The sequence below is a fragment of the Falco biarmicus genome, chromosome 13 (genome assembly GCF_023638135.1).
Source record: "Falco biarmicus isolate bFalBia1 chromosome 13, bFalBia1.pri, whole genome shotgun sequence".
NCBI lineage: Eukaryota > Metazoa > Chordata > Aves > Falconiformes > Falconidae > Falco > Falco biarmicus.
Genome location: NC_079300.1, coordinates 4,452,616 through 4,524,704, shown reverse-complemented (window position 1 = coordinate 4,524,704; position 72,089 = coordinate 4,452,616). Strand labels below are relative to the sequence as shown.

General features: G+C 39.9%; 1 protein-coding gene and 1 long non-coding RNA gene across 2 annotated transcripts; one reads left to right on the top strand and one right to left on the bottom strand.

The window, feature by feature from the left end:
• The first annotated feature begins 14,437 nt into the window (after positions 1 to 14,437).
• On the top strand, positions 14,438 to 46,658 carry BCHE (butyrylcholinesterase). The gene is made up of 4 exons (XM_056358720.1): positions 14,438 to 14,633; positions 17,801 to 19,322; positions 39,599 to 39,765; positions 46,345 to 46,658. The coding sequence occupies exons 2-4, from the start codon at positions 17,806 to 17,808 to the stop codon at positions 46,470 to 46,472; spliced, it is 1,812 nt and encodes a 603-aa protein (XP_056214695.1). The 5' UTR covers positions 14,438 to 14,633; positions 17,801 to 17,805; the 3' UTR covers positions 46,473 to 46,658.
• LOC130158182 (uncharacterized) lies at positions 20,861 to 28,848 on the bottom strand. The gene is made up of 3 exons (XR_008825198.1): positions 28,635 to 28,848; positions 25,886 to 26,048; positions 20,861 to 22,929 (listed from the first exon to the last, which is right to left on the bottom strand). It is a non-coding gene; the product is annotated as an uncharacterized LOC130158182 (long non-coding RNA).
• Positions 46,659 to 72,089: the final 25,431 nt, after the last annotated feature.

Sequence of the window (72,089 nt, the reverse complement as noted above, 5' to 3'; positions counted from 1 at the left end):
AAGCTCTTATACTTTACTTTTGACAAAAATTCCCTTTTGTTGATTTGCCTTTGGTCAGACTTGGCATGGTCATTCTTACACATTCTTCTTATGTAAAATTTAGGTTATTTAGTGGAAGATGTTATTACTTCTCTCCAGTTAACATACCTCTTCAGTCATACATAGTGGGAAAGTCATTTTGAGTCACGCTACTGTCTGAGGTGATGAGTCCTGCAGGGGAACAACAACCAAAAAACCCCAAACAAACAAACAAAAAAACCCCAAAAAAACCTGTTCAGTTTGGTGGTGATTTACTTAGAAACTGTGTAATGGGGAACCTGAAAAATTAAAACTATTTAGAGATTAGCAAAAGAAAGAAACAGCTCAGGTATAAACTATCAAAAAGGGTAACCTGAAAGGTATTCTGGAAAAATTATGGGTTAGTCCAGCATGCCAGAGGCACTTGTAAGATTCAAAGGGTTGGTCTAGTGCCAGTGGCATTGAGGTTCCAACTGCAAATGGACACGGTGTCCAACATCTTCACCAATCTCTTCTTACTCAAGGTGTCCTTCGAGCTCTCCCCTCAGTACACTCCTGGTTCCTGAAACACTATAGAGTTTTGAAAAACTGAAACGGTCTATGCAGGTGGGGGGGGGGGGGGGGGGGGGGGGGGGTGGGCAGGAAATGCAGCAGTGAAAGTAAGCTGCAGTGATGAATGTTAATGGATGGTTTGTTGGGAATTGCACTGAGTGTAACACCAGCTCTCGGGTCAGCTTTGAAGTGCCTGCATCCTAAGCCTGCACAGATGCATTATTTATTTTTGTACCTGAATGTCATGGCCAGCAAACACTGCCAGTGGTTTACTAAGGAAGTCCAAGTCCTATGAAAAATACTGAGCTGTATAATCAAAAGGAAAAATGGTCTGAGGGACTTGTTTTCTTTCTGGTTTTCTAGGATTTTAGGGTCTTCCCAGACAAATAACAGCCATCAGATGAGCAGAAGTAGCATATCTCAGTGGTGATGTGTATTGCTTCAGGGCAACAGCACAACCTTGTGGTTCATAGTTACTCTAATGCATCAGGTATCTGCACAAGAAAACACAGGACTTTCCCTTCCACAGAAACCAGCTCATTACCTGTACAGAACTGAAGCTGTTTTTCATTAATTTGTTTGTAACATACTATATTACCTGAGGATTTTGGAATAAATAGAAAATACTAGACTGCAAGGTCATAGGCAAAAAGATAAATTAATAGGTCCTTTCCAGTATCTGTGGTTCTGGAAGCTTGAGGCACTGTTGTGATGAGCCATTTTGTGTGGTTTTTGTGCTGGATATGTCTGAATTTTTGTTCCAAGATAATAGCTAGAGGCATTTAACTAAAAAGAAAAGCTTGCAATGTGCACTATGCAAAGATTTAAAAAAAAAAGACAAAAGGAAAATGTGTGCAGAAGAAAATACTAGTTTGTCTTGCTTGCTTCTTCTATTGTGATGAAGTGAAGCAAAGTATATAATACATTTACATAGATGGAATATTCAAACACCAATAATAATATTTATTCTCTTTCTTCTGTGTCTTCAGGGTATGTGACATTGGTCAGAGTGTATCTTCTGATGTGACAGTGAAATGAAATGGGTGCCAAATGTGCTCAGACAGAATTTTCAAATAAAATTAATTACATTTTCTATTTTGCTTGATTCTGAAGAACAGGCTATGTTATTACTAGCAATGCAGCTGGCGCTGGTGCAGTCGCTGAACAAAATTCTTGCAAATGATATATTCAGTTCATTTACTGATCATATAGAATGGGAGGAAAGCCACTAGCTGTAACTGGAAAAGAGGCACCAGTCTGATGCTGGGGCTGGTCCTGGAACTGTGCAAGCTTTTTTTCGTCTACAAGCTGTGCTGAAAACACAGACTCCTTGGTCCTGCTTAAGTTGATAGGAAGAGCCTTTGATTTCAGCCTGTGTGGGTTTGGACCTGAGAGAAAAGGGTTCTTAGGAGATGCTTACTGAAGCACTGACAGACTGAAGTTCTTTAAGCAAAAAGTAGCATTATTTTTATGCAGTGAAGATTCCTATAGGATTGTCACCACAAGAATGCCAAAGTTTCTCATTGCTTCATCTGTGCACTTTAGTCCTGTTCATGGCTGAAGTATGACTCGTTACCTTTGGTCCAAGAAAGCACTTTAGTCCACGTGGAAGTATGATTCATGCATTTAAATTTACACTCAAGCTCACACTTAAGTTTAATTTGTTTTGTTGTGATTGAATATATATGAAATGTAAAGTGCGCTCAAATTTATGAAAATGCTTCTTATTCTGCTTTAGTTTATTACAGAGGAAATATTTCATTACATAAATAAGGCAAAATACTCCAAAGACCACTGATGGTATTTCTCAATAACTGTACAAAGAGCTTTGTAAAAGTGTAGAATGAGTTTAAAAAAAAAAAAAAAAAAAAGAAAAAATTCTTTTTTCTTTTCCTTGAGTGACTAATTAGAGACAGAATGGTCAAAGACCAAATTCTGTTGTGAACATGGGATAATAGTGTGGAATATAGCCCACTATACAGGACAGAACAGAAACCATACACATCTGAGATTAAATATCTTTCTTCCGGCTTCCCACACATTCTGCTTCACATGGAGAATCTCCAGAATATCTTTCAGCTTGCTAAAAATTATTGATGTGCATAGTGATGTCAGGTCTACTTGTTTTCTAGGTTTTATTTTCATCACTCAGTAATTATAATCCACCAGTTCAGGCACTGCTTTTTGCTTTGCTCATGAAGCAGGTGACAGTGTTGGTTACTGGATGGAGAACCTCAAATCAGCTGGGTTGAGCTGACATGTCTCCACTAGCCCCTACTTCCCGAGGTGCTGTGTAGTGTCTACATGGACACACACCACTTGGGTAGGATCAGTCCTCCACTCTGTTTCCCTTACTGTTTCCTAAAGTTATTCCATGTTTTCATAGCAAAAAGAATTTGTTGGCAACAATTGAATGTACTGCTTGGGGACATCTACCAGTCTTTACAACTAAGGATCAAACACCCATTTGGAGATACAAGCACATATCCAATTTTTATGCTTGTGCACGAGAAAGTTCTCCTTTTTCCATGTTAAATGGAAGGAGCATAGGGAGGGTCTGCACTGCTTTCACAGCGCCAGCCATGCCACCAAAGTGGACGCTGTACCAGCGCTTACAGTACATTTAGAGGGTGAGTCATCTTTTACTCAGAAGAGTAAAAATGCTGTAGTACAAATTCAGTGTGTTCCCATACGTGTCCACCGAAGTGTGCTCTCATTGCTACAAATTTTGTATTAAATTATTTAGGTCAGCTTAAATTTAGAAAGCAACAAAATAAACACCATTTTGGCCTCATTTACATGTCAGTGATTATTGTAAAATGGTTTGCTTCCTAAATTAAACTGATGCAAGCAGTCTGCCAGGAAAATAAGCGGCAATATTTTTTGTTATATTTTTGAAAAGCTGGTTGTAACACTCAGTCATTAACCCAAGAATAGGTGGGCACCAGAAAAAATGAAAACGCAGATTACTTTAAGCATACAGTGCACCTGTGGGTGCTCAGGCTTGAAATTTCATAATTTTTCCTTTGAACTAAATGACATTTTGAATCTTTGCCTAATGGTTTTACTATATACTGTTCCAGACATGGGTAGCACACTTTGGCACCGTACAACTTTCAAGCTCTTAGGGTGGGTATATCAATATCCATGATCCGGTGATTAAGGACCGCCTAACAGCATGCATTGTCAGGGTATGGGGTATCACATCAAAAGTCATTAATAGCCCTGTCCTGTGCACTGGCATGATGTAATATAGCAGCTGTGTCGTGGAGAAACTCTTAAGGCATCCAGTTAAAGGTAGACTTGCTGATGACTGTGGCAGGCACGGGCATATTGCGTCGTGACAGCACCAGAGCCCTTCCTGCTAACAGCACTACAGCAATGCCAAGCATGGTGTATATAGTGCTAAAAATCCATGCATTAACAGCTCCATTTTTAGTGACTTTCTCTTGCATGCCATGCCAAGGATTTATAGTAAATGAGTTAACGTGAGCCAAGATCAGGCTTATTTCATGCAACTTTGAGGCACCGTGGGGACAACAGCAGCTAGCAGGCAGATGCTTACGCTGCAAGTCTGAATGACTTGTCCTCACTGCCTGCCCTCAGCCTACCCCTTACAGCCACTGCTGTTGAGATGCCAGCTGCTGCCAAGAATTCCAGACTTCATCTCTGGCTGACCCTACCTCAGACAAACACCTCTCTGTTCTTTGGGGCATGGGAAGGAGCTTCCCGTAAACATTTCCGCACAGCTTTGTCACCTCCTATTTTCTTGCACTCCTCTGGGTGTGTGCTGTGTGTGCTGACAGATGTTGCTTTGTGGTTTTCAGTGTGTCCTCCATCTTTCTGCTTCCACCAGATGCCACTTATCTTAAATTGAAAGCTTTTTGTCACTAAGACTGCTCATACCTGATGTCCTTGCGTTCTGCATTACATGAAAGTCTTGATAGTGACTGATGAAGACCCAGCACAACTTGCTGAGAGAAAGGTTTGCTCTCTATAAACATATGGTAAAATTTTCCTACGATAATTTCAAAAAGATCTTGGTAAAGATCTTTAACCCAGTAATGGAGCAGAGGAAACACCTTCTAAAGGGCTACAAAACAGTAAATGAAAGTTACATTTTGGATGTTTGCTTTGTCAAATGCTGGCTGGGCATTGGCCGTGGTGTCACTGCCATCTCTGGCAGGTGTCTGGGGCTTTACTATGCTTGGAGAATCCTACACCCATTATCCAAGTGAGGCTGTTGGCTTTAGCAGACTGTGTTTCCCACCCCTCAGGATCTTTGGGTGAGGAGGAAGAGGCGGTATGTTTGTCTTTCAGCCACTTGATTGAATAAATATCCATTGAGGTACAGGAAGCACTTCTGCAGCCTCTGCTTGTTGAATCTGTGTGCGTAACGGGAATGGGTAAGCTGGTAAATCTCTGCTTAATACCTATAACCCCCTTGGGTTTGGCTCCAGTGTAGCGCACTAGATGGGCAGTAGCAGGCCTGCTGAACAGCCCTTCGATAGCTCATCCCATAGCAATCCCACATCCGGAATGGTGGAGGTACCAAAGGAAGAGTTTGAAAATCTCTCCAACTGCTTCAGGCAGGAGCTGTCTTCCCATGCTTAACTCCACATTGCTCAGGGGCAAAAAGCTCTTAGTCCACAGAACAGATGTCAAACCCCATGTAACCAGGGCTTGGAGCTGCTTATGTTTATTGATCCTATTGACTCCTCATTTGATAATCCGAAATAAATGCTTATTTACATTTACCCTGGCTCAATGCTGAAGGCTGTTAGGTACTGGCTGCGCACAGTCCCATTTTCTGGTTGCTGACCAGGTGGTCTTTGGGTTTGGTTGCAGAGATGAGTTGGACATGTCTGGGTGCTCATGTTGGGCTAGGGAGGTACCCATGGACACACTGTGGCTGCAATGGCAGGTAGGGAGCAACAAAAAAGCCAGTTCTGAGATCTGATGGTGTACACACTGTAGTGCTGCTTCTTTCTTTTTTATCTTATTCCTCCTTTTTTTTTTTTTTTTTTTCCCTCCTCTCTCCCCACCAGTTTGGAGAAGTTCTAGACTGATCCCATAGACTGAATCTCTATTGCCCATGCATGAGGTGCTTGGCACAAACTAAATTCCTACTGTCCAGGCACACATCATGGAAACGTCTGTCTCAGCATTAGCTTAAAATCATTTGCATGGTGGCACACTGGGATCACTTAAGCCCAAAACGACAATGATTTGTGAAGCTGTCATGGTTTAACCCTAAGCTGGCAACTAAGCACTACACAGTCGTTCACTTTCTGCCCCCCAGCAGGATGGGGCAGAGAAGCACAGGAAAGTGCCGGATCCATTCACTTACATTCCCTTTGGTCAAACACCTTGTTTCTTGTCTGTTCTGTTATAATTATCTCAGCAACATTTGATAAATTTTACTCCTTGCCCATCTTCTCTTGAAATAGCTTCCAGGTTTCTCCATAAAGTACTCTGATTCAACCCCTTTTCCTACTTCGTGCACCAATACTTAATTCTTGTACAGATTTTTATTGATTGTTTTTCTTTAGTGTTATTTTATTTTGCTGTTTTATGGCTGCTGTTAACATTTAGAAAAAACTATTTTTTATACTCTGCATGTAAGAACATCACTGCACTACTTTTTTGGCAACACTGAGAATAGCTGACTGAAAATTGGGGGGGTGGAATAAGAGGAGGAGGAGAAAAAGGCAATATAGGAGAGTTAGCAAATTGCTTTCCACTTTTCACATGGTTAAATTCTAAACAATGGTAAATTCCCTTTCACTGGGGAGGACGTTTTGTATTTGGTATAAGGACAAGTGTATTTAATCAGAAAGGTAACACCATGGACACCTGCATTTCTTTGTGAGACATTCAAAATCTTCGTCATTTTCATCAGCTGGTGGTAGAATTTCTTTGCATGAACACGAAAATTAAAATCACTTGAACGTTTTCTCTGAGCAGGCCTTAGCCATTGCACTTTATCCCTCCAGCAGCACTGGGAAATAGACTGACATTTTATTAAAGCTGTGTTCCTGCAGAACAGGCACTGAAAGGCAAACTGTGTAAAACTCACTTAGCAGCGCCTGCCTGCCTACCTGTGGGTTTTCTTCGACGCAAGTGCGTCGCTGCTTCGGCAGAAATGAAGGCATGCGGTTTTGCACCAGGATATTCCATCTGTGCCTTCTGAATCTGTTTCCAGACCAAATCCTCAGTACAGCCTTTATTATGATTAATTATTTTGCGCAAAAGATTCACGGCTATGGTGGTGCTCCAAGAGGCACTGGCAGCTCCAGGGCAGGGTGCTTTGCAGTGGCTTCCCTTCCCCATGGGATGTCTACCAGCTCAGGAGCCCAGCAGTGTTCTGCTGCAGCTTCTTTTGATTATTGCCTGTAGTGACTTTTAGAAAATGCAACCTCTGAATCCCAAGGGCTGACTTCTATTTACTGTGGAAAATGGATGGAAACGCTGCTTTTGTTTGAGATTGCCACAAAGAGTCTTCAGTTTATAATAATATATTGAGAGAAAACCTACCACATTGCAGCTATATCACTGGGGGATTAAAAGAAACCAAGGATGGTGTTTTAAATTTCTGAATGTTTGAATGCAGTTGGGTCTTTCTTATGATCTTGGGTGCATCTTTCAATTTCCCAGTATCCTTGGACTGATAACTTAAATAGAAAATCTTTCAGGCTGCGAGCTGTCTTCGTGCATTTTCTACTGAACCTGCCTTCAGGCAAAAGTGAGAGATTGAGCAGAGAATTGTAACGTTCCTGCAGCTGCTAAAAATGCCTCTTCTCCCCAGCTGAGGTCCGCGAGGTCTGTCCATAGCGCCAGGTTCTCTACCAGTGCACTGAAGTTTTCCTCTCCTGTTCCAGCCTGCTGCAACCCTGGCTAAGGGAAAATGTGCTTAAGGATTGTTTTTGGTGTTCAAATGCTACTTCGTGTTAGGGGGAATGGGACTGGGAAAAGTCAGTGTTGTTTCAGGCTTGTATGATTTCCTTTGTGCAAACAAAGGTGAGAGGAAGAAAAGATAAGTTTATGGGGTTGGTTAATCCATCAGGAATCTGCATAGGGCTGAATAAACGTGAGCAGAAGATACTATTAATAGACTAATGGAGACTACTAATGAAGAGTAATTCTAATTCTTATATAAAATAATATTTCCTAAAAGTTATATACGATTAATGTTTTAAGGACACTGTTGGAATTGGAACGCCCTTAGTGTTTTGACTTGTATCCTTGAACCTCACATTGAGCGTCGTGTTTTGAACACCATATTACCTTTAAGTTAATGTTATATACTTTGTATATAGACATATAGCAAGACTTAAGGGAGTCTACTGTACTGTACCACTAAACCGCCTGTTCTGACAATTCTTTTTTCAAGCAGATGGCATTGTGATGAATTACCCGATATTCGCCAATCATGACGTCTCCCTGAAAAATGTGCACAGATGTTTATAATGAGATTTTCATGATTACACAACACTTGCACATCCACAGAACGGAGGTGCCTTCTGTTCAAAAGTCACTCACCCTGAGAAGTTTGCATCTCTGATGGGACTACAGCAGTGCTCAGCAGTGCCTGAGTTTTCCTAAGTGTAGTGGTCTCTGGGCATGACCCTACAGCCAGTGCCCAGCTATGTGTGTTGTGCCACACTGGCAACAAAATAAGCAGAACCTCTTCCAGTGTCATCTATTTTTCCTGAGGTTATATTTGTTTCATGAAACACATAGGCAAAGATGTCAAATCAGCTATAAATTAGAGGGGGGGGGGGAAGGAAAAATGCCTCTGGAATAGGTTTTGGTTTTGCCCTGCTGCAGTTACAGTGAGTAAAAATAAAACGTGTGACCTGATGTTGACCAGCATCAAGGCTGCCTTCCTCTTACTTGAGCAAAGCTGTTGGAAAGGTGCAGCCCAGCTGCCCTTGTTGCGTGTAGGCTGCACAAACCTCTCCATCCTCCTCTCCCACAGCTTCCGACCCTCACAGAGCAGCAACAAGGCATCACTGTATCCGAAGTTTTACCTGGAGCCAAACACCTAATTATTTCTGCTAAAAATCCATAGCTGTGCTATATTCAGGTGCTGTGACCCATTTATTGGAGAGTGGACTGGGGTATGTTGAAGTTGTTTCCCCTGCGGCTCCCCACCTGCAGGTCCCAGCAGGTCCCAAGCCTGTAAGCTCAATCCTTCATTCCTATTTTCAACATGCTGGGCAAAACTGAGCTCTGAAAACCACAGTGGCTTAATCTAAACCTTTGAACATCTCAAACGCATTTTTCATTAGAGATTTGTATCTCTTGTGGATGCAGGAGCTGAAAGGTGGAGGATCATAGTAGTGATAAGGCCTAAAGTAAAATGTGGGAATCGGGAACTGGGAAGAGTTCTCACCTTCCCGTACAATTTCTACTTAAAGAGATTCAATTAAGCACATTAATCCATCAAACTTCTTAATTATTTACAGAATTTGTATATGAGAGGACATATTATTGTGAACTTCACACTGCTGCCAGTAAGTGACTACCAGCAACCAAGCTTGGTTTTTTTGGATATCTTTACATAATTTTAAACAATTAGAGCTTTACTATCCGCAGGAAAGGGAAAAGAAAGAGAAATGGAACGCAGTTATATTGTCAATTAATTAATCTTCTGCAGAAATCTGTGAAAGCTAACTTATAATTTAATTAGCTTTATTATGCTCACTCAAGATTTCAGCTCTTTGCTAACAGTCCAATTTTGCATGTTTTCTTACAAGCTAATCACCAGGCTATAATAACGTCATGCAAGACATATTGTGTATACATTAATCATTTTTTATTTTCTTTATTGAATCTACCTCTATATGAGACAAAACACTGAGTTATGTAAGAGTACCATAAGGAATTAAGAGTAAGTGAATATTCAAAAGAAATAATAATAATAATAATACCTTTATCTTTTAACTGTCTTTATTTTCTCATTGGCTCTGATTTCTTCAAGAATTTTATAAAAGTGCAGACCATAACTGTGCTAATAAAGAGAAAATCATGCCAACCTATAATTAGAGTAATAAGGAAAAAGGTACAGCGGATCATAATTGAACCAATAAGAGGAAAATATAATCATGTTTAATGGCTTATATGAGTGTTAGTGTCTTCTGTATGCTTAATAAATCGGTATCCGTTTTCATGGTATGTATCTAAGACACCTTTCCTAATGTTATCACATTACCCTTCAGAACTACTGCTGGAAATTCTGCTAGGCCTGCAAGCTCCTCCGGGGTGAGGCTTCTTTGAATAAACCAGAATAACAACAGAATTCCAGAAGGGTCTGACAGTGTGCCCGTGTGTCCAAGAAGGCCAGTGGTACCCCAGGGTGCCTGAGGAGGACCATGGCCAGCAGGTCAAGGGAGATGATCCTCCTGCTCTGCCCTGCCCTGGTGAGGCCATGTCTGGAGTGCTGGGTCCAGTGCTGGGGTCCCCAGTTCCAGAGAGACAGGGAGCTACTGGAGAGGGTCCAGCAACAGGCTACGAAGGTGATGAGGGGACTGGAGCATCTCCCTGAGTAGGAAAGGCTGAGGGAGCTGGTCCTGTTTAGCTGGGGGAACTGAAGACTGAGAGGGGGGTCTTATCAGTGGGGATGAGGTCCAGCCAGCATGGGCTTATAAAAGGCAGGTCCTGCTTGACGAACCCGAGCTCCTTCTACAACATGGTGACCTGCCTAGTGGGTGAGGGAAAGGCTGTGGATGGTGTCTACCTGGACCTCAGATAGAAGTAAGACCTTCTTTGCCTTGAGGGTGGCGGAGCACTGGAGCGGGCTACCCAGAGAGGCTGTGGGGTCTCCGTGTCTGGAGATACTCACAACCTGCCTGGACACAACCCTGTGTGACCTGCCCTAGGACAGCCTGCTCTAGCATAGTTGGCCCAGATGCTCTCCAGAGGTCCCTTCCAACCCCAACCGCTCTGTGATTCTGTGACCACCAGCTACAAACACCTGTAGCAATGCTTAAGCTCCCTCTGGGTTTCTTTAAGGTGTCCCTGTTTTACGTTCCTGGGCACACAGTGGTGCTGTGCGCAGTACCAAGTATGGTATTTGCAAAAGAAATACAGAAAAGGACAAAGGCGTAACCTTTGGGGCCATTGTATTTGGGCATGAGAAGATGCTCTGCAAGCAGGGTATACTCAACTTCAAAGTAAAGGCAATGACTTATTTCTTAATATGCACAGTATAACAATGTGATGGCAAACCCCAAGGCTGAGCTTCTGCAGTCCCTTGCTGCTGCCAAGCTCCCATCTTCTGTGGGTTTTACCTGAAATTTCACAGCTTGCAGCTTTGGTGTTTTTCCCTCTGGGTCCTTGAACTGCTAACTGTCCCCATCTCGGCAATCGTACCCCTGTCTGTAATTTCACCTTTCGTATCTTGTACAGCTGGAGTTTGCTTGCTCTCCTCACAGCTTTTTCTCACAATGTAGCAGTTTTCTCAGAGGTTTGAGCCAAGGTCACACAGATGCGCAGTGTGAAAACACAGCTGGGGATCGGAGGTGGCCGAGCACCCTCTGAGGGAGCTTACCGAGGCTAGAGTTTAAACAAAACCTCCCCACATTTTCATACAATAGCATTTCAATTTCATATAGTTGAGCTATAATTTGCCTTTTGATTTTCCTCTGAGCAATTAAAAGCAGTAAGATGATTTCCTACTTGTACATACTATTAGCACATAAATATTTCCTCACATGTGCACACACTTCATATGTGATATCCTTTACTTTGAAGTGACGTTTGCAAAGCTTTCGAGCCCAGTTATCCTTAGAGACGCCCAGGTGCTCTTTCTGATGGCTTGGAAAGGCAGGATCAAACCTGGTCAGCGGGACTCTTCACGTGCAAGTAGACCTTGAAAGCTCAGAGGAAACCCTGGGAGAGCGGTACGTGTTTTCCTCCAGAAATATCTGAGATACATCTTTTTCCAAACGGTTTTATCTTTCACAGATTTCTCAACTCTATTAGGTAAGTCCTGAAGATAACCCAGATGTACATAAAATAGGATATTCATAAGCAAAAACATCTGCATATGCTTAGGTAGTATCCTGAAGGGCAGTTTCATAGTGAACTAAATCACAACAGAAATGTTTGATATTTCCATAATCCATATTGTTTAAATTCTCTAAGCTTCTTAGCCTGCTAAATGTCAATCTTCCCTAGAGTTGGCCTTTGCTTTCATTTCTTAAGAGACTTGGACATCTCTCGTATCAAAATGCCAGTGTGACATCTATTTCATATGTACACATGAAATAATGGGAAGACTCTTTTATCTTTGGTGGCGATTTTTAAGAACATCACCATAAAAATGTACGTAACCTCAAAAACTCCCAGCGTTACAAATAGATAGGTAGATGGATAGAGATATCTAAAAGTACCTGTGCATGTACCTATAGATGTATGCATGTTTAACAGCACTTATAAGCATGCACACACACGTATATATGGTGTTTTGCCTGCTGGATTGTACTTCCTTTCCTTTCAAGCTCCCAAAGGAAAACTGAGAAAATGACCACTCTACACAGAATTACTAAAGGCATTAAATGTATTTAATCTCTAATTTTCTAGCAGGTATTTTTAGTAAGCTAAGTAATAACTAAAATAAGTGTTTCCTCTCACAGCACACAGTTGTGAAACTTTAATTTATATGTTAATTTTTTAATTAAAGGGAAAAATTATAGAAGAGGGCTTAGTTTTCTTAAAAAGTACAGCATAATAGTCTAACATTAAACTGAAGTATTATAGTCGAGAAGAGTAACAGTCTGAACAGTCTGTCCTAATGCTCCCCTTCCCCGAAGACATCCAGGTAACCCTGAGGCTGAACTCGGTGCTTCCTACTGCCCGAGGAACAGCCCGAGACAGCTGATTCACTTATCCCAGGTCACCTTGTCAGAGCCCATAGAAATGCTCCACATCTTGCATTTAGTGACTGTGCCTGCCTCGGAGCAGGAGGCTCTTTCAGGTGCCTTGGGCACCATACAGGCAAGCAGAGAGGGGCGAGGAGGGAGGAAGGGAGCGGTGGTGACAGAAGATGTAGGACAGCACAGCCAATGCTGGAAAATAGATGAAGTCAGGAACAGCACTTTTGGTGCTTGAGTCTCCTGCTGTTTCTCTACTGCTCGAGGCAGGGATGAGGGTTGAGAACACAATGGTTTGTCATAAGCGTCAGAAATACCTTATTTAAAAGTGGCCTCTAACAAGATTTGGGGCTTGTGATTCATTCCTCTGATGTCATGGAAATGAAACAAATGTGTGTCATCTGGGCATGTTTCCAAATGGGTTGAAGGGGCATTAGAGACAGTGAATGAGTGTGCACGTGGAAGAACGTTGAAGATGGCCTCAATCTGAAGAGGGCAACTTAGTGTGTCCTGCAGGTGAATGCACTTGAAAAGTTTTAATCAGCAGGAGTTCTCCCTAGAGTTGATTCTGAATTAATCCTGTTTTGTTATTAAATATTTATATTTACATTACTGAGATAACAGTCTTGGCTAAGAATTCTGAATTCCTAACAAGCAACTATATTGGACGCTTCCATGGTGCAAGCTTAGGGATTTATAACCTGGTTTAAGTTTAGACTGGGACATATTCTTTCCAATGGATGTGTCCCTGCAATATACCTGTCAAATGTCTGATCTTAAAGGTAGACTGTAAAATTATTGGAAGAAACTATATGACCGTGCTTGCTTGAGATTTTCTCTATTAGAACACTATTTCACATGCTAGCTTTTTAAAATCATTTGTAGTCTCCATGTTAAGGTCTATAAACTTCACACTCAACTTTTTATTTCTGCTTTATTTCTGTTCTATGCATTGCCAAATATTGCTTTTGTGTAATTGAAACAGAGCTGTAGTTTGATTATTAAACAGAGGGAAATTAATTGCCTTCAGCTCTAACAGGGGAAGCAAAGGCTTTCGGTAGCAGAAAACCTTAAATTGTGGAAAAGTTGTTTTTTCTCAGAGCAGAGCTAGGGTGCAGATGCTGCTGGGGGTCAGCAGCCCCACCACCAAGGGCTGGCTGCCTGGTTTCACATGGTGGCTCAGGGGTATGGGTTTGACCAGGCATTTTCTAAGGGGAGTGTATGTAATTTATTTGTAGACTCCACCCCTCTTCTTTGTTCTGCCTTCATCTGTACCTTGAAATATTTGTACTCTACATGCCCCCCCTGTGCTGTGGGACACGTCCCCGGCTGTGCTGCAGCCCTGACAACTCTGCCCTGCGGTTTGGACTGGCTCTGCACCTGCAGCGCTGGGTTCTGGGGGAAACAAGGTTTTAAGAGGGTCAGGCAAAAGGAGGGTATCGGGTGTACTAAGCAGCATGGGTAATTTCCTATTTGAAGCCTAAGAAGAGAGAGAAAACAGCGTGTGACACAATGTGGGTACCATTTTTAACCCTAACATCAGGCGAGGACAACGCAGATTTCTGCCGCAGCCTGCAGATGGCCATGAGTTAAGTAACACAAACGATGCTTGCCAGTTGTTGACATGTCTGTGCAGAAGACACTCCTTTTTTATCTGCCACAGTTGCTTAAAACCAAAAATAACTACTTATCTTACAGTGAAAAGAAAAGTTTGAGGTACTTTAAAATGGTGCTAATCCTGAGCTGTACAATAGCAAAAAGGCCCAGGTGAGATCGGTGCTCTAAGCGAGATGAAGGAAAGAGGGGCAGGATTTTATTACATTTATAATTCTGTTCATCTTTTTACATGATAAAACTGTTGCCCTGTGCTAAAGAAAAAAATCCCTGTATCTTCCCTTTCCTGTGGAAGCTCACGCCTGACTTTCTCCCAGACGGATTTCTCTCTGTAGCATTTCTACAACGATACCATTAGCCTTTGAGCAGATGTCAGATAGTAAGGAACGGCTGCCGGCAGATCAAGTTGCTGCTGCCAACTCTCGCGAGCTCTGTGTCAGAAACAGTTGATTATAATGTCAGTACTGTCCAATTTACGGGCTTAAAGCAGCAGCTGCATACTGCATTTTCCCTGAAGTATTCAAAGATCCTGACTCTTAAAAACTTTGTAGTTCTTGTCATAGAAGTGGGGTAAGTGATTCTCTATTTACACATCTCTGTCTGCCAGGATAATTTACAGTTCAGCTTGATTTGCACGGGGATTGGGATCTTTTAAAATGTTATGCTCTGCCCATTTGTTGCTCTCTTGGGAAAACTCACTCTGCTCTGCAAATGGAACGAGTAAGCAGGCGTGTGTATCAGACCTTGATATTATTCAAGGGATCCTGAGCTAAGTAAATTAAGCTGAGCTAGAAATCACTTATTAATTCAACCATCTTTTCTATTTAAATACTGATTATGTAGTCTTGTGTATAGATTTTTTGGCTGGGTAAAGATTTGCGAGGAGAGGACATAGTGAAATAAACTGTGTTCCCTTGCTGAATGAGAATACAAAAGTGTAGTCAAATGTTTAAGTTTTGCTGGAGGAAACTACTATATAAGCAGCTTTTTAAAGTATGCAAGTGCATTATATGCTATATCTCTGCTCGGTTAAAGTTGAGGAGCTAAAGCAATCTTCCGACCCTTTTACTCTCATAGTAATAATCAAGTAATATTTGTTTTGCTCAGTGTGCTTTACGTTGTTGGGTTTGGTTTAATGCAGTCGTAAAAACCTTATTAAATGTAATATTTGCCATACATTCAATGTGTAATAATAATCCTCTGCCACTCGCTACTTTTATTAATATTAGCAAAGTAACTTAGGACTAGACAAGACCTCTCATTCAGAAGTACAAAACTTGTGTTTTTCAAACTTGATCTATTTAAAACTTTTTTTTTTAAATGCCATCTGTTTTTTTGCAGAGCTAATTAAGAAGGTACAGAACTGATTTTTGGGTTTTTGGTGGTTTTTTTTTTGTTGTTGTTTTTCCCTTCCTAAAATTCTTGTCTAAAACTTCTTATGGTCAAAATCTGTGCCTCTGTGTTTTGCAGTACTACAGTATTTTCCTCCCACCCCGTTCCTTTCTAATTAACAGGAAAGTGCAGAGGGCAATTAATTTTAATTACTATTTAGATATTAAAAGCTTTAGGAACTTTAATGCCTCTCGCTTTTCTTAGTACCATTTTATCTTCTTCATAATGACAATGTTTGAAATCTCTTATTCTTTCCAGCTTGTTGTTGTGGTGGTGTGTTAGAAGTGTGTGAAGAAAGACAGTGTCAGGGAAACAACAAACTTAGAGAAATTACTTCTCCCATCTGGCAGTGCTGTGCATTGGCTGCACATTTACCCAGCTGGATCCCTACTATTAACATTTCTCACAGTTCCTCCATTGCCTTGGTTGACTGTGAGATAGGGTGAAAGAGTTTAGCCTCAGGCTAATCTTTACATACCTTTTCTCACCCAGCTCTGGAAAGATTTTGTGACAGGAATGCATGGAACAAAAATATGATTGGCACTTAAAGAGGGGGCCAGATGCCACTGAACGATGTGAGCATCCTGGTCAGGTGCTGCGGGCAGCCAGGGAGAGGCTCTGCTTACCCAAACTCCTTGGGAGTTGCTGGACCGTGTGAGTTGCCCAGATCGACTACGCACATCTGTAAAGTTTAGCATACATGAGGTCATTTACAGGTTTATATAAGTCAAGCTGAAGGCCAGATGGAATGTCAGACCAACTCTGAAGTCTATTGCCCCCATTCACTACCTTATCTTTTTTCTTATTTTTTTTTTAAAAAACAAGAGCGTAAAAGTTTGCTTTCTAAAATTTATCTATTTTCTACCTGTTTATATGACTGATAAAAATATTGTCTCTGAAGATTCTTCCCTGTTCCTTTGATGCTATCTCAAAGTTAGGAATCTCTCTGCACAAAATCTTCCTTTTCCCTCCCCTGCCTTTTCTTATTTCATTTCTAAGAATACGCAAACAAGCAGGAGGAGCTTAGATTAGGCCACAGCTGTACTTTCCACAGAAATTAGCCTCTTATTCCTTTTAAGGACACAAGTGCTTGTCATTAACAAAGAATGGCCTGTTTAAAGTGGCAGGACAGAGTACACTATGTACGGCAAGGCAACAAGCAAAAAATAGAAGGAAGCTTTGTTGACCATTTTCAAATATGTAAGCCATAGAAATGGGCTTATGCAAAAAGTCTTTTTCTGACTTTCCACTAAGATACTGGGGGTTTATAGCATTTGAAAAGGTTGGGGTAAATAGGACTATTAGTATGCTTAAATGTGGTACATAATCAGCATCTATACCTTTAGCTTTAAGGTATTACTAATTACTACTATGAAAAGTTCTAAGGAATGCCATACTCAAATTATTAGGCACCACCTACATATATTAAAAATTGTTGTCTTTTTAGTATTTTAATATTCATTCTAAGTAGCAAAAGTATGACTACTTCTTATGGCTATGGTGGTTATAACCTTGGTTAAGTTGCTTTAGAGAAAAAAGATCTTGAAATAAATGTTTCATGTAATTCTTGGTGTACTTCTGTACGCAGTTGCCCACAGGAGCTGACCTGCCGGTCAGGTCAGATGTCCTTCACATACCTCACTTGTTAAAACACCTTCAGATCTTAAGGCGTATGAGTAGGACAACAAAATCACCCTGTGCTTTGAGGTTATAGCAAATCGTGCCATTGATGGTTTGTTTCAGCCCAGGCATCTGTATGTGATACAAACATGTAGTTCAAAACTTACGTGGACCCGGAAATCCTTGGATTAGAACTTGGCTTCAAGCTCCTTTTCCATGTTCATGGAATGTGTGTTTATGTGTGGAAAAATCCGTGCCTAGTGATGTTTGTTATCACTCTTTATTGATTTGAGAACACAAATTGCGAAAGCAACCTCTAACAGAATGATGGCTAGTCAGGCATGGCATTTTCCATCACAGATCATAAAATGTCCTGTTCATCGCGCCAGTGGAAATGCAAGTGGTTAATTCATCTGCCAACTGAAGTAGTTCAGACTCGGCTTATATGACATTACCTTCCCTGGTCAGGCTTCTTCAGTTCTGTCTTTTTTTTAGCAAGAGTTTTTCTGAAGTACTGTACCAAATACTAAATACTAAACACAGTCTTTGCAACACAACTAACTAACAAGAACTTATGGTTAAAGACTGCTGACCTTTGTGTAGCAGCACCATGTTATTTTCAATGTCCTTGGGATGACCTACACCCTTTTTGAACAACCTATTTTGGCTTTGGTACTAATACATTGCAATACTAACTCTTGAATGTCTTTTTTCCTGTGTTTCAGGCATCATGACTTGGACAAATGGTACAAGTCTCTATATCAGGTTTCTCATCTGGCTTCTTCTACTGTATATGTTCATCAGGAAGGTAATCCCTGAAGATAACACCGTTACAACCAAGAAGGGCAGAGTCAGAGGAATGAACCTGCAGGTGCTGGGGGGAACTGTGACAGCCTTCCTTGGAATACCTTATGGACAGCCACCCATTGGTAGACTGAGATTTCAAAAGCCAGAACCTCGTGAGAAGTGGTCAGATGTTTGGGATGCCACAAAACATGCAAACTCTTGTTACCAGCTTATAGACACTACTTACCCGGGATTTCCTGGATCAGAGATGTGGAATCCAAAAACTAACCTAAGTGAAGACTGCTTATACCTTAATTTATGGATTCCTTCTCCCAAACCTAAGAATGCAACTGTCATGGTGTGGATATATGGTGGTGGCTTTGAGACTGGGTCAACTTCCCTACCAGTCTATGACGGCAAGTTTCTGGCCAGGGTAGAAAGAGTCATTGTAGTTTCCATGAACTACAGGACTGGTGCATTAGGATTTTTGGCTCTGCCAGGAAACCAGGAAGCTCCTGGAAATGCAGGTTTGTTTGATCAAAGATTGGCACTTCAGTGGGTCCAGGAGAACATAGCAGCATTTGGAGGCAATCCAAAAAGTGTGACTATATTTGGAGAGAGTGCTGGCTCAGCTTCTGTCAGCTACCATATCCTTTCTCCTAAAAGCCATCCTTTATTCACAAGAGCCATCATGCAAAGTGGATCTGCAAATGCCCCTTGGGCTGCAATAACAGCATCCGAAGCCAGAAACAGAACAGTGGCTCTAGCTAAACAGCTCCAGTGTCCCACCAGCAATGAGACAGAGCTAATTCTCTGCCTCCAAGACAAGGACCCAAAGGATATACTGGAGAATGAAATTTTTGTTGTAACATATGACTCTCTTTTACGAGTATATTTTTGTCCAACTGTGGATGGCGACTTTCTCTCTGACATGCCAGAAACATTGATTGAGAATGGCCTTTTCAAACAAACACAGATCTTAGTCGGTGTTAATAAAGATGAAGGATCAGCATTTCTAGCATATGGAGTCCCTGGCTTCAGCAAGGATAGCAATGGCTTGATCAATAAAACAGCATTTGAAGCCGCTTTAACTCTGTCCTTCCCAGAAGCAAGTCAACTTGCAATAGAATCGATCATTTTTCAATACACAGATTGGGAAAATGAGCAAAAGCCAGAACATTACCGTGATGCCATGGATGATGTTATCGGTGACTACAATATAATATGTCCTACAATGGAATTCACAAAAAAATTTGCACAGCTAGGACACAAAGCATTTTTTTATTTCTTTGAACACCGATCCTCAAAGCTCCCTTGGCCAGAGTGGATGGGAGTAATGCATGGTTATGAGATCGAGTTTGTGTTCGGACTGCCTCTAGAAAGAAGAGTCAATTACACCAAAGCTGAAGAAATCTTAAGCCGGTCCATGCTGAGATACTGGGCAACTTTTGCGAAAACTGGGTAAGTTTGCTGTGGAAGTTTGTTTGATTGGTCAGATGCTTGTTTGTTTCACAGGCAGAAAAAGCCTAACAGTTTTAATGGTGATCTGAAGCCTGATGAGAATGATTAGGAAGGATTAATTGTTTGGCTATCCAAAATTCCTGTTTTAGTTCTGATAAAAACACCATCTTAGTAAAATAAACTGTTGTTGCGTAGCTCACTGTATTAGATGAGCTTAAGAAAATAATGTGCATAAAAGCAAATGCAAAACATTTTTTTTTTTTTGCCACACCAGCAGTTGTTACAAAGGAAAGGTAATGGTTTCAACTTTTAGAAACAAAATATTTCAAATTCTGGAAAGACTTCCAACTGTAGAAGTAAGAGCCAAAAGCCCAATTCCCTTGAAGATGTAATTTGCTCGGAACATGCAGGTGTATAATATGGGGGTATATTATGTTCACGTGATGAAGTGATTGGGACTGCAGGATGTGCTTTTCAGAAAGCCTTTCTTCCCATGTGTACTGTAAGTATAATCCTGGGTTTCACTGAAGCCGATGACAAATCACTTGCTATTTCCATTAGACTCATCTTTAAGTGAAATATATCCTAGCCTGTATAAGAAGCAAATAAGCATATTTCATTTGGATGTTTGAAATGGATTAAATACAACCCTTCATTCACTCTATTTAGCTGGCCAGGAGCAGCGAGACAGCCCTTGCTCTTCTCGGTGGGGTTGTGGGGCTTTCAATGCAGTATTCAGCTTGAAAAGAAAACATTCCAGTGCGGTGAGAAAACCAGTCACTACTGCAGTCATGTATGATTAGCCTCAAGGTTGCAAGCCTGATGGGATGGGGAGGTATCTTGTCTTCTCAAAAGCTTTGTTTCTGCTCTCCTGCCTGGGAAAATTATATATAAAAATATCTGTACCTGTGAAAGCATACAACCAAACACATAATCCATACTTTTAAAATATGTAATTAACTTAAATTTTAAAATCCTGCATAAATTTTATGTCCATAGTGGACTTTTCCTTTGATCTGTGAAGGATAATAAGATTTGTAAAGGCTAAAATCAACTTTGGAACAGGATTTAATCATTTTTCTTAATAGGTTAGAATCAGAGAAGATCACTATGCTTGTTTAGTCCTTATAACCTTGTACATAACAGAAAACACAGGTAGGATTTAAACATTTCCAGGGATGAAAAACCCAGAACAAATGTTGGTAGGTTGTTCTAATTCCACTTAAAATAGTTACAGTTATAAGAGGAAGTTTTGTATCTGGTCTGAATTTGCCTATTCTACTTCTGCATTTTCCAGGTGCTATATTTTACTTGCTAATTTCTAAGCTTTATATTATGAATTATGTTCCATATAGAGATAATTCTAAGCTCTATTCAAATAACCCTTCATCCTTTTTTTTTTTGGTCGGTTTTTTTTTTTGTTTGTTTGTTTGTTTTGGGTTTTTTTAAATAAACCAGGTTATACTCTTGAGACTTTCACTATAGTGCATTTTTTCAAGCCCTTAAATAATAACTAGGCGCCTTCTTTAAAACCGTGATTCATCAACACCTTGTTGGAATTAATCACTGTCATCCCCAAAGAGTCCTAATTACAGGTGTCATCTATCGCTTCTAGTTCAGCCTGATAGTCCCCTGTTTCTGCACCCAAGGCGAGTACTCTTTGCCCTGGCCGCGGGGTTACGCTAGGAGCTGCTGTGTGCCTGCCTGGCCCGTGATCCACCCCCACCCCACGCCTCTCCTTGGGCCATGGCACTGCTTCAGCTCCGAAACACGCTGCACTTGGTGGCTGCCAGCCCAGCCCTGCCTAGTCCCTTCACGTGATACCACGAGGTGGACTAACAGCTTATTTTTATGTGTATCCTTTTTTTAACAGGTTTGCTTATCAATAGGTGTGATGGATTGTTTGCCTTGATATAGAGGAATATTAATTACATTAACAAGTTCTATCCCCTGTATATGTCAGAGCCTGTAATTTCTTTTTTTGTCTAAGTGATGAGAGTATTAAAACTCAGATATTTAGGATACAGATAGCTATACTCATCAATCCATAATGCTTGAATACAGCTTTTATTCTCATAAAATGTAATGTAAAATTTAATCTATGAGCTCTTCCTCCTTCCCTCTTTACTCAGAGCCTGAGGACACTGTTCCATATGAATTTGGTGTGAAAGCCTGTAGCACAGAGGAATGCATTCGGCAGGGGTGTACGGTCTGGCACTGAGCTATGCGGTTGATTTATCAATGCCAAAAACGCATCTGATGATAGATTCCTAAGATGAAGTCTGCACAATGAGGTCAGGTAAAGCCTGGTAACAATTCCTGCATCACGGAGACATGCTATGACAGCATTGCTTGGAAAGCGGTGTCATTAGGCCCTTAGTGGAGAGCAAACCGAGCGAAGGCTCCTTATTACATACTGCAGCTTTGCAACCTGCCCTGCAGGAGCGTGCAGTCAGGATCGTATAGCAGAGACAGCAGATCTTTCCATTAAACAGCACTATTCCTTAGCAGAAAGGAAAAAAAAAAAATTCAGGTCTATAATAGATTTTGCAGAACAGTATTTACATTTCCATGAACTATTGCTTTCCACTGGATTAGATATACATATATGTATAAAAATCTCAATAACCTGCTATGCAAAATAGAGTACGCTGTCCCTGTCACTGTACCTAGCTAAAATTAGACAACATAAGGTACGTTCAGGTTTAAGTTTATAGACAACAGCCTCATCATCTAGTCTGACTATCATTCACACTATAATTAGATTAACCCACAGATTGAATTTCAAGTGGTTTCCACAGCAAACAGCAGCTAATCCCTTCCTCTGCTTCCACCACAAGTATCAAACCCATCACTATTAGGGTAAACAATACAGTCATGCAACTTAGGTAACAGTAAAAGATCAGGTCGGTGTTAACCCATTATGGGACACTTTCCTCATGGTCCAGATCAGAGACCCCTAAGGCTCCATAGTGCACAGTGAGGGGGGAAACAACAAAAATTGTTAATAACCCCTAAAATGATAGGTAAGCCTTGTTTTCCCAGCACCTTCGAGCACACAGTAAACATTTATAAAGAACTGGGGAAGCCCTGTTTGACATGATATTTGTAGTAAACTCTTGCATGATCAAAGCACAAACATCTGAGGGGAAAACTACTTTACCATTGATGTCTCTAGTAGATGAGGAGAAAATCAAGCAAAAAGATGAAAATCAGAAATATTGTACAGCATAATTTTTAGTGAGAGTGTTTGACCTAATATTCTAATGTACAGAAATACAGAAGCACAAGGGAAGGCAGAGCAGCCTTCAGAGGAAGGGAGATAAGGTAGAGTCAACAAAAGCTGAAAGAAATCAGTTTTCTCCTGGTACTTTCTGGCTGGGATGGACGGAGAGGCGGCTCGGCTCACCGCATGCAGGGCTTGCTCACAAGGGGTCTTCAAGCTCATACTTGGGCCTTAATGATCTCTGGGTTTCATTCTTACATGAGCACTAGGAATAAAACCTAGTCAAGTCGAAGGTATGCCCCGTAGCAGCATTTTCTGTTTCTGTCGTGGCTTAACCGCAGCTGGCAACTCAGCCCCAGGCAGCCGCTCGCTTGCTTCCCCCTGGTGGGATCAGGGAGAGAATCGGGAGGGTACAAGTGAGAAAACTAATGAGAAACAGCTAATGTCATGTAAGAACAAAAGAAAAGATGTTAGGGAGGAAAAAAGAAGTGACTCCTTCAAAGGATCCCAAGAGTGTAAGGGATGCTCTCGGCTTCTCCATTGCTCAGTAAACAGGAGGAGACTGTCAGCCAGCTCCGGCTTCCCACTCGCCCATCATCCCTGCCAGTAGCTGATGCAATTTCCCAAGTCTCTAGGCACTTTTTGTTTCACATCCTTGCTAAAAATAAATAACTGACCATTTTTGTTGGAGAATTATCAGGGGTAAAGATGTTCTAGTTTTCACTATGAATGGGGAATGCAGCTGACTCAGCAGGAGACAGGGCAAGGCACTTCGCCTGTGAGGCTTGAAGGTAGACGCTGGCTTTCTACACCAGTGCCTCTCTTCGGTACCCCAGGGAATGGTGTCGGGTTTAGGAATCTGCCATTATTTACATGGTCTGTAACATCTGTGAAGACCCTGCTGAAACAGTTGTCTTTGAGAATAAGCTGATGCTTTTCAGTCATGAGATTCCCTGCAGATTTCTTATCCAGAACAGGATTCAGTGGCTTGGGAACCTTTGGAATTATGGATACCGTAAGTGCTTCTGTTACTGCACGTAGGGACAGGCTGCAGTATTTACTCATATAAATAATGTTACTTCATGTCAACTAGCCTGAGAAGAAGCGAATAAAATAGAGAAGCAGATTGCCTCATGGGTCTGCCTGTTCAAGCAGTTGATACTGAAGAAAGGACAGACTGGGAGGCTCATAAAGCTCCTGGTAGAGATATTTAGGATCAGCCCTTTGGATTATATCTAGCTAATGCTAATCCTGATGCTTGTAGATAGACCAGCCACCATGGAGCTGTGGCTAAGCAGATTGGCACTGTGGGTCACTTACCCTCCAATTATACACCCCCATATCTCTTCCCCTCAGAAATATGCTCATGGTTTATTTCAAGAGCAAATCTAAGTAATCAGTGGTACAGATTGTCTGTTAGACTCCTGCAAAGACGTGCTACAGGTGGACAAAAATACCATGCTCTGATCCACAGTGTTTAGAGGACCATCACTCCATTATTCCGTGAGACATGCAGCTGGTTGTTGCCCTTCCTGGCGTGGCTGAAGTGCCTCTGCCTGCCAGTCCTGGGCATTTCCAGACACCAGCATGCCAGGGAGCCTGAACTCTGCTGGCAGCTGAACACTTGTATTTTCTAATGACCTTTTCACTTTTAAATTGGATTCAATTTACTGAGGGAGAAAATGCATAGGTAGGAACATCCTGGCTGAACAGTGGGAAGTTAAGTCCTGAGGTGGATGCTGATGTCTGCTAAGGTGCGGAGAAAGGTAACTATTACTGAACTGCCAATGTAGCCCTGGGATTGGAAGACAAAGGCTTCCAGGTATGGCATTTCCTTTTCTGTCACTTGAACACCTCTGTTGTTTCATTATCACTGCAATTTTAAATGAATAGACTTTTGGTATCAAGTAAGGTTGACCAAGTATCCCAGCCGTTCCTAGTGCTATTAGCATAATTCCATAAAATACTTTTTTCTGCATGAATTTAAGCCTTGAAAGAACAATATTTTCATCACACCCTCAAGAAATCTCTGTTCTACAAGTGAGAGAAGAAAAAAGATTATTACTGGTGCTGTCTGAATAAATCAAGTATAATAAAATATTTGGGTTATAAGAAAGAACAGATTACAAAATCGATTCTCTTGATTTACACTTTGATTTAAAATTCATCCATTTTTCCTGACCTAGGGTCTCCTCAACTGATTCTTGAATTTAAGAGCATTGGCAGTAGAATATAAAATGTTAGCCTTAAAATAATTTGTTAAAATCCCAGACATCACCAGAATTAGACAGGCAGAGAGATGTAGTCAAATTACATTCAGCAGGAAACAGGAATGTGATTTCATATGGAAGGGGCTGGATGGACTCAGCACAGTTGTGTTTGTGTACAAGTTCATTTTAACAATATTAAGTTAGTTTACAGTGGACTTCTCTTGAACGTTTTCCTAACAATATTAAGTTAGTTTACAGTGGACTTCTCTTGAACGTTTTCCAGCACACTTCATTTTAAGCGACATCCATGGTGAAAGAATTTAAATTTCTCTTTTTAAACACTTAAGGTTAATTTTTCTGCTGTACTTTTGTTATTCTTCAGAAAGCTTTTGAAAGCAAGCGACACTAACAGGTACTATCAATCATAACCAGCAGAATGCTCTGCTAACTCTAGTAAGAGGAAGTTTTATTTATCATGAAAAAATATATGGCATCCCAAATCAATTGTTGCTAGGTTATGCCTGTTGCATTACTTTATTCATTACATTTGTAACTGTATTCTTTAGACATGAGTGACGTAAAGTGACAAGGAGACAGACAAACCAGAGGAGATGAAAACTCAAGTAAGAATGTAGTGGAACATACAAAGATAATATTTTTAAGGCTTTGTGAAAAATGTTTTGGATAAAAGGAAACTGGCAAAACTTGTCTCACTGCCAGTTTTACAACTGCTGAAACAAATCTTTGCTGCTTTTTCTATAAAGTGAAGCCTTTGAAATATTTCTTCCTATGTTTTAGGGGAATTTGTGAGGCTTTGATTGTCCCACTAAAGCTCTGAAGTACTTTGCCTGGTTATTATTGCCTTTCCCTGATGTTCCACTGGTAGACATATAATAAATTTCAGCGCTCTTGCTACCAACTTATCACAACATGTTTATAGGGAGTAGTTTCAGAACAGTGAGAACAAAAACAACAGCCTCATATAGAGTCCAGACAGCAGATCAAACTGGGGACCTATATAGTCTATGTATGGAAAGGACAATATACTGGAGGGAAAAACAAAAACCAAAAAAACTCCACCCCCTTTTAATTTTCTAATACTTCAGAAGCTAGGAAGCTTTACATACCACTAAGGCATTTCGTGGTAAGACGTTTACTGTGGGTTGTATTTCTTCCAAAGATAAGCCCAGGTGCACAGGGACAGAGGCAGATGCCTGGACTGGAGCCACTCAGCTGAGACCTGGTGCTGGTCCTCACAGGTTCTTCAACCACACTGGAACTGTAGCTTATCTGGAATAAGTAATTTGTCATCTTAACCCGTGATTTGACTGGATCCGGTCAAGAATCAGAACAAAAGATTTCTGGCTGTGAGGTAAAAACACCAGGAGTATAAACGAAGCATGACAGAGGTTTCTAAAAATACAAAAAGATTAGGGAAAGTCTTCCTTTCCTGTGTTAGGGAAAAGCAAAGCTTTAATTCTGATCCAAAAGGGCACATGCATTCTCACACTCACTCTCTTTCACGGGAATAATTTCTGAGCCATAAAAAAAAAAAAAAAAAAAAAAAGAAAAGTGGAAATCAGTCATGAACAAAAAAGGTCAAATTTAGGAAATTTATTCCTATTTCTCCACCTTCATTTTTTGGTTTTTGGGTTCTTGAAAGTGATTAATCATCTTTTCATGGTCCATACATATTTTTTATATTCAGAAACAGTAATGGAAACATCTTTTTAGTGATCTATTTGGATGTAGTACATCATGGAAAAAATCAGTAACTAGAGACTTGCATTTGGCAGTCATGTCTCTCTTTCTGGCTTGCAAGCTGACAAGCTGTCATTGAATTTCAAAACTGAAAACAGGAGTATTTGATTCAGTCATCTTTTGAAAATAGGTCTGGAATACAAATTGTTTAGATTGGTTTAATATTATTACAAATATTGCAAAATTCCAAGAAGACTTCTTGCTACTTTCCATATGTGCAGCAAACGCAATTCCAGCCATACAGATTTTATTCTCTAGAACAGATTTTCAAACACAAGATGAGAGCATCTATTAAGGAAATTTCCAAATACTTTAGGAGCAATTGAATGAGACATAAAACTAAAATCTAAAACTATAATGCAAAGGTTTGCCTTGAACGTAACACTGGCAATGCTTTATGGGAAAGGGCAAGCTCTAATATAATTGTCAGGGGCTGCAGGATCAAACCCACGAATGCTAATGCACAGTCCTGGGACTAAGCAAGGGGAACCCCCAGGTTTTGCTGTCAGAGCCACAGACACACAAACATGCACACGCAGGCACAAGAAAAGAAATTACAAAGTGGATCCTTTTGAGGTGGGTTTTAGTAGAGCTCTTCTGCCTTTGGCTGTAAAAGGAGAGAGGGAAATATCTTGGATGTGGCTGTACTGGGCCCCTGCTGTGCCAAGAACCTGGCAAAAAGCCTACAAATGTTTTGGGGGGAGGAATGAAGAGGTATGACTGTTCCAAGAGTTGAAACAAAATCATGGTATGATTGCTACCTCTAAATTATGGAGTGGGATTAAGAAGCCTAGATAGAAATAATTTAGTTTGATGGGAAGTACCCGAGTAAGGAAGATGGGAAACAAGAGATGGAAATGATAACAGATGCAACAGGCTAGGTGAACAAGAAAAGACATTAAAAAGAGAGAAAGAACAAAAAGAGATGGAAAGATAAAAGAAGAAAACATCTTAAAGTCTTGCTAACTGTTTTGGAGGGTAAAAGAATCTGTGAACAGCAAAATGAAGGAAATGCATGCATGAATTTATGTGTGAGGCAAGTTCACATAAAAGAACAATACACTTCAGAGATAATCTAAGGTTAGGGATTACATTCCTTGTACCCATAACTTCTGCAGGCATGCAAACACATGGTTGCAGAAGACACTGAAATTCTAATTAATGTCCACCCACAGTTAAACCTCTTCTTAAGGGCACTCTTCTTCCATGCTACTTTTCTGCAGCTTAGTCCTTGTTTCATCATCAAAAGACAGAAATTGAAGTTTAAAAGGTCTGCAAACTCCATTTTTCCAGGTGGTTCTGGAACACTAATCACAAGTCCTACTGAGAAATTTCACATGAAGAATGGAAACCTTTCGGTACACATTTTAATTTACTCCCCAATACAAGAGATTGGCTTGTTTCAGGGAAGTGGCAAAGGGGAGAAAAGAGGAAATGAGGAGCAGCAGAGGTTACCCAACACCATATTTTTGAAGGTAGCTCAATATGGTGTTTAATTTTTTTTCAATCAGCTGTAAGAGGAGTCACTTGTGGATAAATGTAGTTAGCAATTTAGCCACAGGATTTGTGAGATTTTGTCCCCACAAATCTAGAAGCTGCACCAGTAGAAATCGGGCATTTCATGCTTGGAGTTAGTGACGTTACACAATTATATGCTAGCACAGATGTAAAATTAAAAGCTGCCATCATCTGCTTTCCCAGACATCTCTGGCCACCATCTGTGTTCTCTACCTTTCCTGGAGGGAACATAAGACAACTTCCTAATTTCATTCAATACAAACTATGAAGAGTTTACCTCAAATATACACCAAAGTGATCCTTTTTTCTACTGGAACTGCTATTCAAATACTGTGATTTTTATTTTAACTAATAAAGTTTTAAATATGAATGCTCTTATGAATGCTATTCACCATGGTGTTCTCAAAGAGTAGCATCCAAGTGAATTTTCTATACAACTGGAAATGTTTAGAGGTTTAACAGTTGTTTTTTCCTCATTATGAAGTAACCTGCATACTATAATTTCCACAGAAGCCCCCTCAATTTTGGAATAGAAGGACTTTGAATAGGCTCAGAAATTCTCCCCTCTTTATATACCATTTCTTCTTGAGAGCATACCTTTTGTCTTTTCCAGTCCAAATGTTGGTATCTGGAGATCTCCCTCTTGGTGCAGGTCAAATCAGACTCAGAGGATGTCAAAATGCTGGAACATAATTTGTGTTCATCAAAGAAAGAAAGGTACATGTAACTTCCACTTGTATGAGTCAAAACTACAATGACTTTGTAACAGAGATAAGTATATAACTTTCTTTTTTTTTTTTAGAAAAAAATTAAATATTCGGCGAGGGGAGGTGTTTGTGAATACTAAAGCTTCTTATTTACATTTGGCATCATGAAGCACCAATGGTTCTGTTTCAGACGAAACAATAATGCATATACATGTTACTGAAAGCTATCTAATGGTTTCATTTTATAGGACTGCTCAATTTGGCCTAGAATGCATAGTAGCTGATGTTTGTGATTCATGCTTTTCCTACCATTCACAGAAATAAAACAGTGGCAGTAGTGGAAAATATCAAGAAAAATGGTACTATGATGAAGTCCATCAGGACACAATGAATCTAAATGATATTATTTGGTGCACAGTTATGTGGAGCATCAATCTTGAAAAGAAACCATGGTCAGAGCAATTACAATTGAAAACGAATCTCAAATATTATATCCTAGTACAGTATCTACTACAGAGTCTGTACTGAAAATTTGGTGTCTAGAGAGAAGGAAAACATTCAATCCATTTATCTAACAATTTCTGACTGTCTGGGATGAGCTCTATCAATGGGAGAGAAAGCAAGAGATGGAAACGGCAGTCATATAATACATGTGAGTACAGTACTCACTTTTTGTCACAACCAGCTGGGCTGACAAATTTTAGCAAAGACACTGGGAATTCAAAATACAGTATTAACAGTTCCATGGCAAGAAAAACATTTTTTCTCTCCTTTTACACACTCTCTTTAGGTTTCTCCTAGGAAGCAATTCTGGTTAAAATGCTATGTAAGTTTATGTTTTTCCAGGTCATGAGAAGGAGAGAGGAGGTTGTAGAGGAGATAAGACAGTTTCAGAGGATGAGCAAAAGGGCAAGTGCGATCGCCTTCCTGTCTACTTATTCTTTTGCTTACCTTCTGCTGAAGTTACTTCCTCCTTCAAGGTCTCAGTAGGGTTCAGAACCTTCTTCCATTTCCAAAGAGGCCTCTTCAACCTCTACAAGTAAGACTTAAAACTATAGTTACATTTGATTTCTTGCTTCAGACAAGAGGATGAAAAAATAACAGCTTTGAAAAGTGGTCCTTGAAAGCTAAAACTGATATCATACAAAAGGGCATAAGGATCTTATAAAATACTTTACAGGAACATTTTTTTTAAAAAAATATTCCTTTAGAAATAAAGGAGGACTAAGTCATAGTATTGCCCCTCTCGTGACTATCCAAAAGTGATGTAAACACAAACTGTGAATATTCACACCAGAACATGGAGTCCTGGAGAAGGTGCGACATCATTGTGAATTCTGTCCAGGATGAGAGAAGCTTCTTTTGTAAACAGCTACAGGTATTTCTCCAGCTGGGACCTGATCCAAAGCTTTTGAAGTCAATCAATCTGTTCCATTTGTTTGCATTTGGATCAACCCCTAACTAATAAGTTGATTCACCTCAAAAAGTGCTGGACTTGAAGCATCATGCAAAATAATGCCTCAGACGCAAGGCATGTTAAGTAGAAGGTATAAAATACTTTTGAAAATTCTTTACTGCTCTATCACAATACATAACCTAAATGTGTAAATGACTACAAATATATGTTATAGGTATGTTATGTTAGACACTTGTCACATTCAGCTTAGTGTGACTGTGAGCATCAGATGAGTGGTAAGTATTTCTTAAAACAAGACAGGATAAAACATATTTTTGGTGGATTAAAATTACCTTCATATTAATGTCAAAATTTCATCCATTTCTCTGAACTCAATTTAACTTCAAATCTTTTGGCTTCTTGAAGTCGTACCATTAGGTTGAAGATTATTCACTAGTTTGGAGTTGTTGGTTGTTGGTTTTTTTTTTCTTTTCCTTTTGTCAATTGCCGTTCTCACTGTGGCAGCCTCCAGCATCGCAGACTCTTTCCATTTTCAGAGCTTTCTTTTCTTTCACCAGAAATGAGGCTCTGTGATGGAAAGCTGGGAGATTCAGTCTCTTCTTTACACCCTTGTCAAAACTGTGCAGAACATGCATGTATTTGGGAGGTATCACCTGAGATATTGAGGGTTCTCTGACCCTCAGGGCTTTAGGACTGTAGAGAGGACAGGAGACACAAGTCTGATACTCACAGTCCTCACTCAGAGGGACCCAGATGATACCAAGACAAAGTTGTTCTCATTTAAATCAATGTAGATCCTCATTATTAATTAAAGGTAAATTTAGAGAAAGGTCTGGTCATGCTTAACTTTACTGGTTGCTCAGGAAAGGACATTTTAACTTGCTTTCTAGTGCTAGTGGCTTATAGAATGGTGGGATTGCTGTTCCAGACCTCGTATGACAATCGTATCTCACCATACGCTATAAAGATATTGGAGTTTGGGGCAGGGGCTCCTGAAATAACACTGAGCTTTGCTGGAACATTTTCACGGTGGAGGAGACTTACGTGCAGGAGTGCCAGCGTGGGCCCAGGAGGCTGGAAATCCACAGGCAGGGTCTGGAGGGCTCATTAGCTCTGGCTCGGCTTGCCCAGCTCGTTATTACTCCTGATACCAGCGCAGAATCCAGTCCAGGAGCCAGGGATCTGAAGCACTGATCTCCTAAATGCCTTGCAAGCATGCCCAAAGAGCTAAGGCAGCACATCCTGGATCTAAATGTCTCAAATACTACATTATTTATGGCCAACATCTTAAGATCTACCTTGTCAATCCCTGACATATGGCAGGAATTCACAAATAAGTACCAAGACATGCACAGGCAAGAATCATTTTGACTTGATGGGTGCTTCATGAAGCTGCTTTGAGCAGAACACAATAAGACCAAAAAAGAAGCAACAGCTTGTTGCTTCATTTCCTGAAACTGATATCAGTTGTAATAGTGCATACCACGATAATTTATAGTTTAAGACATTTAAACACACAACTGCTGTCACCAAGCTGGCATCTGGAAGGAATATCCTGAGCTTTTTTTAGCCTGTGAAGGTGTAAGAAAGCCTAGCTGCAAAGGTCCTTCTCCAATTTCTATCAGTTAAAAAGTATGCCAGCTGGATCCTGCAGGTTTCCTCAAGGATCAGCAGAAGAAATAATATTTACCTACGATACAACTTGCAAAGCAGTTTCCTTTTGCTGTGGCTCAGGGGCACTTTATAGTCACTAGATTATGAACTTGCGTGTGATCTGTGAGAGAGAACTGAACACAACAGAACGTAATGAACTTCCCATAAACAGCTGCTTAACAAAAGTAATTTGGAGGATTCAAACCCGCAAACTCTCTCCGGTTTGCAGTACTCAGTCATAGGAGTCCCTTTGTTCATTACAGTGAGAATCTGAGCAAGGCTCAAATGTCGCAGAATCAGGACCAATGATTTTTACAGCTTATTAAGGAACAAATGAATGAGAAAGGTTTAATTACTACAGACTTTCAGAAACTGGCTATTATTTTCTCACGAGTTTCAATTTACAAGAACCCACTTCTAATATTATGATTTATTATAATTTAATAAATAAAGCAATGTTTTTAAACGTGACCGATTTAATTTGTTTTTCTAAGTTCCCAGTTCTTCCTAGTGCTACAGGAGCACAGGCCTGATACCCTAAGAATGCTGATGCCAGGAGGCTGGAAGGAAGCTTAGTGTAGGAAACAGACAGTCACGGCTGCTTTCCAGTCACCCAGCACTGCGCAGGCTGGCAGCACCCTTGTCTGAGTTGCCACCTTTCAGTACGGTATTTTTTAGAGCTTTGTCATTATAAATGGCACCACTTACCCTTTTCAGCTAATAGGTTTGATGGCTGATCTCTTTCCCATTAGTCTAAGAGGATAAAGACCTAAACAGAATATTTTAAAATAAAATAGTAAGTGTGGCACTGCATTTGTACAGAGGTTCCATCAGTTCAATAGATAGGATGGTTAGTGATTAGCTGATACAAAGGAATACTCTGAAAAGCTGTCTCAAAAAACCCCAGCCAACTAGCAGGGTAACTTGTTATGCAGTATCATGTACAATGAGCACCAACTGGTAGCAGTAGTGACATCAAAAATAATATCTGTATTTGTGAAGTAATCACGTCAGCCTTCCAATTCACTCATATAGCAGTGGCACTTCACTTATTATTCCAAATGGGCCAATTCACAAACTTTTGATAATGGATAGAAAGATACCCTTGTCATCTTGCCTTTGCTTCTGCGGTTTCCCATAACAAAAAATCTCAAAGGGTACAATTTAATATAAAATATTTTGGCATAAAAATTCTATCCAGGGAGCCCATAAAACCATTTTAGTAAGTGGTAGATAATTAGCTGATTCAGGAAAATGTTCTGGATAGTTGTCTGAATTTTTTAAAAATCTAAGAACAAATTAATTATATTGAATCATACATCAGTGTACAGAGTTGATGATGATATTGCTTCAGATGCAACCTATGTATTCATGCAGCGAGAGCCTTTCAGATTTATACAGGCCCCAGTCTCTGAATGGAAAACCTATACAGTAATTAGAGCCTCTGGAGAGGTTTTTGCAGGGGGTTTTTTGGGTGTCTTTTTTTGTTGTTGTTGTTTGTTTGGTTGTTTTTTTTCTCCCAGGTGTTACAGATATTTCTTCATCCTTTCACTTGCTAACTTTCCTTGGAAAAGTTTCCAGAACAGGTTCATTTTCTCTGTTCCAATAGCTAGGACTGCTCCTCAGGTTAAGGACTTCAAGCCTTCAACCTCAGAGCCCTCTCTGATGTCTACTTAAGAGTGAGTCATTTGAACTAATAGCCCGGTATGAAGAAACATTTTGGCGTTAAGCCAAATTGTCTGAGGGTTTGAGAAGATTCAACCAGTAGATAATAGTAAAATCTGCTCCTCTTTTAAATAGGACTAGGCTGGAAAATATCCATGAAGCTCCCAGTCCTACCATCCAAGCAAGGCCTTACACAAACAGGCACTGTCGCTACACCATCATTCCCCTGGGGACCACACCATTGCCCAGAACTGATATTAACATGGCAGTTGTTGTGCTGCGATGAGAAAATGAACATCGGTATAAATATCACACATCGTGGCCTTTAGAAATTATGTGAGACATCTGGATGTTTGCCTGACTAATGCCGCAAACGCTTCCCACCCCTCTGCAGGGAGCAGCACTCCGGAGGGCTGGGGCAGCTCAGGCGTGCCTGGTGCTCCTCACCAGCTCTCCTGCTAATTAGGAGTGCCCTTCTGTCCAAGTGGAAAAGAAAGAAAACAACAGAATATTTTCTTCTAGACTGGGGAAGAAGGAAAAATAAAATAAAAATGGGTTCATCCATTTAGATTAGATAAATAAGTATATTTCGATTGGGTATGTTTGTTCAGTGCCAGCATGATTTAATGATGCTCTACATGAGACAACCACTAATAAAGCAACTGCAAAACTAAGATAAATTTTTAAGATACAAATCTTGTGGCCTTTTTCAAAATATACAATATCCCTGTCATAACTCATCTGAAGTCAATGAGATCGGTCTTTGATTGAGGAGGCATCAGCAGGAGGAACTCAGGCTTTGGCAGTGCCACAGGAAGAAGCACAAAGGGCTGGCATAGCCTGGCCTTTTGAGGAGCAACACATTGGAGGCAAGAGCTTCGATGCAGACCCATCACATGATGGTGGTATTCAGGAACCCTTACCATCCTTCATTATTTAAATCTACCTTTAGCTTTATTAAACAAACAGATGAGTTGACTTGCGGTGCAGTGACAGCTCAGTCTGTGATGTCAGTTGTTAGCTGGCATCTTTGTTTCTGTTATAAACCACACCACTCTGCTTACAACCCCTCACTTGTCAGCTGTTGATACTATAGCCCAGTTGTCTTCTCACACTTTTGTTCATTTTTCCTGAACCTTGGATTTCTCTGCCCTGTGCTATCTTACTCCCTTTCACCTGGTAGAAAACACAACCAAAATTCACAATGTCACAGCAAAAGCAGGTTTTGTATTTATGTAATTAAAGGAGTTAATTATGTAAAAGCACAAACTCAAAGCACATTATTGACTACATTCACTCCTATCAGGTGTCATACCTGTGCTGTGCTGCTGCACAAGTGTTTGCAGGGCTGGAAACCACGCTGTGCTGCTGGTAGCCTTCTTGTAGCTCTGAAGCAACCTGGAGCAGAACCACAGGAGCCTCAGCAGCTCGCTGTGTTTGCAGCAGACGCACGCAGAACTGTCCCTCGCTCCCTGGGGTGAAACATTTACAGTAGGCTTCTTATTTGGTGCTGAGCTGACTATTTCCATAATTCTTAAAGGCTTTATAATGCAACTGCAGAAAATGTGCAAGAGATGGGGTTATTGCTGTGGCTGCATTCACTCTAAGGCTGTCCCCTCTCCCTGTTATCTTGTGCCCATGGTAACACACTGTAAAATGCCACCCCATGAAAAAACAGCTGATTGCCAGTACTGTCTGACAGCTCACAAGGAATCATGAACACTAATAAAAATGATTCACGTTCACTGTCTCCTCCCTTTAAACCAGCCGTTTAAAAGAAAAGGGGGGCAAACTGACAATGAGCATCAGTATCAGTGGTTACAACCTGGGTGAAGTCAATAAAGTTGCACCCAGGAGGAACAAGTCTCCATTTGATTCCCATTCTTGCTGCATGGGGGAACCGAGGGGTGCAGCAGCATTATCATAACTTTTCATTAATCTCAGTGGGCAACCTTTTCAGCTAACGAGACACATGCCAGCAGAATGCCAGCCTGGTGATAACCTGCGGAAGGCACCGAGGAAGAAATTGCCTTACTGCGTATTTAGTGCCTGCGGCTGCTGGGGTTGCCGCTACCTTGATGAGGGCAGGAGGGAGGTGGGTGGTGTGCGGGGATGCTGCCTTCCCGATGCTCCACGCCATGGGGAGGGATGGGAAAGCCTCTGCCGGGTGAACTGTAGGCAGACGAGCTTGCTGAGCTCTTCTCAGAGCAGGTCGGAGGGAAGCCAGCTGCAACTGAAGAGACAATTAAAAGCAATAACACACTGCTCAGGTGAAATTAGTGTATGCTTCCTCTCAGGGAGCAATATCTCTATGAACAGCTTCAGCCAGGCAGAACAAATATTTGTCTGTCTGGAGGAAGGGGCTACGGGGGACTGGAGGTAAAATTGTGTTTCAGCCTGTGAATCTCTTAGTGAGTGTTGGGTTGGTATAATTCATCTCTGCTGGACAGCTAAAATGATGTAGGTTTTGTTTTTCTTTTCCTCTAGAGAAACACGCAACATGTTGACCTGATCCATTTACAAATAGACCAGCTAAATAAGAATACAGGGAAAGCTTGGGATGGTCTAAGCTGACATGTGGTACAGCTAGTGTTTACAACACTCATTAGGAAGGTAAATGATCCCTAAAACCACTTCCATGAGACTCAACTTTTTTTTCTTTGTGACCTATACCAAAATATAACTTAACAATGCAAAAGAACCTCTCTGTTAAATGGTGATACTGCACAGTGAAAGCTATTCAGAGCTTGCTCACAAAAATAGAGTATTTTATAGGAACTTTATATTACAAAAAACCAGATTATTATATTTTTTGTGTATGATAAAGCATCTATAAAAGTAATGCTATGTAAATATTAATAAATATGCAGTCATCTTGTATTGCATTTCAGGTTATATTGTTCTTATTAATGAGAATGATCATGTATTATATCTTCATAATTAACAGAATGGTGTTCAAGCGGTTTATTTTCCATCTGAACCAAATTTTCTTCTTCTAAAGGTGTTGAAGATGAATCTCAAATATACACAAATGATCAATGAATAAGCTCCTCTAAACCCCTCTTCACTCCCTGTCAAATCTGGTGTACTTACTGTAAGTGAGTCTTGAGAATTAAGTGTTATAGACAATTATAGCCATACAATGCCCAAAGGGGGAAGAACCTGATCTTAGTGACCATGAGTAATACCAAGCAACTTCCACTGAGCACAAGATTAAATAAGGTTCATGAAGTTCAATGAAAGCACATATATGTATAAAAGTAAAGAATGAGAGCAGCTTTACTGGAGACTGGGCTCACAAAGATACTGTTTTTCAAGTTAATGAGAAAATAAGTTTGGCTGCCTTAAAGACATATCTTAATGAAATAATTAACTAAAATGAGCTGCTCTACCACCATCAGAGAGTAAAGAAAGTCCAGCCTATAACTTCAGGGCATATAGAAAGGAAAAAAATAATAGGTGATATAATGAAACAAATTATGTTTACACTAAAAGTTTGAATACAGGTGGTTTACTGGTTGGTTGGGGTTTTTTTTTGGTTTGGGTTTGGTTTTCTTTTACCTTTCTCTTGCATTTCCTCTCTGGGAGTAACTAAAATAATTGTATTTCTTAAATTGCTGTAAGACTTGTTCCTGCAAACATTTAAAATCGTGTAGAAAAGGAGCTAGCTTCCTTCTAAAAATCTTCAGTAACTCACATTTTCTGCAGACAAAGTGAAGGTCTTCCCTAACTAGAACTTCTAGGTATGGACAGAGGTCTAAGCAAGGTGACTTAGTGTTTGACAAGGTAGGTGCACCAAGCAGAGCTCTGTGCTGAAGATGGGTGGCCCAAGCCCTTTCAGGCCCCACTGACAAAGGCACTGAGGTGGGCAAAACTGGAATGTGCCGAAGGAGAGGTGATCCAATAGCACCAGAAGATGAAAGAGCAGAGGTTTGGGGAATTGATAAAGGTGATGTGATGGAGGTTTCTGTGAAAAATTTGAGCTTCTTTCAGTAGAAGCAAGTTCCTATAATCTATCAGCAGTTGTCCATCCAGATGGACAGAGACAAAGGCTGTTTGGATTCTTTTCTGTTCAGTAAAGGTATTCCCACAATACTTCTAATTTTCTATATGAATATTATTAAACTTTTAATTTGGTGCAAAGAACAGGCAACTTTACAGCTTATTCTGTGCACTACAATTCTCATCATGAAGTTACTAGCAAGAAGGAATTAATAGTAATTGTGATAGAAAACAAGGTTGTAATTGTAACTTGTTTTTACCAGTACAAAATTATACACGTGAGCTATGTTTTGCTGTAACTGGGACTTACCTTTTAACTTGGGAAATTTTCAATAATGGAGCAAAGAAGGAAGTTGATGGACATTTCTTTGAACAGTAAACCTCCTGGAAATGTGGAGAGAATGCAATAATCAGCAGGTTCACGTATTTCAAAATTCTGTGTTCATCTGACAGTTCTTTCAATCATTTTTGGTAAAATACATCTGTAGCCATTGTGTAGTGTGTGTCCCCCCCCCCCCCCCCCCCCCCGTAAATTATAATACGGAATGTCATGATTTATTTCATAGCATAAAAGCTGCTAAATGAATACTGACAGCACCATTAGCGTTCTGATCTTGAACTGAAGTGCAAGTCAGCTCTGCTTAAGTCATCATTCTCATGAGCCACAAATAAATGTTCAGTTAAATAGGGCACCATAGGTTAATCAGAGCTGAATTAGAAAAGAAAAATTAGTAAAGAAATGAGCAATTCAGGAAATGAAATGCTGAATCTCTTACTCTAACATTGTTTCTGTAAGCAGCAAATGCCAAAGACTGCAGAACACTAAAACATGGGCCAAATCCTTGATTCTTTCTGAATGAACTAAGAGATAACAAAATTATTTCAGAGCTGCATCCCATGCTCTGCATGCTCCCCCTACACCCGGTACCCCTCGCTCCCACTCTTGGCAAGCACAACTCCAGTGGGATCCACACAGCCTGGACTCCTCTCTGACCACCTTCTGCGAAGAGTCCTGGCCAAAAGAAGTAAAGCAGAGAGAACCAAATTAACTTAGCTAATAGCATTCTTAATCTATCCCACTAAATATCTTCAAATACTGTTGTTCTGCCTGAAGCCCCAGATTCCCTGATATCAGCTTCTAGAAAAGAAAATTAATCCTTCTGCTCACACTGCAACAGGATGTTTAATTTGTAATCTTAACCTCTTCTGAGCTAATGATGATTTGTGACTGTTTAAATCGTAAGTCTACTTCTTTTTCTGAAAAATCATATTCTGCCTCACTTGTTCCCTAATGCAATGCTTCCCATTTTCTTGTTCTTCTACACACTTAAACCGACTATTTTTTTCTATAGTCATATAGATACTACATATCATCCTTTTTGGAGGTGAAACCCTGGATGCTTGTTCCTAGAGTCTTATGAACTCTGTTTAATTATAAATATTTATCATAACTATTTTAATGCTAACCGCTGAAATCCTTTAATGTGCAGAGCTTGTTTTACAAAGAGCCAAGCACTCTGTACTTCTTCCCAATTTCCAAAAGATTTGAGAACAAGCCCCATTAGCAGAGTGCCAAACAGAAACAACACACTTCAAGAAGGAACCATTCCTTCTTAATGGGAAATAATTTTTTTCTCTCCCCATATGTCTCATCCAAAGTTTAGACGTTATTTGAACCTTTACTGGCTTTATCATCTGAGCTATTTAGTCCAATCTATTTTTCTGTCTGAAGGGATCAGCAACATTCAAACTAAAACATGAACAGCTCGACCTCCCAAAGTGGTTGGTTGGCTTGTTCTTAAATCATCCAGAATGATTTCTGCAAGAATTTCCAGACTCAACAAGTGTAGTTTGTGTATGGCTGTTCATTAACCTTTTTCCTTAGGTGAACTCAGAGCACCCTGAAAGGGGAATATAGATATTTATTTTTTTTTTTTCTAATGGAGTTAAATCAAATTAACCTTCCTTTCCCCCCTTTACTTAAAAGAAGTATACTTCAGTAATTCCAAAATAACATACTTAAGCAGAAATAGCTGTTAAATAAAAAACAAACAACACATTATTGACATTCTGAAGTGATTTCTCATTCCAATTAAAATGTTTCTTTTCTCATTTAGAACTCCAAATGGGACTGTGATCAATGGAACGAGATGGCCAGTCTTCACTACTACTGAACAAAAATACTTGACATTAAATACTAACACTTCAGAGATACTGACAAAATTACAAGCTCAGCAGTGTCGATTCTGGAAAATGTTTTTTCCCAAAGTCATGGAAATGACAGGTAAAAATACTTTTCTAGATGATTTTCTATAGCTTTTATACAAGGATCATTTCCTTGATTTCAGTTTCAATCTTTACATTCCTATTTGTAACTGAATTTCCATGATATGCTGGACAAAACTGTCCGTGCTGTGGTGAGGGTGAGCCCTGCAACGTGCCCTATGCATCTGGCCATGGGCTCACCTCCCTGTAGCACCCTCTTACGTACTAGGACAAAACCTGAGGACAAGCCAAAGCCCAGGACTTATGTGGTGTGGAGCTTCTCTGCCCCAAAGTGCAGATGCAACCACAGCATGGGACATTTCACCCAAGAGTGCTGCAAATCTCTGTTCTCAGCCCGTCCCCCACCAGGGTCTTGGCACTGCCTGGCTCTGGGTTCCTGGAGACAACAGGAAAGACCTTGCTAAAGGGGGGCTTCTGGAGGCTTTGGATGTTCTCTATAAACTTCATGTATCCCAAGTGCATTCTGCAATGTTATACTGGGATTATTTTATCCATTATTTATGGGATTACATTATGCAGCCAGTCCACAGGGGATACGAAGTGCATCGCTGCTGCCAGGAGGGGATTCTGTTCTACATCTCACATGAGAGCGCCTTGTGTTTTCTTTCTAGACAGTCAGTCTTTGTTGACAACCCAGAGACTTCAGGGTTTGCCTATGCAAAATAGAACTGATTTGCGCCCAACTGTGTATACATTAAACGTATGCGATTTCACTGCCTAGAAAAGTATAACGGGCTGTTTGAAACTTTAAACTCAGTTGAACACAAAGGACTCAGGTTTTCTTTAGAAGCCCTATGCCACTGTTTTTGCAAAGCCGGCCCAACAGATGAAGCCTCTGTGCTTCTGGACTTCAAAAGGAATTGGTTTTATAAAGTGATTTTGCAGTTCTGGAACTGCATTCTGGGGAGGAGGGGGGAAATCTCATTTCAAAAATAAGATACACTTTTAAAATGTTAATTAGTTATCTACAAGCTTTCCATAAGATTCAGTTTGGATGTTAGTCTTAAAAATATGTAAACTTTCATGGTGCACAGATGATTCTATGTGAAATAATTTATTCTTTCCTCATTTGAGCCTCTAACTGTATTATGGCTCAACTTTTATCCCCTCTCCATTTTCTCAATTAAATCAAGAGAAGAAAATCAGCAGGTAAAATGAATAATTTATAAAGTATAGTCTGTGATTTTAAAATCACAGTATAACAAATTATGGATGGATTTTAGGGAGGTTTCAAAAATTCTGACAAGCCTGTTATGCTGAGCCAGGAGAACCAAACTATTTTACAGATTTCTTTAACCTGGCTGTGAACCCCTGTTGAGTAATGTGCATCTTACAAATGGGCTGTGCATCACCAAATGCTCTGTGGCAGATCAGAAGAGAGCACATCACCAGACAGAGTTCAGCACACCTTGGCAGGACAGCAGAGTTACTTCGCATGGTCCTGTGGTGTGAGGGATGATGAAGCAAGGCTCTGAATCTGCCAGGACTCACAAATACATCACTTAGCCATATTCAGTAATTTAAAACATGAATTTACATAATTTAATTAAAAGAAATTCCTGAGTATATTCTTAGCAAGAAGGAAAGAATAGTTGTGCCTGGATTCTAAGACAGAAATGAGACAAGAACATTATCAAGAAGTAGTGCTGTTTGGTCACGTACCCACATCTATCTGTGCTTGAAATACTATAACAGATATATAATTTTTTTATATTGGTTCCCTATACAATCTTATACAATTCTGACAGAGAAACCTTTAAGATCCTGCTTACAACCACCATATAAAACTTTATATTGTAATAATTCTTTTTACTGAAATATTATTTTGAATATCCTATCTCCTTTTATACCCAAAGGACAGTACATGCCATAAACACAAGTATTTCATTTTCTGAAGGTCTATCTCTTCTATTGCTTCTTCCACTGAACTATTTTTAGAAAAAGAAGGTTGCTTTAACATGATATGGTATAAGATGACAGAGAACAAGAAGCCAGGAAAATTCATGTTATCATTGTCGCAAGTTCTAGTTCAAGTAGGGTTCAGATAGGCAAAGTAGAATCGTATCAGGTAGAACCTGAAGAGGACAATCAAACCAACTTATTTTGGAGAAACTGCAAGGGGATTTCTCATTGTGCCATGAGGTCAGAGTTGGCATGGGTGTGCTCGGTAACAAACCACTTGTTAAGTTACTGGTCAGCTCCTAACACAAACCTTGCTACCCCCTGGAGGTCCCCTCAGCACAGCACAGGTGGCTCTAGATGTGCCCGGCACCTGAGCGAGCCTGTTCCCATGACAGGCTGGGTAAGACAAGATCCTTGAGGCAGTTAAATATATGAGAGAGGAAAATATTTAGTCCCTGCCATCTTTATGGATAGATATTTTTCTTAAGCAACCAAATCAGGTACATTCCAAAACAAACAAACAAACAAAATTGTCATAGTTATGGATTGAGAAAGCTATTAAGGAAAAATACTTAAGCCTCACACATTAACACAACAGTAAGAGCCGTGTATAAAATACTGGCCTTTATATCTCTAAAGCACTTTGTATGATTTTGGAAGATTTCTCAGTGTCTTCTCCTCCCATTTCAATATATGAAAGTATAATTGAAGCCATGAATCAAAAGTTGTCGTTTTGTGTCCAGCTTGATAATAATCACTGGACAGCTCAACTGGACCCAGTCATGCCTTACGTGGGCTCTCAATTCCAGCTAGACACGATTTCTACACAGATTTCAACCCTATTGCCAAGATACCAAGTATATACACCGTTCGCCCTCACCCCAGGAGAAGCTGGGAACATCCAGTAATTAATATTTCATTCGAGGGCATGAGCACTGGGACAATCACAAGAACTTTTTCTGATGACTGCTTCTGAAAGAAACACACCAAAGGGACAGTAAACGATGAGTGACTCTTAAGTAGCTTTTAGAGCAATCATCTGTTAATTATAAAAGGAACTATGTTAGACTCAACCTCCTTTACACAATCTTTAATGCATCTAGAGCTCTAACTATTTATATATGCTGTTTCCTGTTGATTATAGAAAGTTGCAGGCAGCCAAGCTTTCCATTTATTGTTCCATTACTATTTTAGTGTGCCTAATACATATAATGGATAATTTTCTATTTTATTTGATGTTACTGCATCATATAACATCTATAGAGAAATCAAACTTCCAAGTAGGTAATATAAATATATTTTAAAACAACCCTAAGAAGACTTTGAATGTGGAGGCAGAGATAAGTCCAACCTATTGACCAGTGAATAACAAATTGTGTTTGTTATGATCTTCCAAACAGTATGTGGATTCTATAGAGCTTAATATTCTTCTTACCCTGAGTATTTAAAATATGACTATTTGGAAAATTCACCATCAGAAGAAGCGGTCAGTTTCCACAGAGCTAGATGATGCGCTCATTATACATGCAGAAAGGTGGACTACTCAAAAGTCACCTCACCTGCTGCACCTATCAACGGCGCCTATGGGCAATGAGTTGTGTGCCTTAACCCGATTTCTTTAACTCCAGTACCTTGCATTCCAGGCCATAGGAAAGATAACAGACCTTACAACATTTCATTTCCCAGAGAGCTCTCTTGACTTTTGGAAGAAGGAAATAAAGACAGAAAATTAAAATCTGCAGTCCTTAAAAATACATATAAAAAAATATACTGTTGTGGTTAAAAAAACATTGATATGCAGAGTGGGTAATTAAAGAGCATTGAACAGGGGTACTGAAGAATAGATATCATTTGTTTTCTTTTTTTCTGAACATTTATGTAGAAATTATCACCATGAGAATCTACAGCATAGATAAACTTGTAACATTTATCATATTAATGAAACAAGAAGTTTGCAGGTACCCACATTTACGAGCTGTTGAGGACAGCAAAATCAATTCTAACTTGTCATCCCTTATTAATTATACTATATCATAACAGCTATATGGCCTTTGTCCCAATCTTAATGTTAATACACAAAAATACATTTAAGATTAGCACTTTATTGGCACAACTAGCAGTTCAACAAATGATGGTATGGAGATAAATTTAACTTTGCTATAATGCCATTAAAGTAAGGGCTGCGTGCCCGTGTGGAAAGAAAAGAAATGCCAGCTGTCTGCACCGACACTGCCAAAGAATCAAAAAACTTTTTTTTTTTTTTTTTTTTTCCTCTGGTCTGTTAAACTGGGACCTTTCTGAGCAGTAAGCAATGAATTATACCTCAGTGAAGTCTCCCCTTTCCACCTTGTAAACTTCACTGGGCTTTGCATTAGGCTAATCACTATTACCATAAAGTTTGGGCTTGCCTGAATGACTGCGCATAACAATATAACCTCACTGTATTATTAGCTGACTTCCGTAGTACTGCAGCACATTGTAGTAACCCACTGCTCTGAGCTGTAATTATCGGTCAAGTTGAATTCTCTAATCTTTTTTTTTTGCCTTCCAGCTGTCAGCTCATCTAAGTCATGGGTGGTTGCTTCAAAGAGATTGATGATGTTGGTGATAATGGGATGCATTGACTTGTGACTTCAATTTGGATCTTATCACTGAAAAAAAAGCAAACAAATGGGAATCCAAGTTCCTCTTTCAGTGTTTTCCTTCCCTCTTTTGTCTTTTAGATTCATAATGGTGGCTACTCTGAATTTCTTGTTGTCTGCTTTTTCTAGCTGACTCACTTCTTCACCATGATCTTTAAGAAGCACTGAAATGCCTCATAATTTATGCTCTAGAACATTGACTTTTAATTGAAGACATGTGTATATTAGAGGTATTACAGTTTCTAAAGTCTTTGGGCAAACTTCAAACACATCTAAACCTGAATAATTAAAGGAGGAATAGGTGGCTACATCTTTGAATTAAGAAACATGTAAAGGCAAGTTCTTAGAGTTAGGAAAGTAAAACGTTGTGCACGTCTTCTCCCTATAGTCCTATGAGCTATACCAGCATTTACAAATCCTCTATGAGTTAATGGCAGTTGTGGCCTGTAGAAAAAATTTAAAAGTGATCTGAACTTTTCTTTGAACTCTGACATAATCAAAGATTATGTCATATGATCATCTTTGAACTGAGGGAGAGTGGTTAATTTTATCCCTATATTTTCTTCACAATTTTCCTTTTGTCTACAGGCAGCAGTAGAGAACTTCCCAAGAAAAAGTATCTTGGTTTTATTTCTGGTCTCACTGAAACCAAGTAGTAATGTAAATCTCATTTCAAAGTCTCATTAAACTGCCATCTGGACTTCCAGACCAAACAGGTTTGGATATGTTGAGCTAAACTGCAGATAAGCAACCAAATTACTGGATGCTTCTCCAAACTAAATCTCCGTTTCTATTTACTCTCTTTCCACAATACTTTCTCTACTGATGTGTAAAACACAGAAGTATTTCATTTTCACATAACCAGTTAAACTTGCAGTGCTGGCAGATCATAAAAAAAAAAGGGGGGGGGGGGGGGGGGAAGGGTGTATGGATGGATGGGAAGGGCCTGTGCTCTACTGCAGCAGAAGAACATAAAGTCAAAAGAGCATAAAGAAACCACAGAACCGTTATCTCATGGACACCATTCCCAAGTTTTTTTGGAAGCAAGCTATGTCAATATGGGACACCAAGTTAATTAGGTCCAGAATGAATAAAGTATTCATGGAGCATAAATGGTTTCTAAACTTTTTCTTAAAGTCTACAACTGATCCAAAATAAGCCACAGCATGTGACACAGCCTCCGTACGTTAACTTTCCTTTAGCTATTGTATGGGTTGTTCCTGCAAGGTCACTGCATTTCTCCCTAGCATTAATTACTTTTGGGACTGGAGGAAGTGATCCCTGTCCGTAAAATACTCTGGGAACCTTGTAATATGATATATTTTTATTACTCTTCTCATCCTTACCCTTTGCCTTGATGCCCATAACAAATTTGGCAATAAATATTGCCCCGAGACACAGGATTAGTCGGCAAATGCTTTATAGACTGGAATGAAAGAGAAAAAACAAGATGGTTTCATGTTGACCCAGTGCACATTTTACAGAATCCTTCTCCAAACTTGCACCCCTTGCACTTCCAACTTGCGGTTTGATTCCACAGTAGGGTGAAATCCTGGCCATCCATTGAAATCCATTAAAACTAACAATAACGCTGTTGCCTTGAACAAAGCTTTGATTTCACTATATCTTTACAAGCACTTATCTCAGTTTGTGTGTCGTAGTCTTTGGGGTATAGAGGTTTCACTGTGGGGTATACTGAACCAAAGTAATATTTTTTGTGATTGAAAGGAAAAGGTGGCTTTAAAATGATGAATTTGATGAACAGAAGTATTACCCCAAAGCAAGAAGCCCATACATCAGTACATTTATTACCCTGTGGTGTGCCAGAATGATACCTTTGTAGTCCTTCCTTCCTGGTGTAAAGATAAAGTGTTAATCACCGAATTTTCAGTTATTCCAGGTTTAAGAAAAGAGGCAAAAGACCATCCTATAATTTATTTGGAGCAAATTACATTGATAATCAAAATTATTTTTCAATTAGCATATAAAGAGATTCAAATTTAGATTAATGTAACCCATTTCATGTTTTACAGGAAATATTGATGAAGCAGAACGAGAGTGGAAAGCAGGATTCCATCGCTGGAACAATTACATGTCAGACTGGAAAAATCAATTTAATGATTACACTAGCAAGAAGGAGAGATGTGCAGGCTCTAATTAATATGTTTTCCCTTTCCAATATGTCCGTATTACTGTTCATCAGGCAAATATACAGGTAGCTTTCTAACACATCTAGCATTAAATACGTTATGCAGATTAAAAAAATGTTATGGATATAATTTTGATTCCCCAGATCTTTCATTTATATTTTACCTCATATCTCAATAAACAATATAAGGCATCCATACCCTTTGAAGCTTCACTGGGTTAAATAGGACTATAGAGATTAAAGTCTGAAGATTAGTGATGTACATATTATAAACATTAGCTGCTTAAATTCACACTTCAAAGAAACAATGTAATCTGTTACAGAAAAATGGATTTTTTTTAATAGAAATAGCAGTGTTTTACAGTATTGCTATGCAAAACAATTGGTTTTGATCTTTAACTTCAATGCCACAGCACTTAAACCTTGCTACAGACATAATTTAATTGACATAAACATAAAGAGATAACAACTTTGCTGGACACACCAAATGATACCTGCTTGTTAGACCAAAAAGTTTTAAGACTGCCATTAAAGCCTGAATCATTGCTGCTTTACAGCCAAATCTGTAGGACAAAGCCATAGCAGGAAAGTGTTCAACGTATGTACCGAAGGTCTAAGTCACTGGCAGTCCCTGTGCAAGCACAATAACTAAACAAGCCAGAAAAACTGACACCTCTGCTGCTAACCTCATTTTTCAAGGAGTAAAGAGCTACAGATTCACATCATGAACTCACAGCTCTCCCTGGTCAAGCACCCACTGCCTTCAACTGGTAAAAAGTCTCTGCTATGGAGTAAGCTTCAGCTGTGATGTTTTTTTGGTCCTCCAAGTTGCCTCTTAGTTCGAGGGACAGCCCCATGTTTACCGGAACACGACAGATAAGTTTTTATACCTGCAGAAAAGCATTGATCTGCACATCATCAGGTCCATCAGAAAGGAGCCCTGAAAGCCCTGCTTAGCCAGCCAGCTCTCAGCACCAGGGTGGGACCTGGCCCTGAAGCCCTTGCTCCTCCTGAGGGAGGCTGGGAAGGGAACCACTGCAGGGAGACATCGTGACCTTGGGTAGGAAGGACCCAGCTCTTTGACTTGGTCAGGTGAGCTCTAGTTGGCACACAAGTAAGCATTTTCTACACCTCTTCCTACCTAGTTGAGCTGAATCTATTAGAAGTTTTTTTTAAAAAAACCAACCAACCAAACACACACACCCCACCAAACCCCTTAGATAATTCTTCTTCCTATTTCTCAGCTTCTGGATAAGGTTGGAAGTTGTATGCCTGAATAACACCTTAATTGGCTGCTTTTTACTGGCCCAACTGGGAAGAATAAATGCCAAAAATTTGATAAACGTAAGGATTATGTAAAAGCAACAACCCATCTCATAAATAAATTATCCTGAAGCTTTCTGTAAATGTAATAGCATTTCAGTGAATCTATTTTCTGTTCTGGTGATTGCAAGCTCTTGCAAAATTCCTTCTCGAATTGAGTAGACCAAAGAGATCTAGATAATGAACAGAGAGCATTCTCTTCCTGGCAATCATTTTGACCACAGAGGATACCTACAATTAAAAGATTTATTTTTGCAGAAAGGCCAAATTGTGTGAGAGATGATGGCTTATCATCTTTTCAGTCATTTCTAAGAGAATACAATTATTTCCTGACTAAATTATGGAAAACCACCTTTTAGCACGGTATTTCCAAAGACTAGAATTAAACCTACAATATCAAAAAAACTGGTCATTTTTGAGCAAGCTGATTAAAACTTGAAATTATCTGGGATTGAAAAGCCCCCATTATGCAGCACTTCATGTTTATACCACAGGTAATTAGCTCATTACATACATTAGCACAATTACTGCTATTAATACTTGCATGGAAAGCTGTATCAGTTTATGTTGTATTGAGTTTTTATTGGATATTCCTCCTGCCAGTGATGAGCTACTGAAAAAAAACAACAGCAAACCAAACAAACCACCACCAAATGACAGAAATATGAGCTTTCTGTCCATCACTGAGCCAGTTCTGGCATTGCCCATTTTGTTTACGTGGTGTGCTTCACAGACGTGTTGGCTGCCAATCTGCCACAGTGAGCCTTGACAGCACCAGCAACAAACACCTAAGCACATTTAAAAACAGCATTTGTTTCTTTTGATATCCTCCTCTTAGCTATATTTCCCTATCTATCTGTCTAATCAGCCTAATCAAGGGAGAGGAAAAAAAAAAAAATCAGAGCCGATTAAAATGCACAAATAACCTTTGGGAAGGGCAGGTTGCAAAGCATTTTGGCAAATGTTTGGCTAGGGAAGTGTGCTTTGTCCGTGTGAGCTGTGAGCCAGGCTGGGAAAGGTCTGCTGGAAGACTAATATCCTTTCCACAGTATGCACACTGTGCCTGTGACGTACTTAAGAAGGAAAAAGTATGGAAGGAAGAGAACAGAAAAGCAGAATAAAATAAAGGTTAAACCACTTTTTGAAGTGTGGTTTTACTGATTTTCTTGGTGTTAACAAAATTGCTACCTTTGTATTTTTTCATATGCTGCAAAATGATATCTTCATTTATCATTCATATGAAATCAATATATCATTTAGTCATATATTCATATCCCACGCTTAATGCAGAAACAAGAAAGCTTTAAGTACTTGGATGTAAGTTTCTAAAGTAATGAAAAGTGAAAAAACACCAGTCCCTATCGTGGGTAGTTTCAAACTAAAGGTCAGACAAACATAGGCTGGAAATTGTTTGAGGATACTGTGTTATTGCAAAAATCATGATTCCATATTAGAGGGATATCTCACCCAGACCTCACTGAAGATGTAATGCTGCTTCTTAAGGTTTTCTTTTGGCTCAAAAAAGGCAAGAAACCAAGATTTCTCTGTGAAACCAGCGAAAGTGTGTTGATTCTTCTTTACTATTCTTGATATCCAAAGCAAGAATTCTGCATTTAGTCCCAGAGTTGCTGAAAGATTAGAAGAAAATGAACTCCAGTGCCAACAAAAACTCTGGCATTAAACCAGTTGTCATTAGGCTTATAAACTAACAGCACACTGATTAAATTACAGACATTTCACACATATTTTAGAGAGAGTCATGAGACGAGTGAATAAAAAAAAAAATCCCAGCAAAACTGTGTTTAATTAAAATCACCAGGTTTTGCATTTTAAATGTTTTGTGTAAAGGAGTTTGGGTTAGATAAGCATTATGTGAGTGAAATCCCACCTGTGCTCCTGCTGCAGTATCAGAAACTGAAGGAGCTGGGATGGTCAGGGTACCTGGTCTTGGGCAGCCAGGTCTAGGTCTAAGGCTGGTCTGCAAAGCTGGACTGACCAGGGTTGAATCTTTCTGGCTTTGTACAGAGGCTCTCAGTTGTCTCTAGCAAAATGACACCCCTGCAGCATGTCCAGGCTTCCTCCTGGTGGCAGATTTTACACTCATAGCTTGGATTTTTGGGATGGGTGCTCAGGCTTTGCTGTGTGAAGCCCTGGCCATCACTCTAGGTTTCTCATACTGATAAAGCCAAATCTCTGTTTAAGTGGAAGCCTGGCTTTTTGGCCGCCTTTGGTCACTAGAGGCTCAGGCTATTTATAGAGCAGAGATTACTCTGCTATAAACACATAGATATACATGCCCAGTTTAGATCTCCATGAATAGACAGCTCCTATGTGTCTCTTAATAGCTAGAGGTGGAGGCAAGTCTACCAGCTCATAGTTGGAAAGGTATCTTTGCAACAGAAGGTCTTTTTCTTAATTATTATTCTAAGTAGAGTGCTGGGGAGAAAATTCTTACATTATTAAGAACTGATGGAACTGGCAGAAAGATGTATACACATTTCATGATGTATAAGCTTAATATGACATCTGTAGGCCTCTCTAATGTTCCTATCACAACAGATAATTAGCAAATGGTCCATTGTCATATGCAGATATCACATAGACTAATCTGAACATAGCATTAACAGCAGAGAGATATATATTTGTCTCCATCGACATGATAATGTCGTCTTCTCAGGCTTGATTATGGTTCATGTATTTCTACTGGCTCAGCACCAGTTCTGCAACATCAGCAGCAGCTATTTAGAGGGACATAATAAACATTGCTGTACTTCAATTACACCTGCAGCATGTCCAGCTAGTAAAGAGCAGCCAGCTCTGCCACTGCCACATGCCAGCCTCTGCACAGAGGGCTCCTGCCCTAACTTCCCCTCCAGGGGAAAAACCCAAGGAACAAAAAAAAAAAAAATCCAGAAAAAAAACCAACCAAAAGATAAGATACCAGTCCCTCTAAAAGAAAACAAACCAACCAAATAGAAACAACGCACCAATCCCAAAATAAAATCAAAACAAAACACAAGGTGGGGGGACACCCCCAAACCAAACAGACCGTAAAACCCCTGCACAAGCACTTCTGTCCCAGAACGATCAACAACTAAAGGGCTTACTACTGTACACAGAGGTACTAAGTATGCCAGTGTCCCTGTTCCAATAACTCCGGCCAAAAAAGCCTCCCACTGAATTGCAAAATAAGTTTAGGAATTTGACAGTGATTTAGAATGTGGGGTGAGGAACGAGACTGGTGGGTTTGGCTCAGGCTTGGGGGCTGCTATGGAAAGCGGTGGTGCCAGCTGACTACTCTCTCACTGGCTTTTTTCTTCCAACCTGTGGAACTACAGGCACTTGCCAAAACCTCTGACTGCTCCTGGCCAGCCAGCAAGCCCAGAGCTAAGCATCTGTGTAACAGATATGTGCAGCTGTACGTGTTTGCCACAGCTGATCCATCTGTAGTCCATGTCACATGCCTGTTGGCTTACTCTGGGTGGATTGGGAGCAAGAATCCATTAGGAAAAAAAAATATCATCAAAAAGGATTCCTGGCTACATTGCGTATATTTCTCTCTTTCTCACTGCTTTCTTCTTATTTGTCATTATCTAAGTTTCTAGGTGGGTTTTCCATTGCTAGGTGATCACTGCTGTATAAAGGTGAAGAAACTTTTTAAAAAAAAAACCAACCACAAACCTCTAGCAAAATAGAAAATTTTAAACTATTTCAATTCTGTATCTTTGGGATCTCCTAGAGGTATTTCACAGCTGTGTGCTCAAGGTTAGTGTTTAACAACCTTGACTCCATTCTGTGAGCTGCGAGGCCCACTGCTTTAAAACCACGTGTCCCTTGGAGAACAGGCAACCATGCATACACAGACACAGAAACACAGGCTCAGCAGCAATGCCCCTCAGACGTATGTTCCCAGGCTTTGCAAGCACCATGGAGGCTTGTGCGTTACTGGGTTTGTATTTTTGAAGTGTACCTTTTTGGTCTATCCTGAAGAAGAAAGTGATCCCAGGACTTTCTGATAGAAATCAACACAGCCAAATTAGTCATTCACAGTTAACAGTTCAAAAGCTTTTACTCTCATTTCAGTTGTTTTAGGACCAAATTTTAGGAACAAACATAATTAGCCATTTTGAAATGCTTCATAAGACAAGATAATTCCTTCCTGACCCCTGCTGAAATCTTGAAGCATGAATACTGATTATCTTGTTTTAGCACGTAAACCTTCCAGCATTTTGTTGATAAACTAGATTAGTTGCACTCATAAAAACTTTAACTCATAGACTTAATGACTACGAAGCAGTGATGTGAATCTACAATTAGAGCAGGTGTGAATTTTTGAGAGGGTTTTAATTGGATTGCAGGTGAGATTAAATAAGGCTTCCAGGCATGTTGCAAGCAGAAGTGCTGGGCTGGAGGAGGGGCAGGTTTAGCTGCATAATGATTTCAGTTAGTTTGGGGAGAATTAGGAGGAAAAATAAAGCTTAATTCCAGCATAGGGTCTGTTACACAAAAGTGGATGACGAAAAAGTTTCTTTCCCGATAGCATCGCAGCAGCTTGAGAACACAGAAAGGCTATGGCACTCTGTCTTTTGGGATTTACTGAACCTGGTCATTACATATATCACTGTCTTTTTAAAAAATACTGTCGTTCTTGTCAGGGATCTGGAGATAGCCAGGAAATTATTGTTGTTTTAAAACTGAAAAGCATCTAGTCCCTCCAAACCCACCTATTTGCCTGGAAAAGAACACCAGCTTCTGGTCTTTTCATTTCTGCTCCATTTTAATATCATGCCATGGTTGCAGGAGCTAATGTTTTAGCCACTATTAATAGAACAATGTACAAATGGTGTAGGTGGTTCTTGCGATTTGGGGGTTCTGTGGTTAATATCTTTAAAGTATTTATAAGTCCTCAGTTATACTGAGTAGTGGTAAAAGTCTGTAGGCAGAAAGCAGTTATCTCCACACCTCTCAATCTTCTAAATTAAATTCACTCTTGCAGCACGTCTAATCACTTCAGGGTACCTCATCATCCTCTCTCTATTACAGGCTATGCAGCACCATTTCTTACAAAATAGATACATTTCAACTGAGTTTTTAGACTGATCTTATTTTATTATCTCATACGTGAGACAATTAGGGTATTAACCCAGAAAAAGCAGCAAGAGATGTGACTGATCATTTATCAAGAATTGTTTAGAAAGTAATTCGCAAGGACCTTATTTAGAACTGCGAGAACCAGCTGGAATTGCACATCCAAAGTAATACTTCTGAAATATTAAAATTTTCTCACTCACTAATTAAGAGCTACAAATTTTATAGATACTGCTAGCTGAAGCTACATCAGTCATTAAATAACGTTAACCATGCCTCATTTTTCCTGACTTAAAGCACATGTATTTAACATTTATTTTTTTAATTATGAGTTAGAATTGCAGAAAAGTGTTCCTTAGTTATCTTTCAGCATACACTTTTTATCTAGATGTTCATTCCATTTCATATTTCATTTTCAGTGCTACAATGATTTGGATAGTTGTGGATTTTCCCATGTCTGCTCTCTAAAAGAGCTTGATCTTGTAGCTCTTGCTGCAGATGTAATTCTTGCTCCAGGAATGATTATTACAAACCAAAACTGCAAGTATATACATATGTACACCCAGGTGCCTCCATTCAATAAGACTTACACCATCTCTGTCTTTGGGAATGACCTCTGCACTACCAGTTTTAGACCGCAGGGTGACTTTCAGTTAATTAAAGTTCTGTCATTGCCTTCAGCAAAAGCATAAGAGCTCTTTGACCAATGTTTTCTATCTTCTCTATCACTTAGTAATCTGGGAGGTATTTACTGTTTAAGAAAACATTACCACACCTCGGAATGTACTTTATTTCACAGATTTCTCTTAATGACAATCTAAACGGGAGAGTAAAGCTATGAACAAATTGTATTTACATACTCCTCTTTACAGAAGAAAATCTCTTAAATGCCAACTAAAAATGCCACTGATTAACTTACATGTTTCTATTATTTTGCTAATGAATGAACTCTGAAAAATGGAAGCAGAAACCAAAACTATCCTCTGCCAATCCCTGACAAAGCTGGCAGTGTGCCTTCAGGTCCTGTCCTCCCTCATCAAGGCTCTCAGCAGATTATGTTAATCGTACCATAAATCTGATCCACTGCAGCAGTTCCCATCCGTACCCACATTCAGATAGTGTTATGCATTATTAAAAATGTTAAGATCAATATATCCAAGGTCTCCTTTCTGAAGAGGGGTACTTGACAACCCACCACTACCGGAGCTCCCAAGCCTGTGACTATCCCCTGGGGGTCCAGAACTGCAAACAGGGATCTTGGTCAAAGCTCAGCCTACAGGTCTCTACCTTTACTCCAAGAAGCATCTGGACTGGGTCTGAGCAATGCAATTTGACAATACTTCAGAGCAAAGAAAGCAATAAAGAAAACCTTGTTGAATTTCCTTTCCTATCCCTGGGCACAAAAATGCCAGATTAATGACCTTAGCTACCTCCAACAGTGGTAAGGCAGCAATAGCACAAGGTTTCTTTTAAGGTTTTGTGCTGTAGTCAGGAAGTCTAGAGTACAAATGGTCTTACCTGCTCCTTCCACCCAGTTAACCTCTGGCTAACCACATCCCATGGCATCAGCCATAGCAGGAGTCAATGTCTGTAGCACAGTGGGCTGAAACCTTCACTCAGGCAGAGGTCTAGCTCTTCTGGCAAGACAGTCCTTCAGGGGACTATTGGGAACCCCTGGATCCTCATTAGCTCTTCACTCATTCCATCTGACCTTGTTACTGGTGAGGCAGGTGTGCTGTAGCACAGTAATAGATGGTCTTCTGTCGGCAGACTTTTGAAGCCTTTTGGATAAGGGAGGGAATAAAACTCACTCAGAGTGATGGGGACGACTGATGGAGGTTTTAACACAGGCTGTCACCCACTCCAGAATAAACTATGAAATTTAAGTTGATATAAGAACAAGCCTTATGCCAAATCCTAGAAAAATCACGTTCTATCTTAGTTTTATATTCCCTTGACCGTGTAACCAGCTGCTGTAGCCTGATTTCCTTTGTTTCCCATTGGTGTTACAAACTCCCAAAAACTAGAATACTGGTAGCGCAGTCGGGCTTTACAATGCATTTGTGGCATTTGACATTAATAACTCTGCATTTATAAAAATAGACTAGTCCATTAAAAACCTTGTTAATAACGGTTCTAGCAAAGCATACATTGCCTAAAGCAATACAATTATTGGTCAATAATTCCTCTTTAGCTGTCTCTATTACTACCACTTTGTTTCAGCACTTGGCTTCTTACCCTTTGATCTGCTAATTATCTTTTTACCCTCTGATCCTCTTTGCAATTCGTTGCCAATTTGATCCACTAATTACAGTGCCCACATTCCCTATTTTCTGTAGAATGTGCATATTTTCTGACCCTCTTGAGCTTTCTTCATACAAATACTTGCCACCTTTTTGTAGGGTATATCTACTGTAAACATATATTTTGATACAAAATGTTATAATTAAAAGTATCTTTACACTTTCCTTGCAATCCTTTGGGCTTCATGAAAATGTCTTAATAGTTTGTCATTGACCTAAATTTTGATGGAAATGGGCACTTATCTCTGCTAAATTCTTTGGCGCTCCATCTTCAATTATCACAAATGCTTAGATTTTTTTCAGTTGTTAATAAACATTGATTGTATTTCTATCCTGGAGACTCTATTTAAAAATAAGCACAGTTTCTGCTATGTTTTGGATATATATTATTTTAAAAAAGCATTTTCTGATATAAGGCTTTTCTCACTTTATGAACACATGACTCACTAATTACTGAATTTTTTGCACTGCCAATTTCCTAGTCCCTTCTAAGGCAGATGTAGACTTTCAGTGTAACCTCGATATGTTTTCAAGTGGTAGGATTTTAGGAATATAAACTCAGGCTGTTAACTTGTACAGTGCAGAAATGATAGTGCTATGGGAGGGGGGCACTTCTGAGGCTGGGAAGCAAAAGTTTGGCAGTTGGAACACAGCCTCAGTGTTTGAAAGCCAGATTTCATTCATTTACTGTGATCAGCATATCCTGTAAGAATTAAAAACAGTCATTTATTCTACCGGGCATTCTCTGACACTGCACTAAAGGCAGTTATGTAGCTGTGCACGGCAGCATCTGCTTGTGAGGGAAAGTGGGGCAGCATGAGAAAGAGGTTTACACTCAACATGCATCAGTTTAGGATGCAAACCGGTGCCACAGGCTGCCCTTCGGAGATCAGTGGGGGATGGCTTCCCTCTGGGCAGGTCAGGCAGTTGTGCTGACCCAGGGTCTGGGAGGAAAGGGTTGGCTCACGTCAGAGTCCTTTGTCCTCCTCCTGGCTGACCCAGGCCCACCGTTCCCATTGGGATGTGCCGTGGGTCAGTTGAGAAGCTGCTCACTCACACACACCCTGTTCAGTGCAGTGCTGTGGTTTGACAGTGAAGTTGGTTTTGGTGTTGGGGTTTTTTGGGGTTTTTTTTTTCCCCTCTCACTTAAATTATCCATTTTGCAAACCTTGCAGCTAAAAGCCTGCAAGCTCAGAAGGGACGGCAGTGGTTCCTCCTGCCTGCTTCACGCAAGAAAGAAACTGAGTGCACACTGGGTCTCTTCAACGTTTGTGCAAAAGAAGGACACACTCATTTAAATCTTGCCCGTTGGTGGTGTGGGAATTTATCTGTTAATATTTACCTACCTTTTCAACCTCACAGTGAGCAGATTTAGGTCAGTACTGAGGGCTTGGGAAATCTCAATCGATAAAGCACAGCAAAACACGTACTCTACGATTGTAAGTTTTATTCAGTTTTTATGTGGCACTTAGCTGCAAATGCTCACTTAGCCCTTCAGCCAAAGTTACCAGCTGTTTAAAGTAATGGTTTTGTGGTGTGTCCACTCAAATGAACTCAACAGTTTCTCATTCCAGAAGAACCTCTACAGAGTTGCCAAATAGCTATCATTAATGCAACATTTTTCTTTTTGACCTCATTTCTGCTTTAAGAAATGATTGATTGAACACCTCCTCTCTTGTATAAATAATCTTTGCAATTTTTAATATAGAGGATTCATTTTAACTTCTCCAGTGTAAAAAAATCTCTCATTTCTGTACATCCAATTCTTTTCAATCAATTGCTCTTACAAACTATGAGGATCGCAAGGGCAAAATACATGTTACAGAGTACAAGTATCTTCTTTTACAGTCCAAAGGAAAATCTCCTAAGAGATAACATTCTTTGCTCACAATTTCAAAACAAAAGTGTGCTCACTGAATACAGTCCTGTCTAATCGTATTGACTTATTCTTCCCTTTTCCCCTTTTAGACTTACCTGATAGTGTATAAGATGCCATTTTTCACATTAGTTCTTAAATAGCTCACACTTCCTTGCATCACAAGGCACTTAACAGCTTTTCAGTAATCTGATTGTTCAATTGTCTGAATATTTCCTGACATACAAAAGTGAAGTACAAGATCAGCTTGAAATATCTTGAAATACAGTAGGCCATTTCACTGTAACTGAAGCAAGTAATGGAGAATTTGTAAAATAAAATGTAAAGAAATGAATTGTGGTTTGCAATAAATACATGTACTGCTCCAAGGGTATTTTTGTTTGAATTATGGAACTTCTCATTCATTGTTTGGGACTCAGGACTTAGCTGCTTGACTTCACTTTATAGTCCCCTAGCCAGGTATCTTAGCTGCTTCTGAGACACACTATAATTCAATACTGTATGGAGAAGCTCAGTTCATTGATTGATTGTAGGACTCAGAGCTGCCAAACATAACCAGGAAGGTGGTCAGAACTGCTGACGACGTAGTTTATCTCCAGTACCACCTGCATTATGCAGGAAAAGTTTTTGCTGTTTCCTTTGGTGGAACTTGGTCTCATCAAGTACTCCAGCCAGAGAAGCAACACCACCAACAACCAGATTATGAAGTTCAGCCCTGGATTTGTGACTAACCTGAGATGTACAATAATAAAAGAAGAAACTCATTAATCAAGAAAGTCTTCAGAGAGAAGTACCATTTCCTCTAGTCAAATAACCTCTCTTTTGTGTGTGTCTGTTTGTGTAATGCTTATCCCAGTCAATATTTAGATTATTAAAATCCAGCAAGTTACATAATGTGAAGACATACATTTTTTTCTACAGCAGAATTGAGAGTTCACCTGACTGTGATCCAGTTTTAATCCAAATTCACATAACCAAAACAGTTAGGTAAATTTCCTTTGACATTAATTAACCTTTCTCACTAATAACTAAGTAATCTCTCTGTTTTCCTTTCTCTGCCTCTAGCAAATTGCATCAGGTAGCTTTCATTTACTCATGTATTTTCCCCCCTTTCCTTTCGATTTCTTGCTTTTCCTCTCTGAGTTGTCTGGGCTGTTGCACTGCTTTGGGCTGGGGTACAGTTAATTTTCTTCACGGCGGCCGGCACTGGCCGTGTCTGGGGTTTGTGGCGGGCACAGCGTCGATAACCCCGGGATGCTCAGTCCCTGCTGAGCAGCGCTCACACAGAGCCCAGGGCTCTGCTGCTCCTCACCCCACCCCACGGCGAGCGGGCTGGGGGGCACCGGGAGCTGGGGGGACCCGGGAGCCGGGGGGACCCGGCCGGGACAGCTGACCCCCCTGACCCCAGGGTACCCCAGACCATATGGCGTCACGCTCAGCACGTACAGCTGGGGGAGAAGGAGGAAGGGGGGACGCTGGGAGCGATGGCCTTTGCCTTCCCAGCGCCCGTTATGCGTGGAGCCCGGCTCTGCTGGGGATGTACGTAAAGACCTGCCTGCCCATGGGGATGGTGAATGAATTCCTTGGATGCTTTGGTGGCGCACACAGCTTTTGGTTTACCTATTAAACTGTCTTTATCTCAACCCACAATATTTCTCACTGTTACTTTTCCAATTCTCTCCCCCATCCCACTGGGGGGCACTGAGTGAGGGGCTGAGTTGCCAACTGAGTTTAAACCAAAACAACTGTTATTTGGTGTTCTGGAACTTTAAGAAATCTGAAGGATTCCTCTGTATTGTTTTGCTTTATCATAAATAAAAAAACAAACAAACAAACAAAAAGACAAGGTAATTTTCCATAATAGTTGCCAGCCAGGGTGTTCCCATACACAGAATTCAGCTGCAGTTCATTTCTTAAAAATATCATTCTGTCTTTTCTACCACTCCAAGTTGTTTATAACTATTTAAGCTTCAGGCTCCTAGAGCTTACCTCAGCTCTTTTGTTTGCCTTTTTAGCACTGAGAAGCAATTAAAAAACAAGATTTCAAGAAAACTTTATGATTTTATTTTCAGTCATCCTTTGATTTCATTCTCTACTTTTTGCTGCAATAGGTTCAATATTTTTGCACTAGAACCCTCATCTAAAGGTGACTGAAGTCAACGAAAACCTTTCAATTGAAGTTGGTAGGCTTTAAAGTGAACCCTATTTTAGCAGCTGAGCAAGCCCCTACTCTTTCAACAGAAGTCAATAACTCTTTCAGCAAAAGTCAATGTACAGGTTATGCTTTGAGACACACACACAGAGACACACCAACTCCAAAATAATTAAGTGTATATTTATAACTAAGATGAATGTATGGGTAACAGCACGTCACCCATGCCCAGGAACTGCAATGCTTTGTTGACTATGACCTTCATCACAGGACGATTTAGAAGAGAATGAGATGCCAAATTCACTTTTGTAGCACACATAATGAGTTCTTTATGGCTGCAATGTTTAGATATCCTTCCTTTTTTCCTTCCTGTGCTTTGTAAGCAAGAAGCATTACTTGAACAAGAGGTCTTTAACCTCATCACAGTGGGTTTTTTTTCTTATTTCAACCCTCTTACTCATTATTATAAAATCCAGCGACTCCGCTGCCCATGCCTTGCGGTGCACTGATAGTTTGCTTTTTGATGAAGACAGATAAGCAGGATTCGCCAAACAGAGCCAGGGCTGCTCAGTCTTGGGGTCTTATTAATGTATATAAATACCTGAAGGGAGGGAGCAAAGAGGACAGAGCCAGGCTCTTTCCAGTGGTGCCATGGGACAGGACAAGAGGCAATGGGTAAAAACTGAAACACAGGAACATCAGGAAACTTCCTTTCTGTGAGGATGACCGAGCACCAGAACTAGTTGCCCAGGGAGGTTGTGGAGTCTCTGTTCTTGGACTTACTCAAAAGCTGCCTGGACAGAGTCCTCAGGAACTGGCTGTAGGTGACCCTGCTTTAGCCGGGGTTGGACCAGGTGATCCCCAGAAGTTCCTTCTAGCTTCAACCATTCTGTGATTCTGTGAAAGATGTCCATTAGTTCAGTGCCTAAACACGAATCATATCAGAGCTGAAATATGAGGATGTGGATCGTCTTTGAAGCCACAGTAAACTGATTATGTGGTGTCAAGAACCATAAAAAAAAAGGCATAAGTCATATAAGATTAGGTTCCTCATATGCTATGGCGTTCCCAGACTGTGTAGCACCCCAAATATCATCAGCTTTTGATCAATTTTTTAAATGTCCTTGCTGCCTTATCAAGCCTCTTGTCTCATTCTTCTTTGCTCTCCTATTTCTATAATAAGAAATAAACGTAACTTTGTCTGACCAATTTCTCTGAACTGAAAAATAAACCTGTAACTTGGGGCATACTTGGGAATGTTTACAGATGCTCAGTAACCCCGTGAAGACTCTCATGTTCCTTTGAATTTAATGGAAGTTGACACTGAATTCAATGAAGTGCGAATTTCCCTCTCAATTTCACTAGCACTTTCTCTGGATTTATTACGCCTGTGATTTCACACAGTGTCTGTAAATAGTGTTATAATGCAGCCACCAACTCAGCCATAGTATTTCAGTTGAGAAGTTAGAGACCAAAGTCTTTTGCCATTAGCCGCCTCCAGTTCACCTCTGCGATAGATAATCTGGACTCAATGGTTTTGAGATCTGTCTTTCATTATTTATTGGTTTCATTTATTTTCTAGCAGCTTCTCATAATTAGAAAGGTTGACTCCCCCTCCTTTAGGGAAATACTAATAATATACTATAAGACATGATTAAGTGATGTGCAAATGCCTTGTAAACCAGAGACATCTCGGTGGCTTCTACTTGCTCCTGTAGGGCCTTAGGGGCGGTGGCATGGTAGCACACCTCACCCTGGGATGGTACCCGCGCTTCTCTGTGCTTCTTCTCACCTCACGAGTAGTGACGGTGACACTGCAAAGCCCAGCGTGTTAGCTGGTGATCCTGCGGAGGTCCCCGCTTTGCCATGGCTTTGACACTGTGATGAACAGTAAGATGCTAAATCATAGTTGTGTAACAGTAGACTTGGATTTCTTTCTGCTTTTTTATCCTTGTGTGTGTTTAAGTAAATTGCCATCAACAGGATTACTGCAATCCCGAGTTATACGTGGCACAGAACTTGGGGACTTTAAGTGCCCCTAGTTCCTCCATTACCAGCCTTGCAGACCTGGCAGGGTAAGGGTTTAGCTTGTTATCCTTCTAATCCTGTGGAAGTGTTTGCTGCCCTTGACAGTTTTCAAGAAAGCAGGTGCCTGGAAGGAAATGGAGTCAGATATCTGATGACTGCAAGCCATGCTCTGAGGAGTGACGAGAGGAGTTATGCTGGGGTAGATGCAAGCGGGAAACGGAAGGGAATAGCAGGAATGCCATTGCCCTGGGTCACACACCAGAGCAAAGCTGCTCTGGTAAAGGCATCTCCTCCCCAGCCTGGCGCAGTGACAGACCTGCCCCTTGGCCAGCGAGTGAGCTGAGGGTTTGGAGAAAGGCAAAGGTGCTGCGCTGGCAGGGAGCAAAATCTCATCTCTGCTTCAAGGTCTCAAGAGAGGGGAGCTAATGTAAGAGCTAATGTCTCCTGGCCTCTGCCAGGAAAGCTGGATGGCCCTTGCTAAACTGTTTTTCTGGGTTTAGTTTCAACAAGCTGCATCTATGCAGCAAAGACCTATTAAAATCCACTGACTTGTGCTGGTGCTTGAAGCTACCCACAAAAATAAGTGCTTTGCTGCAAAAGGATGGACTTAAGCTGAAGCACTTTGCTGCATAAAGTTCTGAGTCAATATTTTAACTGGGCTGTGTAATCTCCCATCATTTAATGTGAGGCACCTCCTTGTGCCTTCAGTTCAGAATAGTCTTATACATATCATCGGGAAGACTGTGCTCATCCTATGCCTCACTACATCTTATTATGAAATTATAATGCCACTCTATAACCTTGCTGGAGGGAGATTTCCAAGCTAATGCGGGAAAACTGGCCTCCCATACTGATGAACAAATATTTTAAAATAGGTATCTCTGAATATCTATCCAGTGCCTCAATGCAGCCAGCCTTGGTGGATATCTGTTGTTTATCTTAAGAGCACTGGCATTTATATCCTTAACTGTTACCACCCAGTCCCAAAGTCTGCTCAGACTTTTAGAAACTTAGTTCTTGGAATTTCATCTTATATGGCAATTGTTGTGTTGCCTGCTCATGTTGTTTACGCATTTCAAACCTGAAATTATACAAGGTTATGGACTGTAGAGCAATCTCGGGAAAATATTTTGCTTGTGTGTTTGTTTCTGATAAAAAATTTGCAAAAAAAATCAGACCCACTCCTAGTCAAAAAGCTTTAAAATATAAAATTAAAGAGTCAGCGCTTTTTAAAAGCCTAATCTGGTCTGAGCTCTTCAAAGCAGGAGAACTTCACCAGTGCAATAAACAGACAGACATTCCCTCTGAGCCTGATAAAACCTAGTGACGTCTGCAGGGAACTATACTACTATAGAAATATTGTACCTACTCCATCACTGCTAGCATTACATACACAGTCCTAGAGCCAGCTTGAAAATGTTCAAGCAAGATATTACCAGTCTCTTTGACAATAACCACTTGTCTCATGTAAAATATCTACGTAGCCTGCACTATGTGCTCATAACAGATACAGCAGTTTCTTTTCCTATGCTGTAATAGCCATGATGTCTTATTGTCCGAGTGACTAGCAACTATGTGCAAGTATAGGGAAAAGGAAAATCTATGGAAAGTTGTAAAAACATTATGTGCAGTCTCTGAAGTAACTGAAATAATTCTGTGAAAATTATTCTACCTTTCTTCATGTAGTCCCAACCTTTGTATTTCAGTACCAAAAAAAGTGTATTTGGAAAGTAGACTGGCATAATTACAGTACAAAGAAACTTGCAAGAAATGGCAAAATGTCACTAAAAAGATAGCCACTGGGAATAACACCAGCAAAGACAAAAAAGAAAATAGTTATTTGTACAAAGAAATATTTGTGTGTAACAAACGAAGAAAGGAGAACGCTACTAATTAAATTCACTGTAGAATTGTTGTGCTGACCTGTGCTATACGTTAGGAGGAGTTTAGCTAGGACACTTACAATGTGATCTGTATTATTTACTCTGTGAATGCTTTCTGGGCATGTAGAATTTATGAAAGACTTTAGATTGTGCTTAGAAGTTTGCTACAAAATCTGCATGGTTTGAAAGTATGAGCACGATGACAATGTTAGGGCCTGGCAAGAGCCCATTTGAAAGCTGCTCTCCAGAGCAAGTGAAGGTGAGCACATGGGCTCGTAACAGGCAGAAGCATCCTTGGAGATTGTACAGCTCTGACTCATTCCATGCTTCCTCTTGCTTAAGCAATAGGAAACACCAAAGAAAAGAAGAAGAAACATTTTCTGAGAAAAGACCGGTGTTGATAACATGTGCACCTGGGTAAGAACCCATCATGTTTTCCAGAGCACTTGCTTTGTGCAGGCATGTAGCTGAGGGCAGCTCTCCCCTCCGTCATCCACTGATGATCCCCGTAACCCGAGCAGCTGTGTGTTTTCTTAAAGTCCTTTCAAGTGGAGATCAGTTATCCCCACACCTCATTTCTGGAGCGGTTTCTGCTCCCTCCACGTGCTGGTGGAAAGCAGCTGCAGTGTTCCTGCTTGGCTCCATCTCCCCTGGGGACTCCTTGGGGCCCTCCCTCCATCCCAGCACATTTTCCAAGGGACACTGAGACACAGGAATGGCACGTCTCAAAATGCAAGAGGAAATCTGGGGATCCTGAGGTTCCTGTTTGAGCTGTCACGCTGTCCCCACTGACACTACCCCTGCTTTGGTCTGACCCAGAAGAGAGCAGCAGAAGAAACAAAATTATGATTTGAGGTGCCTGCAGGGAGGAGTACTGTTCGCACAGCTTGAACACAGCAGGTTCAGGCCAGCCCCAAGCCTCCTGAAAATTAAAACCGGCCAGAACCGCAAGTTGAACAAGTTTGTTATTTGAGATGATATAAGTTGGTCTTTTCAGTTAATTTTCCTTTTCTCTTGCTTGAGCCCCATCTTACTTGGCCTGTGTTCCACTGCACATTTTCTGATAGGAACACCACAGATAAGCCTCTTGCCGGCAGTGGCCTTGGTTATCTGGGTCTGTTCGGGAACAGAAATGTGCTACCGGTATCTGAAAAAAAAAGTCTGCTTAATGTCAGGGAGTATGTTAAATTATGACATGAGAAAAGGAGAAAATCTCTTGATATGATTTTGTTCTTTGAATAAGCTAGAGCAGGAGAGATAAAAAGCTGTTTCTCAAAGACAAATACCAAAATAAAATTTTGCTAGCCACAAAGATGCATCGCTATGTGCAGAAAAGGTAGATTGTTCTCAGAATCTTTAATTTAGTTATTTGTTCTGTGCTCTGCGGTTATCACCAGCCCTGCATCACTGCTGTCGGCTCCAGCAGGACCATACACAGTTTGGGACCGGGAGCCAGAGCCTCTCTTTTTGACTTTGTGCTATGTGCAAGGTTGTTGTAAGAGGGTAAATATTTACCAAGCTGCAGAGAGAGGGTAACAGAAGCAAGGAGGGCTTTGCCTCTCAGACAATACATCAAATTGAACTTTTCATAAAATTTTCCAGATGGGCAGAACCTTTGCTGTTCACAAATTATCTGTGTGTGTTCTGGACCCAATTCCCTTGACGAATTCCTGTTCCTCTGCATCCCAATAGATTTGTGTCTGTCTGCACTTCACACATTTCAAGTTCTATAACATTTTTACATTATATATAAGATATCCATAGTCTGCAAAGGGATAGCTAGATCAAAAAAAGAACAAGATTATTCTCTTTTCTTGTCAAAACAAACAGAAACAGCATTTCTCTTTTTTTTTTTTTTCTTGTAGACTGACAATGTGTGATAGAAACAGAAACACAGCAAGTAAATTTTTCTGTCTCTTACAGCTAGATATGGTTCTTATGAAAAGCTCTCGGTACCTTCTAGCTGATGGAACAGCTCAGTCTGAAATATATCACTTGTATCTATTAAGGGGGAGGGGGCGGTGTAAAGAAAATGCAATGTCAGCAATAAAAATGCTGACAATAACAATGTCTTAGTCCGCTGAGATTGAGCAATAATCAATACATGATGCCCTCTCTAAAAAACCTTTGGCTTTTGGCAGCTTTAAAATTTTACTTCCCATAGGTATATATTGCCTAAGGATTAGGGAAGTTGAAAAACTCAGAGAAACTTTGAGAAATTACTGAAAGAACAATAAATATTTAAATCTCAGAAATTCATAGAACACCTCCAGCTGGGCAGGAGCAGACAATATTCCAGATCTGCAATAGCATAGAAAATCAATAGGATAGAGGCCATGGTTATTCCTGCTGCAAATGTAATTCTGGTTGCTTTATCTTCAGGCAAGAAAGAAAGTTTATTGCAAATATTATGGACCTTCCTTTTTCACAGCTATATGGATAAGGAGTGTCTGCACTGAGACCTAGAAAATTATCTCAGTGGAAAATCAACTCCTGTTTTTGAAGAAATGAGATGTGTAAAAATGTAGGTGTTAAACTTCAGTAACTCTATTGAAGCACCACATTGCAACAGCTTTTTTTTTGCTTTATGTTTGGTACAAAGGGTCAGAGAACATCATCAGAGGTGTTTAATGTCCTCTAGTAAGAACGATTAACTAGCAAGAGAAATGAAACAGTACTGGTTTTAATTCCTTACCATAATTTCATTATTGTTTATAAAACAGGGATGTTTGGATGATTTAGATTAATTTATCAATTCTGGTACATACACTTCTCTTCATCCTTTTGAGCCTCAATACAGTCTTCACTTTTGGAGCACCAAAATATTTTCCTCATGATATCTTTCCCATGGTTCTTCACTTCAGACTTCTAGCCTGGACCAGAAATAGAAATTACCAACCACCACAATAAGAACCATCATCATAACACTCCCAGTCAATCTGAAATCAAATCCTGTGCCGTAGGATGGAACACCACTTGAAGTCCAAGTCCAAGTCCCAGCCAACTTAGGGCTCATTTTCTGCAGAAACATTATCCCCAAAATACCACGTTCATTCATTCTCTATTTGATTTACTATAAACATGATGTCACCCTGCCACTTTAACCATCTCATATGAAACGTGCCTTGACTCATGGAACCATCAAAACTTAGACTTCTCTCTTTCTTTTAAGGATACTTAATGAGTATTTTTAGGATTTTCCCCTACACCCTTAAAGAACTCCCTTGTAGGTTAGTGCCAAATATTTTGTAGATGTAAAAGATGATAACAGAAGTTCATCCAAAAAATGTAGAGTAGAAAAATTAAACAAATATTTCTTAGTGTGAGATTGGCTTTTAGATTCCAAAAAGAGGAACATAGGAAGAAGAACATCATTATAGAATTGTCATTATAAAATATGTCATTCTTTTTCATACTTAGATGAAACAGCAAGTTTTTAATATTCAGCAATTAATTTGATGACTGTAAAGTATTCATGACAAATCAAAAGTTCCTAAATTAAGCATTTGTATACAGTTCTTTAGTGCATGGTTAGTAACAAAGTTACCAAATACGATGGGAAAACGGTATATTGGCAATAATTGCAATCTATTTGTTGTAAATGGTTTGATTGTCTGCCAGGCTACCAGTACTTTCAGTTCAGATCATGTTATTTTACATTTACAGCAAGCATTTTTTTCATCGGATAAATGTAAGTAACATAATACTGAGGCAATGAAGGCAGTAGATTGGAGCTTTCCATATTTTTTTTAATGCAGCTGGTCTTTACCTTTTTTTTTTGCTAAGGGAATCCACTTGGGAATTCTGACTGTGAAGGATTATTTTTTTTTGCTCTGACTAGTGGTGCTAGTGGTTAATAAAATAAAGACCTGAAAAGCTTTTATTAATGAAATATCTTTCATTTTATCACCTAGCTTTTATTCATTTTTCACACACACATAAAAGAGAGCAAAGAGGAAGAAGCCACCAAAATATACATGCACACAGAAATAACCTGTAAAATCTTAAAAAAAAAAGATTGTTGAGGTAATAGAGATAACATCTTTAGATTGTAAGGATGGAAGATGAAGAAACACAGAGCCTTTAGGAAAGAAAAGTTCCTTTTAAACCTTTTCCCACCGCTTCTTGTACTACAACGATCTTCTTTTGGTTGTAACATTATTTAGCTCTAACATAACTTATTCTGGCAGTAACACCAGTTCAGTTATCTCAAGAGCCATACACTTCCTAAGATACTGCATACAATAAATACTTTGGTCCAGGTGTAGGTTATACCAAGCACAGAAGAGCTACCATATGTATACTCTGGGATCACCTCTAGCTGTTAGAGGTCTATGAAAATAGGTCCTTGTTTATATCTTCATCTGTCACCTATTTCTGAAGTTGACCTGACAACACTAGGAAGTAATACAAACCCTGGAGGATTAAATCCAGTACATTAAAGGCAATATAGCCGAGCTCCTCTTTCAAACATGAGTGGTTTGCAAGAATTCATCTTCATGGGTCAATCCCTGTGAATTTAGGAGAAATTTTAGATTGCATCCTCATATTTATAGACCACCTCTCCTAGACAGCTTTGGAGATTTATAGTTATAGTGGGTATCTAAAACGCCTGCAGCTCATTTGGGGAAAAAAAAATGAGAAGGGGAAGTGAACAAGTATTACTCAGTTGGGGATTGTGTGTTCCTGCATAGGTAAGTTCATTTAACAGAAAAATTAATTGACGTGCAGTTACGCAAAACAAAATGAATAATAACAGGGTTTATGAGGCCAACAAATACCAAGTGGCAACTACTGTGTATTGATATTTCCTAAAAACTTCTAAAATCAGGTATTTTATTGCAAGATAAAATGCAGGAGATACCATAATTGCTACTTTTGAAAGAGATATTGGAAGCACTTTGCCACCAATTTGTCAGAAATGTGAGCTATATAACTATACAGCTACAGTTACCATGGTTGCCACCTTTACAGAGGATGCTCTTGTGCTGTGGCAAGCCGAAGAGGGACAAGCTGCCCATGGTAATAAATTCCCTCCTCATCAGGAAACATAATGAGAGGCTGCCTGTCTCCCAGCACCCATGATGGAGCAGACACACCTTCTTCTGTGGGGGCACAGGTGGTGGGGAACAGGGCGAAGAGACAGTGCTGGTGGGTCACAGTGCCTGCAGTTGCTGGGGTCGTTGCAGCATGGGGTCTGCATATGGACTGATGGGTTGGGTATCTCATGCAGGTCCCTCAGAGAGGAACTGACTGCTGTTTCCATGAGCTGGATAATGTCCATCTGAGTCTCTTTTGATGTTTTCACGTATAAACTCAGTGAGTTTTTTAGGTCTCATTGCATTCCACTCAGTGTTTTGAACATTTCTTGCATCTTTATTGTATCACTTGTGACTATGCTAGGCAAAAAATAGCCCCTGCCCTTGAGATGTTATAAAACCTAGTTGTCATCCACTTGCCAACATTATTTGACTTTTCCTGTTCCTGAATTTGTCTGTAGGTGTGTGGCCATGGATCCAGTCCAGTATGCAACACATTTTAAAAAATATAAAATAAATCACAAAGGACTGCCATAAATATATCTCTTTCATCCCACCTCCTTTTGAAAAAGTGATGAGTGAAAAAGAGTGGGGGAAAAAAGGCTCTGTAACTAACCCAGAGCAAGAAGTAATAAATTAGGCCACAATCTCATCCTGAATTTGAAATTTCAACAAGAAGATGTAGAAAAGAACTAGGAGGAGTAGAAGTAGGTCTCATTTAAAAGTACATTCCAGTCAAAAATACCTCCCAAGTTTCATGTCAGCCTTGTAGTTTTCCTCTAAAAAAAGAAATCAAGCGAGCAATAGTTATTTAATAACAAAGAGTGACCTATTTTAGAAATAAAATTAATATGGGAGTGTTCTTCTGAGAATAGGAGCAGGTTTTATGAACCTTTCCCCACCTTTTCATGGTTGAATTCTATGACGAACATTTAGAATTCTTATTTCGACTCTCTCTGCTTATCTCACAGAATCCAAACTAATTTCTGGTGTCTGGTTTTCTTCTAGGGTTGAAACCTGGTAGTTTATGTACTCAGTATTATATTTCTATTAAAAATATTTCCATATTACATATATTATTTTTTGAACAAATTTCCACACACTCTTCCCTTTAAACAAAATGAAGTCACAGAACTTCAGAAGTGTTTGAATTAAATAAAACCTGGTGCAACTCCAGTGGAGTTAATGAGGTAGACCTAGGAGACATCCTGATTTAGCATGCTCAGATTTTAAATAGTGACATAGGAGAGACTGTTCAGTGAAAAACAGCAAAAAAAAAGGTATAATAATTGACTTATATAAAAGAATGGTGTTATGAAATCTGCTTTAGAGATTAACAAGACTGATTGACTTTGTCATATACTTATCTGTTATACCAAATTATTTGTAAGCTTTGCAGAAGATATGCTAGCACCAAATGTTATTCTAATGGATCACTGGAGAAAGGCTGTTTTCAAAAATAAAAGTACAATTAATCATTATTAGCATAAAGAAGCTGCTGATATTGTACATTAATAATGTGCTGTTAATGTTAATAAAACAATCACTGTAACACTGATCTATTGAATGCAATGTGGTGAATATATTGTGCCTTGTGTAAGCAATTATTATGATTTAGCAATTCATGCACCCAGCACACTGGGGATAAAACTAACATGATTAGAGAATGGAAGATGTTTTCCTGAGATGGGATTTTCAGCACTGTCTTTTCTTTCAAGCAACAAGACAGGGGCTCTGTGTACAAGGAACAGAGGAAGATTCAGTCTTGGTAGAAGTATTAATGGATGATTAGGAAAAAGAAATAGTGTAACTGTATCACGTGTCTTTACAACAGTGCAATATTTCTCATAACTTTAAAAACTTTAAAAAGGACAGTTTATAAGGAAGATCACGAATAAAATTACTATCTGAGTTTGTTTACCCTTATCTCTGCCTTTTTCTAGCAGCCATATACTTCCCCCTGCTTAGCCTGAGCATACACACACTTCTAGTCCCTGCACAATCACTCTTTTTATCTACAAACAGGTTTCCTGAACACCGATAATTTCAAAATTGTTTCCATGGACATTTGTCTTGGTAAAGCGTTACTCAAACACCAATAGCCCCAGTCCTAAAAAATGAGTGCTGGGGCACGAGCAGTGCCAAAGGAAGCTCGTTCCAATACAACAGTTAGCACAACATTTGCCAGTCATTTGACATGGTTTTCAAGGGTCTTCCTTCCATGATGCTGCCCTGACTCATCATTATCACACGTGTGATTTAATGATACTAAATGATGTCTAAGCTTTAGATTAAGCATGGTTCCTTGATCAAATCCACAGATTCAAGAAGAGGGACAGATGGGGATGAAAAGATAGAAGGAGGTGACCTAAGGTGGAAATGGCAGAGACACCAAAATTTATACTTAGCCAGTTCTAAGAGATTGGGTTTTGCTTGCTGAGCAATTTCTTTAAACATCACATTTAAAATTGCTCCTTTCCCTTTTTCTCCCCAGTCACGCTTATGACTTCTTTTCAGGTAAATATAGATAAACTGCATATTCTAAAAAACTCAGAGCAATAATGAAGAAAAAAAATGGGTGGCTTTTATTTTAGCCGTTTATCCTTTGGTAATAAGGTTGAGGTTTATCAGATAAATTGCTGTAGGCTTATATTTGATTGCTGGGTTGCACGTGACGTGGAAAGATTTGACAATTTTTTAGTAATCAGGTTTGTCAGAATTTTGTGGAAGGATTTGCAGTCTCTGGCCGCTATGCTGCTGAGTGCTAAAGATGCCAAAGGGCTCTGGCTTTGCATCTATTACACACAGAGACAATGTTTGGTTTTGAAATAATTTCTGTGCTTCATACATAATCTCATGACATGGAAAGGATTGGAAGTTCAAGACCCTGTATTCTCTTTCATCGCTTCTATTACAGGCCAGAAATTTTGTTTAGCCAAAAGATTCCTTAAAACATAGTAGAGGCCATGGATAAAAACACCATGACAAACTCATCAATAATTCTCCAGAGTTTTGTAACACGCTTCTAAAAATATATGTATAGATAGATAGATAGAATCATTAGCTGATGGGCAAGATCAGGAATACCCCATAAATATGCCTGTTTAAATCTCAGTACTTGGACACCTGTGGTTTCTGCTGCAAAATACAATAATATGTCATTCAGTGACATTTTAAAAAGTGCCGGATGGAAAGCAGTCCCTGTGCTTTTGCCAGACTTTATGTAGGCCTATTTCTGATTTTGCTGACTATATATTAAGCAGTGTTGACAGATAAATACTGATGTTTTATTTTCGTGGAGATTATAGAGTGGCATGCTCTAAAGTCTGGTGAAGTAGATTACTTAAACCACTATTACTTCTAGTGGATTTTTATTATTATTTGGATTTTCCAGAATCATCATCTTGTGTCTGCTGTCCTTTCCCTTCTGTCAGCTCTGGCAAAAACTGATAGCCAGGTGACTTGTCTGAATAAAATAAGTTTTTCACTTCCCAGGCTACCATTTCACTCCATCTTCATGCTTATGAAAACCAGAGGTGTTTAGGTCGTGCTTTTGGGCCATTGACTCTGCTCCGCAACCACTGCACAGCAACACAACAGAGAGATTATTTCTCTCTGCATTATCATGAACTGTACGAAATTGCAACATGGTTTGACTCCTACTCTTTATCAAGTCATCCTGGATATAAACAACATAATTAGTTGCTACAAACTAACATTATTTGCCCTTTTAGAGGCAGGTCAGATATGATAATCCATTTATCCACAGACATTTTTTGAAAAACTGCAGACGTAGGCAAAGACAGACCCCCTTTGAGAAAGCTGGGGTTGCAAGTAGCATCATTACTGACTTTCACTTGTGTTTTTCCATTCTGATTCCACCTGAGAAGAGAAACAAGCATGCCAAAATACTATGATAAAACTTTTTTCCTATCTT

Bases quoted from the DNA above. Each gene is read 5' to 3' on its own strand.
- BCHE (XM_056358720.1), top strand. From the start codon at position 17,806: ATGACTTGGACAAATGGTACAAGTCTCTATATCAGGTTTCTCATCTGG. The intron at 19,323-39,598 runs GTAAGTTTGCTG...TTTCTCATTTAG, and splicing joins GCAACTTTTGCGAAAACTGG to AACTCCAAATGGGACTGTGA. The intron at 39,766-46,344 runs GTAAAAATACTT...CATGTTTTACAG, and splicing joins CAAAGTCATGGAAATGACAG to GAAATATTGATGAAGCAGAA.